Source organism: Coenobita brevimanus, chromosome 30 (assembly GCF_032717465.1).
Source record: "Coenobita brevimanus isolate Jiangsu-jjx chromosome 30, ASM3271746v2, whole genome shotgun sequence".
In the NCBI taxonomy this organism is placed as follows: Eukaryota; Metazoa; Arthropoda; class Malacostraca; order Decapoda; family Coenobitidae; genus Coenobita; species Coenobita brevimanus.
The window spans coordinates 35,801,731-35,873,819 of record NC_136983.1 but is presented as its reverse complement, the minus strand read 5'-3'; the positions used below and the strand labels follow the sequence as shown (position 1 = coordinate 35,873,819).

General features: G+C 41.9%; 1 protein-coding gene across 1 annotated transcript; it reads left to right on the top strand.

Moving 5' to 3' along the window:
- Nucleotides 1-49,246: 49,246 nt before the first annotated feature.
- Nucleotides 49,247-49,846, top strand: LOC145395294 (Y-box-binding protein 3-like). The gene has a single exon (XM_080268972.1). It carries the CDS (start codon nucleotides 49,247-49,249, stop codon nucleotides 49,844-49,846), a length of 600 nt encoding a protein of 199 aa, XP_080125098.1.
- The last annotated feature ends 22,243 nt before the right edge of the window (nucleotides 49,847-72,089 follow it).

Below are 72,089 nucleotides of genomic sequence, written 5' to 3'. Positions count from 1 at the left end.
TACTGACGATCGGAAAGAAGGTTGTGATAGGAAAGATGCCTTAAAATTTTTCTATTAAGAATTGACTCGAAAACTTTTGAAATACAGGACGTTAAAGCAATTGGACGATAGTTGGAGGGTTGGGAGTGGTCACCCTTCTTTGGGACTGGCTGAATGAGAGCAAACTTCCAGCAAGAAGGAAAGGTACAAGTTGACAGACAAAGGCGAAAGAGTTTGCCTAGGCAGGGTGTAAGCACAGAAGCACAGTTCTTGAGAACAACATGAGGGACTCCATCAGGCCCATATGCCTTGTTAGTACTGAGGCCAGTGATGGCAGAAAATACATCCAATGAAGAAATTTTAATGTCAGCCATGAGGAAGTCAGAGGGGGGAAGTGATGGAGGAACAGCACCGGAATCGTCTAAGGTGGAATTGGAGGAGAAAGTCTGTGCGAAGAGATCTGCTTTATCAGTAGAAGACATAGCTACAGAACCATCAGAGTAGAAAAGAGGAGGGAAGGATGATGAGGTAAAGTTGTTAGAAAGATTTTTGGCAAGGTGCCAGAAGGAGCGGGAAGAATTCGAGTTGGAGAGTTGAGAGCATTTAGTATGGATGAAATTATTTTTAGTAGAGCGAAGAACAGACTTAGCACGATTCCGGGCAGAAATGTAAAGATGATGTGATTCAGGGGTGGGTTGGCTCCGGTACCTTTTGTAGGCCTTCTCCTTGTTGCGGACAGCATTAGAACAAGCGTGATTAAACCAAGGCTTTCTTGCGTTAGTCAAAGGATATGAGAAAGGAATGTATGCTTCCATACCCGAGAGAATAACCTCCGTAATGCGCAAGGCACATTCAGATGGCTCACGGCCATGGAAGCAATAATCATTCCATGGAAAATCAAAGAAGTACTGCCTGAGGGCCTCCCAGTCCACGGCTCCAAAATGCCACAGACGACGTTTCCCTGGAGGGTCCACAGGCTGTACCGGAGTGATAGGACAGGTTAAGGTAATAAGGTTGTGATCGGAGGAGCCCAACGGAGAGCAAAGATTAACAGAGTAAGCAGAAGGATTAGTTGTGAGGAAGAGGTCAAGTATGTTGGAGCTCTCTCCAAGGCGGTCAGGGATACGGGTAGGGTGCTGTACAAGCTGCTCTAGGTCATTCAGGATAGAAAAGATGTAGACTTGTTCACCAGGTGGATCCGTGAAAGGAGAGGAGAGCCAAAGGTGGTGGTGAACATTGAAATCTCCAAGAATGGAGATTTCAGAGAAAGGAGAAATGGACAGAATGTGTTCCATCGTAGAAGTAAGATAGTCGAAGAATTTTTGATAGTCAGTAGAATTAGGGGATAAGTAAACAGCACAGATATATTTAGTCAGAGAATGACAGGAATGCCGAAGCCAGAGTGTGGAGAATTCAGAAGAATCAAGTTCAGGAACACGAGAGCAAGATAAGTCGTTGCGTATGTATACACAACAGCCACCTTTGGCTTTGAAATGAGTATAGAGAAAGTAGGAGGATACAGAAAAGGGTTTGCTGTCAGTTGCCTCAGATAGCTGAGTCTCCGTTAGAAAAAGAAGGTGAGGTTTAGAGGAGGAGAGGTGGTGCTCAACAGAGCGAAAGTTAGAGGAAAGGCCGCGAATGTTGCAGAAATGAAGAAGAGAGTCAGACAGTGGTTCCAGGCACCTGGAGTCGTCACCGGGAGAGGGGCAGACGGTGGGGGCATTTATGGTCCCCCCCTCCTGGGGACTCCGAGGCTAGATTAAAAGACGCCATTTTTGTTGAATTTAGAATAGGAAGTGTAGTGTGTACTGTGCATGTAGTTTGGTGTAGATAGTTAGAGAAATTTGTACTGGAGAGCATGCTGGCCTACTCTCTGTGTAACTGAGACACTGAAAAAGTTCAGCAAAGGGGGATGGTCAGGAACTAGTCCTGAGGGCTGATGAAACGGGAACTCCAGCACTCCCTGTCATCAGCTTTCCATCCACCTCGGGAGTACTGCCCCAGCTGATCTTGTGTACTGTACACCGAAAGGCTGACCATAGGAAGAATGACTCACTGGGCAACATCCTTCCTATACTGAACTACCGCTGTTGGAGCCTGTGGCAGTGTGGGACGGGGACGTAATTTTTACACTAATAACTGAAAGTATAAGTTCTTACCCCACGAAATCAACAACATAAAAGTAACTTCATGACTCTTAGTTAGTTTGGCAGAAAAAATAAAGAAACTGTCAGCTTCTGTTTCCATAACAGAATTGAACTCCATACTCACTTTATCGGAACATATCATAATAGTTGTTACTTAAGCGTAGATGTCAGTGCAAAAATCATTAATTTCTGTTCATTACAATCTGTCAATATTTACTCCGCTTAATATGAAAATATATCCAAATAAATTACAACTGTGTATGGCGACAAACGCAGTAGCATTTTACTTGACGGTCTATATGGGGAACCATCTACTAACAAGAGAAGATTAAGTTGCTTGGATCAGTACAATCATAATTTTGTGGTTATTTCTTATGCCTCTAACAACGACAATTATAATACGTTCGGAACGCGTATTTACCGCTCGCACAAAGGACACCTCATAATGGGGGAGAACGTTTACACACACACACACACACACACACACACACACTTTTCACCATTCGTTCATACCCGTGTTAGCTGTGGAAGATATTGATATTCTCCAAAAAAAAAAAAGTACTTTTTTTTTTCAATTATTTGACAACAGTCGTTTAGTATAGTACAACGCAGATTAATCTGTGAACACAAAACCCCTTCATGTATATTGCACTTATCCAACAATGACGCGAACGGAGACTGATGACGTACTTTTTACAGACAGGCTGGAAAATAAAACAACGATGAGACTCCTGTGTGCTGACGTTTTGCCTCACGACTTCAGAATACAACAGTGCTGAATTCTGAAGCAGTCGTGAGGAAAGCTTTAATATATAAGAGCCTCATATTAATGCTTCATTATCGCAATTAAAGCTCTTGACTAGACAAGTTTTGTTAGTGTCACATATTCTCCTATGGTCACTTTAACCTGGCTTAGGTTTTTCTCCTTTTGTTGCCTATTTCACGTGGGTCAGTGGCAAAAAAAAAAAAAGACAATATTACAGCTCTACATTCTTTTAATAGCACTCCCTTATAACTGTCATCATATACTAGTGTTAATCAATTGTATCCAAGATGGTGAGACTGCAGTTTTAGGCCAGGTTAAAGTGAAATGAATATAATGTCATTGTTGTTTTCGACGGTACTGCGATAAATATTTGAAGTAGACTAGAAAACTGAACATGGAGAGTGTATGATTTATAGCCTATAGGATGTAACAGTGAAGTTTACTGAATTCAAGAACTGTTCATTGCAATATTAAAGTAGGACGAAATAATAATGTACTAAATTACTCTACAAGCGTCTTCTCTTTGTCTGATACCTACAGTAACTCCCTACTGAGACCATATCAGAAAAATTACTTATCAATATACTTGCCTCATGCCTAAAATAGCATGGATAATTTAACACAGTGTTGACGCAGCTTTCGACAAATGATGAAGCATCATTCAGTATCATTATACATCTGACACTTCCTGTATCCTAGCACTACCATTTGCTTAACCACTTCACTGCGATGGCGCATTTTGTACTTAATCCCACGATGGTGGTATGTGGTGACAATCATCAGCCACTCATTTGATATAGCGCTGCATGCTTCTTCCTCTCTCTTTCTCTTTCTGTTCATTAGTCTGCCCATCTCTCATTCCTATTTCTCCCTTTCCTTCCTGTCACTTTTCGTTACTTTTCTTTTCACTTCAGGTGGGTCAACACTAAGGGACAATGTACTAGTTGTATCCATATTTTTGCTTTTATATGTAATTATTAACTATATTTTTCATTATCTTATTATTTTATCTACATGCAGTGTATATGTATATATATGATAATTTACGTCAGACTTACCATCAGCATATGTAAAGATTCACCTAGCAACATAGCATCACATAGCTTGCCTCACAGGCATCAGCATCGAACATTCGGTGCATTGTCAGCTTCATTCCCACCCCCCACTGTGAGCTTAGAGCCGACAGTAATAGCCAAGGAGTGGGGATAGTAAGACGTACTAATATAGCACTCCAATTCATACTGTGTAACCCTTGTACGTAACTGTAAAATACTGTGTGAATAGTGAAATATCTATTTTGCTATACCAGACTTTACTTAACCTCCAAACCTACTACATAGTGGAAGATTATATATTAGAGCGCTATGAGTAAAATAAGGAAGGAGAGGGAATCAAGGAAAATACCAGCCAGGGACTGAGTGATCATCGGCAAGCCAGCTACCCCAAACATCGAGAGGATGTCCTATACACATTGCAGTTATTCATCTTCTACAAATGCGCCAGGCCTGATCTGTGGTGTCTGGTACATAAATTGGTGGCAGCTGTGCTCCTACATGCCTCAAGAGTTTAGTCTCCATCAGTGTGTCGTCTTGTGAGTCTCGGGGTTTACACACAACGTTGTTGCCCTCCTTCCTACCATCCCTATCCAATTATCTCCCTGGCTTGGTGGTATCCATATTTTTAAGGAGTCTTTTATTATTCATTTACCACCACATTCTCACCTCACTTTCACCATGCATTTTCACCCCAACCCTCCGGGCTCAGTGCTTGGTCAGTGAGTAGTGGTGTCTCTCACAAACCTTCTCAGCTGTGGCCAGTGGTCCCGGGGTGCAACGCCTTCTAAGAAGATTCTCAACTAGCTGCTGGATGCGTCACCCAGTGACCGCCTGGGGGGAGCGTATTCAGGATTCTTCTTACGGCTAGGCGCATGGCGAGGGGATTCACAATTCTTCTCAGTGCCTGGCGAGTGCATTCCTGCCGTTGTGGTGTATTGCTTCTTCTACAACATCCTGCATTGACTCTTCTTAAAGGGGAGTGCGAGAGCATGTGGATCTTCAGTCTTCAATCAACCTAAAACATGCGTGAGCTACAGCATAATGCCCCTGGAAACTCACTGACACCTCCACCCGGACCCCACAGAGTAGCCGCAGCCGAACCGCAGAATGCAGTGCGACAACGGCACAAGTCATCCCAGGCCGTGCGCCCCTATGACACAGCCTGCTCACCTTCGCCCTAGCAGGAATTCAACACTACCTTCGGGGAGAGGTACCGCCGGATCAGATCGGGGTGGAGCTGCCTATCCAGCTCCAAACAGCGCCCCTCAGGAGACGGCCGATAGCCACTCCCGCCTTCAACAGGAGTGTGCCTATAGCCTCTCCGAAGGTGTCTTCTCCTTTGGGACGCCTATAGCCGCTCGCCCGTCATACGGGAATTGGTGTCTCACCGACCTGAGGGTAATAAGGAGACGGCCAATAGCCACTCCTGCCTTCGTCAGAAGGTGTTCTTCCAGGGACAGCCAATAGCCGCCCTACACCCCCTCCTGCAGGAGACGGCCCCTCCCTGATGGCACCCCTTGACTCTGGGGGCCGCAGTCCTAGGGTACTCCAGGCCCCCCCCAGGACACCTGGGTGAGATCTCCCCACACCCCGACGGTGGAAGACCTCCACCTCCAGCCGAGACCTGAGCCAGAGATTTCTGGACCTGTTTGGCCCCAGCCCTGAGGGTCACACCCTTGTACCCAGCCTGGAGAATACGGGTCCCTTTGCCACCTGCAGCCCCGGACGAGAGAAGACACCCCTATGAGTCGTCCCATGCCCTCTCGGCATGCCCTCCCCTGGCGGTGCCCCTGCTCCGGCAGAATTGTCCCCCGCGTGTCTCCCAGCCACCCCCACCGTATAAGTGACTTACGTTAAGTGTGATGTTGCCCCAAACTTAGTGTAACAGTGATACAGTGACTTAGTATATGTCGAATAACAGGGCAAGTGTTCAGGAGAAGATAGCAGGAGAATACGTGATATCATAATTTCGCTGCTACCAAATGTCATAAAAGACTTTGTAGTTACTTGTAGAGATGTTTTATATATTAGACTTGTGGACGAGCAGTTGTTATACTTGAGTTGTTTGTAAGTAGATAATCTTGGTTCCCATTTGTCATGCAATGACAGGAGAGGTAAGGAATAGTATGGGACTATTTTTATTTGTCTTGGAAATATTAACAAAGTCTCTCACACACGAATGAGTATAAGTAGAGTCCCGCTAGCTACCTCCCTGTCTCGCTCTCTCTCTCTTCCAATTTGCTAAGCCTTTCTCCCCACTACCTGCCGATTTTATGGCCTCTCTCCTTCTGAGCTCTCTTTCCTAAACTCTGGTGAAACAGGGGTCGTGTCACGTGTGTTACACTGTGGTTGGAGAGTTCCAGAAACCTGTGTGTGAGTATGTGTGTATGTCACTAGGCTTTGTTCTCCTGCTATTTCGCAGACAAATTACCTGCATCATCTCCTGACATTGCTACTTCCTAATCTGTCATCAGCTTATCCTCAGTTTAACCCGCCCCGTCCCGTCGACGTATGGGTACGTTGCAATGATTTGCATTTGCCAGTCCCGGCGACGTATCGGTACGTCGTGCAATTGCAAGGTAAATAAATTGCACAATTTTCAATTTTTGTGCGTGATTTTTCGTATGTATACACGGGACACCTTCCTCTATTCCTCTACAAGATGCCAAGCAGGGACAATGCCTTACACCACATAACCTCCCCTCTCCCCCCCTCACGCCATTGTCTCGGTAATTCACCTGTTACCAGTGACCTGGCTAGTAAAGATATTCAGGGCCAGAGTGATTCCCCAATCGATGATAATGTGGAGGACAATGTTTACATAGCATTAGAAGAAGAAACAGCCGGAAATAATGATCAGGTAATGTGGCAAAAAAAGGTCAGGTATGGTGATTAGTTTGTGAGTGAAACAATGCTTACAATGCCTTTATTACTGCTTGAAAACCAATATACTCTCATACTACATATACATTCGTACCAAGTAAATAAATAAATACCGTTTATGAGTGGATAAAATAGTTACCCTCCCCTAGAACTCGTTTTCTCTGGTGCCAGCATGTTAGAAAAGCCAGTCAGGTAAGAAGGAACTCCTACCTGGATTAGGTATTTTAAACCTCAGGTGAGCAATTTCTCTATGAATTTTCGATGTTTCTCACAAAAAGCGAAGGTTTTAACCAAAAAATTTTTTTTCAAAAATACCTCGGGACTGGGGGATGTCGGAGGTGCGGAAAACCTCGGGACGTGACAGGTTAACTTGCAAGATCATTTCCCATTCCCAGGCTCGCATAGAGCTGTCTATCTGTCTATTTATCTATCTATCTATTATGATTTGTAAATATAATATGGACTCATAACATTGCTCGGCCCACGCTGCTGAAGGTCCTCGGACAGCAATTATCATTGACATATGCTAATCTATTAGTACATAATATTGATTATAATATTGTATACATATAACATTAATAGTAAATAGCAATTATCCAGTAATATTACATTTTAAACTAGTTGTATATATATAAATGCATTAAAAGTAAACTATCTAACAGTAATACAGTATGTACTTGGGTTATTGTAGTGAAATGTATATATGCAAGAAAAAAAAAAATTTACAGTTAAGATTATGGTAAGAGTTATTGATATTTCATTTAAAGATAATGGTACTGGGATGCCATACATGCTTCATTCTTCTTTGTATTGTTTATATATATATATATATATATATATATATATATATATATATATATATATATATATTATATATATATATATATATATATATATATATATATATATATATATATATAATTGATACTATATACAAAATATGTACAATTCATTCAGGGGGGTTAACTTGGATGTTAACTCTCCCCCCACTAAATACTGACTTCAAATTAGCAATTCTTGCATGCATTCTGTGCATTGCGAACAGCAGTACAACTGCAAATACAATGCAGAAGATTATAAAGACAGTAGGTGCTGGGCTATACACATAATATGGGTTGAACATACTCAAACTCAAATCTTCCCAGGGCTTCATTGTTTCATTGATCAGCTGCATAGTTTCAAACTTAAGTGAAGTCAACTTAATACTTGTGCTCATGTTTAAGTCCATATCAGGCAGTGGGTGGAGATGTTTGGGTGTATGATTGAGAATGGCGTAGTGATTGATGGTGGATAAAGTAGACATGCCTGGTTTAAATACCGCACAGTAGTCTGGTGCTATGTATAATCCTGAGGCTGAAGTATGAGATGGTGGTATATCTGGACAGACTATGTAAACTGATGTGTTATGAGTGAAATAAAAAAACTGTGAGTGTCCGATGCGTTGATGGTGCACAAGTTTATCTGGAGCAAAAGTGAAGTTGCAATGATTATGAATATTGTCATTTCTGATGATAGCCATTTCACAAGGGACTGTATCAGTAGGCTGAAACGTGAAAATGTACGCAGGACAAAGATGAGCAGCATGTAAGGATGTGTGGCACTTTCGTTCAATCGTTGATTCACTTGCGAAAGTGACAGTGTCCCGTCTCTTGGAGGCCATGATGAGTTTGGTGTCTGTGTTGATGTTGATGATGACCAAAGTGTTGTTATTTTTATAGGGGAGGGGATGTATTTGGTATACTGTGAACAGGTCTTCAGTTATGAATGGTACATGAACTACTACTGATGTTGGTGTTAGTGTTGCTTCTAAATATGGATAATATTGCATGAATTCCCTACTGCGGAACAACGGCTTCAATTTATGTTTATGTATGCCTTGACTAATTATCTGACGTAGCTCATGAACTGGGAGTAAGTCAATTGTGATCTTGCCATCATCAGCATTCGAAATTCCTTGCATAAGTGCCCTGAAACGATCTCTAGTGTTGTCTAATTGTAGTAGAATCGTGTCAATATGTTCTGTGATGATGGAGAAGTGTTGGAAAAGTGTAATGTTTCTTTCCATTTCATTTATTTTATCTACACTCTCGAGAGCTATGTTTTCTGCCTTTTTCAGATTTTTCACAATTGTCTTCATTGCTGAGTTCTGTCCTGTGATGAATTTATCTTGGTATGTTAGTATCTGAGCTATCTTATTAAATTTGTTGTTTATTTCTTTAACCCCTACACCGCGGGCTTGTTTACCAATGACTTGCGTGTGCAGCGGGGTTATTTGGGCTCCGACAGACTCTCAAAAAATATTTGCCAAAAATCAGTTATTAGTCCTAGAATAATAAAATTACATATGCTTATGGCACATACCTTCAGCTTTCTCCTGGAATGATTGTTGAGCCTTCGTCGGTTACCGTAGGACTTGTGGAGACCTCTGAAGTAGGGTAACGAAGTCTCCACTTTACACTTCCCGACAACCCGTAATATGATTACCACAGCCAGATACAAACACTATAAACACTATTCTACAATTTTCAAGTAGTTTGGGATCCATACTAAAAAAAAAAACACTGTGAAAGCAATGGAAATTACGAGCGCGTCTGATCGTCGCACTGGCACTAGTTCGCTCATGGTAGTCTGTCATTTATTATTCATAAAACCCCTCACACTTTATATTTCTATTACTATATAACACTTATATATAGCTACAGTCTTTATCCATAAGTTTCCTTCAGTAGTATTAGTTTATTGTCACTGTAGGGATTCAATTTCTTTCAGTAAAATACGTAGCATTCACTTTCTCGTCCTGTATACTGGCATTGAGAGTGAATGTCACTTTCATCTTCACTCTCATAACTCATAGCATTCAGACATGCTAGAGTGAAACTCACTTTCATTACTCCTAGGGTATATACTCGTATTCTTATAATACTACTCATTTACATTTCTATTTACGTTCTCTATTTTATTTACGTTATTTACATTTCTATTTTATTTACACTGTGTTGTGCACTGTCACTTGAAATAACTTATAAAACTATTTTCCATTGTTCACGTATATTTACATTCATTACTTTCACTTGCTGTTTACACATTATTTACACATTATTTACAATTCCACTTGCACTGGTTTACTCAATAGAAAGATCGTAGTCACTCTTTTATCAATTGTCAGCCCTTTACCTCTTTCCACACGAGGTTTAGTAGGGGGTAAAGGTCACAGAGCCATTTGCATGGGGGTGAAAAAAGGCCTTGAAGTCAGCAAGATGAAGCATACGTCCTCTCACTTCGGAAGATGACAGTACACTGATAACGCAGGGGCAGCCTAGAGGCCTGCTTTAGGGGTTATTCAGAGTTACCAATATTACTTCTTGAAACAGCTAAGTCTAGCACTGATATGATTGGCAGGAAATCTAGACAATACATTATAAATTTGGTAGTTCCAGGTGAATGTAAATATTCTCCCTTCCCTCCTTACATGTATATTTATTACGAAAATAGATTAGAGGCCTACTTAGGAGATATATAATCAGAGCTACCAATGTTAAATCTTGAAACAGCTTTGTGTAGCACTGATATGATTGGCAGGAAATCTAGACAATACATTATAAATTAGGTAGTTCCAGGTGAATGTAAATATCACTTAGGCTTCTCCCTTCTCTCCTTACATGTATATTTATTAAGAAAATAGATTATACGGCATATTTCAAGGGGAAAAAAACAGCGAAAATTAGCGAACGAGTGCACGTGAGGTGTTGTCAGGTGATAATTAGCCAATTCCAGGTGTATGGCACTCTCACTTACCTGATTTCTTTCTTGTATATATTATTTGGTATAAGAATACGACATAGGGCTTATTTCAATGGATGAAATCAGTGAAAAATTCCAGGGAAGATTTACTTAGCGTAGCATGGCCGGGCAGGCGAGAGCATAGGGTAATGGAGGGGGGGTAGGGAGGGGAGTCAAGAACGGGGAGAAATGGCTAAATTGTCAACAATGGATGGGAGTACAGATGAGATTAGGAGTGCTGACTAGTGTTGGACATTGTCAGTACTGATAGATGATACAAGCCCCCACTTGAAAGCCCGGGTGAATTCAAAATAACACAGAATCACAAAAGCGACGCCCCGCGGTATGATCCCTTGCTCACAAGCGTCACGAAAGTGACGCCCCGCGGTTAAGGGGTTAAGGTCATCCTCTGTAGCCAATCCAAAGATGTTCCCAATAACTGCGCCACCCAGGTCGAACAAACCGCGCTTTTGGCGAGTACGTGTGATGTTGTTCCTGTCGCTCAATACCTCCGTTCCATAAGATGGAAGATCTTGGATCATGATGAGCATAGTTGACTTTGCCTGTTCTAGTTTTCATTTCGCTAACTTTACCATTTCATTCACTAACTTTGTGTTATGTGCTTGTGAAACATAATTTCGTTGCTACCAAATGTCATAAAACACTTTGTAGTTACTTGTAGAGATGTTTTATATATTAGACTTGTGGATGAGCGGTTGTTATACTTGAGTTGTTTGTAAGTAGATAATCTTGGTTCCCATTTGTCATGCAATGACAGGAGAGGTAAAGAATAGTATGGGACTATTTTTATTTGTCTTGGAAATATTAACAAAGTCTCACACACAAGTGAGTATAAGTAGAGTCCCGCTAGCTACCTCCCTGTCTCTCTCTCTCTCTCTCTCTCTCTCTCTCTTCCAAGTTGCTAAGCCTTTCTCCCCACTACCTGCCGATTCTATGGCCTCTCTCCTTCTGAGCTCTCTTTCCTAAATTCTGGTGAAACAAGGGTCGTGTCACGTGTGTTACACTGTGGTTGGAAAGTTCCAGAAACCTGTGTGTGAGTATGTGTGTATGTCACTAGGCTTTGTTCTCCTGCTATTTCACTGACAAATTACCTGCATCATCTCCTGACATTGCTACTTCCTAATCTGTTGTCAGCTTTTCCTCAGTTTAACCCGCCCCGTCCCGTCGACGTATGGGTACGTTGCAATGATTTGCATTTGCCAGTCCCGGCGATGTACTAGTACATCGTGCAATTGCAAGGTCCCTAATTTACACAATTTTCAATTTTTGCGCGTGATTTTTCGTATGTATACACGGGACGCGTTCCTTTATTCCTCTACAAGATGCCAAGCAGGGACAATGTCTTACACCGCATAAGCTCCCCTCTCCCCCCCTCACGCCATTGTCTCAGCAATTCACCTGTTACCAGTGACCTGGCTAGTAAAGATATTCAGGGCCAGAGTGATTCCCCAGTCGATGACAATGTGGAGGACAATGTTTACATAGCATTAGAAGAAGAAACAGCCAGAAATAATGATCAGGTAATGTGGCAAAAGAAAGTCAGGTATGGTGATTAGTTTGTGAGTGAAACAGTGCTTATAATGCCTTTATTACTGCTTGAAAACCAATATACTCTCATACTACATATACATTCATATCAAATAAATAAATAAATACCGTTTATGAATGGATAAAATAGTTACCCTCCCATAGAACTCGTTTTCTCTGGTGCCAGCATGTTAGAAAAGCCAGTCAGGTAAGAAGGAACTCCTACCTGGATTAGGTATTTTAAACCTCAGGTGAGCAATTTCTCTATGAATTTTCGATGTTTCTCACCAAAAGCAAGGGTTTTAACCAAAAAAATTTTTTTCAAAAATACCTCGGGACTGGGGGATGTCGGAGGTGCGGAAAACCTCGGGACGTGACGGGTTAACTTGCAAGATCATTTCTCATTCCCAGGCTCGCATAGAGCTGTCTATCTGTCTATTTATCTATGTATCTATTATGATTTGTAAATATAATATGAACTCATAACATTGCTCAGCCCACGCCGCTGAAGGTCCTCCGACACCAATTATCATTGACATATGCTAATCTATTAGTACATATATAATATTGATTATAATATTGTATACATATAACATTCATAGTAAATAGCAATTATCCAGTAATATTACATTTTAAACAAGTTGTATTTATATTTGAATAAATGCATTAAAAGTAAACTATCTAACTGTAATACATTATGTACTTGGGTTATTGTAGTGAAATGCATACATGCAAGAAAAAAAAAAGTTTAAAATTAAGATTATCTATCTATCTATCTATTGCCAGACGCCTCAATCCCGTTTGGGGTGTCCACAAACAAATCGCCTCCAAGTCGCCCTTTCCCCCGCCATTTCACTGCCCTGCTCCCAACTCACACACCCCTCTCTCATATACCTCTCCACCCCATCCCTCCATCTCATCCTCGGCCTCCCCCTCCCTCTTCCCCCCTCCACCTCACTCACATACACTCTTTGTCAGTCTTTCACCCTCCATCCTCTCCACATGGCCAAACCACCTCAGTGTGTTCCTCATAACGCTTCCTATCACATCCACATCAACACCACAACGCTCCTTTATATCCTCATTCATCAGCCTGTCTCTCCATGTGACTTCACAGGCTCCTCTTAAAAAACTCATTTCCACTGCTCTCACTCTTGACTTGTGTCCTTCCAACAACGTCCAAGCTTCACTTCCGTACGTTAGAGTTGGTATCACAATACTGTCACGTAGTAACTTTTTCACTTCCATGCTCACTTCCCTGTTTCTTATCACTGCTTTCAAAGAACTAGCAACCTTTCTTCCCTGCTGTACCCTTTCAAGCACTTCACCCTCCAAACCTCCATCCTTACTCATCATACTACCCAAGTACTTAAACGTACTCACATTTTCTAATTCCTCACCATCCAACCTCGCTGTACATTCACTGACTTCACCTTTCTCAAAGACTATCACTTTACTCTTCCCTACATTCACCTTTAGATTCCGTTTCTTACACACTCTCCCAAACTCATCCACCAAGCCTTGCAGCTCCCCTTCGTCTTCACTCAACAACACAGTATCATCTGCAAACAACAGTACAGGGAGTTTCCAAACACTATCCTCTCTCACCAGGGCCACTCCAACATCCACTACCCTACCTTGTACCTCTTTTATTACCCCATCCATGTACAGATTGAACAACCATGGAGACATATGACACATCCCTGTTTCAAACCAACTTTCAAAGAGAAAAATTCACTTAGTTCACCATCCACATGCACTGCAGCCTTTGCACCATCGTACATGCTCTTCACAGCATTCAACAACTTCCCATCTACTCCATATATTCTTAACACTTTCCACAATCCTTGTCTATCCACCCTGTCATATGCTTTCTCCAAATCCATGAAAGCCACATACAACTTCTTTCCCTTCTTTAGAAACTTTTCCACTAAAGATCTGAGAATCAATATCTGATCTACACAACCTCTTCCCTTCCTAAAGCCTCCCTGTTCTTCTCCAACTAATTTCTCTGTTCTTTCTCTAACTCTGTCAATAAGTATCCTACCATACACTTTTCCTATTATACTAAGAAGACATATGCCCCTATGATTACCACACACTTCTTTTTCCCCTTTTCCTTTGTACAAGGGAATAATTATATCTGACTTCGAATCCTCTGGGACTTTACCTTCCTCCCAGGCCAATCTGCACATCTTCCAAATCCATTCTACTACTATCTCTTCCCCATGCTTCAGCATTTCACCACACACTCCATCAATTCCTGGGGCTTTCCCTGATTTAACTTTCTTCATTGCTTCCACAACTTCTATCCTACTGATTTCTTCCTGTCTTCTCACCTCCCTCCTTCTCCCAGCCATTCCCCAGCCACTTATACTCGCATTACTTCCATCCTCTACGTTCAACAATTCCTTAAAGTGTTCTCTCCATCTGCTCACATTTTCTCCCTTCTCCACTAGTAATCTACCATTTTTATCTTTCACTCCCCTGCTAACTTCACTTCTACCCTGTCTTACTCTTTTCACCTCTCTTCAGAACATTTTCTTACAGTCCCTGCACTTTACACTCAAATTCCTTCCAAATTCCTCATCCACTCTCTTCTTACTCTCTCTTACTAATCTTTTCACTTCTCTCTTCCTTTCTACATATAACTCCCTCTTCCGCCTCTCAACTTCTTCCACGCCCCAATTTCTCATCCATTCATTGTATGCTTTCTTCTTTTGTGTCACAGCCTGTTTCACCTCTTCAGTCCACCATGCTGTTCCTGGCACTCCCCTCCGTCTTCTCTTCCTTCCACACACCACATCACATGCTGCACATATTTCTTCTGTAAATATGCTACACACACCTTCCACGTCTCCCATCTGCTCCAATTCATATTTTCCCAATCGTTCCTCCACTTCTCTCTTATACTCTGCCTTTTTCTCATCCTCTTGTAACCTTTCCACTCTCCTTCCAACTACTCCTTCCTCTTGTCTTTCCCTTCTTCTATTCCTCCATCTTACTTGAACTCTAATTCTGGCCACCACCAAGTAGTGGTCAGAAAGTCCATTCCCCCAACCTCTATACACTCTTGCATCCATTACACATCTTCGCATCCTTTCATCCACACACACATAATCAATCATTGCCTTCCTTTCATTCAGTTCACCACCCACCCTTCTCATCACTCGCCATGTATACCTGTGGATCATTTTATGCCTGAAGAGAGTATTGGCTATCACCAACCCCCTCCCAGCACAAATGTCCACTAACGCACTCCCATTCTCATCTATATCAGCAGGCACACCCCACTCACCAACTATTTCATCCACATTCACATTCCCAACTTTACCATTCATATCACCAATCAAAAACACTCTCTCATTCCTTCCAAACTTTTGCATGCACATTTCTACATTTGTCCAGAACTCTTCTCTCACTCTTCTAGCACGATCTTCATTGGTCCATACACACACACAATCGCCCACAATTGTATTCCAACTTTCAACTTTACCCACACAATCCCTGACCCAACTGATCCATACTGTCTTATGCTCCTCTTCCATCTTTTACTCACAACTATACATACTCCTTCCTTCGCCCTTTCATTCTCACCTACTCCTGCACATATACCCCATCCATACTCCCATTCTCTCACACTTTCTCCTCGCCATTTTGTTTCAGTTATTCCACATACATCCACTTTCGCACCCTCAAGCACCTGGACAATCTCTCTCTCTTTCACCTCATCATTCTCTCCCCTTACATTCCAAGTTCCAATTACCATGTCCTTTGTCCGGTCCTTGGTCGTCATCGTTTGGTCAGTCCTTGTCCGAGGCTTATTGTTTGTTTTTTTAGTTTGTTGTTTTCCGGGGAGGGCCACTAACCCTCCGCCAACCCTTTTAGTCGCCTTTTACGACAAGGAGGGATACTGGGGGAGTATTCTTGAAAAACCCCCCTACCCCCAGGGGGTAATTAAGATTATGGTAAGAGTTATTGATATTTCATTTAAAGATAATGGTTCTGGTATGCCATACATGGGTCATTCTTCTTTATATATATATATATATATATATATATATATATATATATATATATATATATATATATAAAATAGATACTATATACAAAATATGTACACTTCATTCAGGGGGGTCAACTTGGATGTTAACTCTCCCCCCACTAAATAATGACTCCAAATTAGCAATTCTTGCATGCATTTTGTGCATTGCGAACAGCAGTACTGCAAATACAGTGCAGAAGATTATAAAAACAGTAGATGCTGGGCTATACACATAATATGGGTTGAACATACTCAAACTCAAATCTTCCCAGGGCTTCATTGTTTCATTGATCAGCTGCATAGTTTCAAACTTAAGTGAAGTCAACTTAATACTTGTGCTCATGTTTAAGTCCATATCAGGCAGTGGGTGGAAATGTTTGTGTGTATGATTGAGAATGGCGTAGTGATTGTTGGTGGATAAAGTAGACATGGCTGGTGTAAATACTGCACAGTAGTCTGGTGCTATGTATAATCCTGAGGCTGAAGTATGAGATGGTGGTATATCTGGACAGACTATTTAAACTGATGTGTTATGAATGAAATAAAAAACTGTGAGTGTCCGATGCGATGATGGTGTACAAGCTTATCTGGAGCAAAAGTGAAGTTGCAATGATTATGAATATTGTAATTTCTGATGATAGCCATTTCACAAGGGACTGTATCAGTAGGCTGAAACGTAAAAATGTACGCAGGACAAAGATGAACAGCAGGTAAGGATGTGCGGCACTTTCGTTCAATCGTTGATTTACTTGCGAAAGTGACAGTGTCCCGTCTCTTGTTGACCATGATGGGTTCGGTGTCTGTGTTGATGTTGATGATGACCAAAGTGTTGTTATTTTTATAGGGGAAGGGATGTATTTGGTATACTGTGAACAGGTCTTCAGTTATGAATGGTACATGAACTACTACTGATGATGGTGTTAGTGTTGCTTCTAAATATGGACAATATTGCATGAATTTCCTACTGCAGAACAACGGCTTCAATTTATGTTTATGTATGCCTTGACTAATTATCTGACGTAGCTCATGAACTGGGAGTAAGTCAATTGTGATCTTGCCATCACCAGCATTCGAAATTCCTTGCATAAGTGCCCTGAAACGATCTCTAGTGTGGTCTAATTGTAGTAGAATCGTGTCAATATGTTCTGTGATGATGGAGAAGTGTTGGAAAAGTGTAATGTTGCCTTCCATTTCATTTATTTTATCTACACTCTTGAGAGCTATGTTTTCTGCCTTTTTCAGATTTTTCACAATTGTCTTCATTGCTGAGTTCTGTCCTGTGATGAATTTGTCTTGGTATGTTAGTATCTGAGCTATCTTATTAAATTTGTTGTTTATTTCTTTAAGGTCATCCTCTGTAGCCAATCCAAAGATGTTCCCAATAACTGCGCCACCCAGGTCGAACAAACCGCGCTTTTGGCGAGTACGTGTGATGTTGTTCCTGTCGCTCAATACCTCCGTTCCATAAGATGGGAGATCTTGGATCGTGATGAGCATAGTTGACTTTGCCTGTTCTAGTTTCCATTTCGCTAACTTTACCATTTAATTCACTTCCTTTGTGTTATGTGCATAAACATAATTTCGCTGCTACCAAATGTCATAAAAGACTTTGTAGTTACTTGTAAAGATGTTTTATATATTAGACTTGTGGATGAGCGGTTGTTATACTTGAGTTGTTTGTAAGTAGATAATCTTGGTTCCCATTTGTCATGCAATGACAGGAGAGGTAAAGAATAGTATGGGACTATTTTTATTTGTCTTGGAAATATTAACAAAGTCTCACACACAAGTGAGTATAAGTAGAGTCCCGCTAGCTACCTCCCTGTCTCTCTCTCTCTCTGTCTCTCTCTTCCAAGTTGCTAAGCCTTTCTCCCCACTACCTGCCGATTCTATGGCCTCTCTCCTTCTGAGCTCTCTTTCCTAAATTCTGGTGAAACAGGGGTCGTGTCACGTGTGTTACACTGTGGTTGGAATGTTCTAGAAACCTGTGTGTGAGTATGTGTGTATGTCACTAGGCCTTGTTCTCCTGCTATTTCGCTGACAAATTACCTGCATCATCTCCTGACATTGCTACTTCCTAATCTGTCATCAGCTTTTCCTCAGTTTAACTTGCAAGATCATTTCCCATTCCCAGGCTCGCATAGAGCTGTCTATCTGTCTATTTATCTATCTATCTATTATGATTTGTAAATATAATATGGAGTCATAACAGCAATATCTCCAGATAAAATCTTGTCTTTATTGACTTTTGGTTGCTACACTCAGGTCTTCATACCAAGACAACAGCGCATTGCAAAACAGCTGGAATTCACCCCTGCACAAACCCTACATGACTTACATGAAGCAGCAGTTGCAACCTAAAGCATTCCCTGTGGCCTCTGCCGTGTCTACTCAGGGATAACGACGTGCAGAAAAACCCAAGAAGAACAGAAGGTCAGAGAAGCCCACGTCTGCAACAGATACTAGCACTTCTGATCCCTCAAGTAAGTGTTCTTATTGACACAAGTAAGTGTTCTTTGTCAAACTTCAAAGGGATATGAAGGACTCTCAGATCCTCAACAAGACGCAAATGCAGGCCCTCCTGCTCAGAGCACATCATTATCATCAACCCCAAACCGGTGCAAGAAGTGGTGTTGTCACCACAAGTCCCATGGGAACTGGACGAGTGAGTGTTGTTCTCCCCCAGGGACCACATATCAGCTTGCTAGTACCCAAAGCACAGCTCCTTCATCGGGGGAAGCCCAGCAGCCTCCAACAGCTGACCAGGGGTACACTCTGACAGTAGAGTCAAAGCAGCTACTGTGGGTACTGCTGTAGCGAATATAGGTCCAGGACCAACTGCTATGTCATTTATGGTCTATCTTGAGTCTTGTACAATGTCCCTACTCCTTGACACTGGCTCTTGTGTTGATATTCCTACTCCTTGACACTGGCTCTTGTCTCGATATAATTACAGAGGTTTCCTTATAAAAGATTGAGCAGCAACTGGGAAAAACCTTTTCACGTCACCTTCCCCCACTTGATTTGCTGGGACTTAATGGTGGATTATATGCCTGTTGCACTCACTAGCCAAACAATATTGAGCTCTTGTAAGTCTAGTTATTTGCACGTTCACGTTTGTCCTGCTTACTTGTTTGCTCTGTTACCATCAAAGTCAGCACATTGTGAACTAGCCGTAGTGCGAAATCACTCGGACCTGATCCATCAGTTCCGTCAGTTTGAACCTGTGAGTCCTGAATGGCCGGTCTACCATGCGCACGTTGATGGTAATCAGTTCTTCTACTTCAGAGAACCTGCGAATGTTACACTGTTGTGTTCTCGCCGTAGTAACAATGTCATTGCAGAAGGCTACTATGTCGCTCCTGATTCATGCAAAGTTCGTTCATCAGCGATCTCTAACTTTTCTAACAGGCAACATCTTGGTTTCCATGCAGTTGTACCTAGTTCTTTGGTTCCACTGTCCCCGTCCTTTGATGTTCATCCTGAAAATCTAACTGTGGTGTCTGAACGTTTGAAGGTGTTGGCCTACTTGAGTGATGGTGATGTCCTTATGTCCTCTGTCCCATCAATCGTTCACCCTCATGTGTTGTAATCTACGATTTCTGATCCTGTCTTGGCGTTGTTAATCGTTGTATGTGTCTTTGGTTGGTGTCTTAAGCGTCTAGAAGATCGCCTCCACGACATACGTGAGGTGTCAGGACTAGAAATTGTTCCACCAACTCCTACCCCACGACAGGTTAGCTAGATTATAGGAATATATTGTCACAGTCCTACTTCAGTTTTGCTGGCCTGAGGACAGTCCTATTTTACGTGGCCGAGCAATGTACTAGTTGTATCCATATTTTTGCCTTTATAATTATTAACTATATTTTTCATTATCTTATTATTTTATCTACATGCAGTGTATATGTATATATATCATAATTTACGTCAGACTTACCATTAGCATATCTAAAAATTCACATAGCAACATAGCATCACATTGCTTGCCTGACAGGCATCAGCATCGAACATTCGATGCATTGTCAGCTTCATTCCCACGCCCCACTATGAACTTAGAGCCGGCAGTAATAGCCAGGGAGTGGGGATAGTAAGGCGTACTCATATAGCACTCCAACTCATACTGTGTAACTCTTGTGCATAACTGTAAATTACTGTTTGAATAGTGAAATATCTGTTTTACTACATCAGACTATATTTAACTCCAAACCTACTACATAGTGGAAGATTATATATCAGAGTGTTATGAGTAAAATAAGGAAGGAGAGGGAATCAACGAAAATACCAGCCGGCGACACAGAGTGATCATCGGCAAGCCAGCTACCCCAAACATCGAGAGGACGTCCTGTACACATTGCAGTTACTCATCTCCTACAAATATGCCAGGCCTGATCTGTGGTGTATGCTACAACAAGCCGGATGGCTTCTTGTAACCTAGAAAGCCATTTACAGTGTTGGGTGGTAACCATGTTGCCAAAATGAAGGGTGAACTGTTGCTTTTTATTTTTTATTTTTTTTTTTTATGCGAGGAAGAAGGAACCAAAGGCCATGAGCCCGCAGTAACAGTTCCCTCCAAGAGAAAAACAAAATACAATAGAGAGCCAAATTCAAGATCCGATCATTTTGAGATGCCTGGACACACTGCGTTTGAAAGACTGGAGATCATAGGCAGGAGGAAATACAGACAGAGGGAGACAGTTCCAGAGCTGACCTGTTGCATGAATGAAAGACTGGGAGTAACGGTTACCTCTTGCATTAGAGAGTTGGACAGAAAAGGGATGAGAGTCTGCTGCTAGACGGTGCTACGCGCCCGTCTTAGAGGTGGAGGAATGCATGCAGACAGTTCAGAGGAGCAGTGACCATTAAAGTAGCGATAAAAAGGAGATAAAGATGCAACAGTGCGGCGAAGAGACAGAGGTTGAAGAGAGTCAGTAAGAGGAGGAGAGTTTATGAGACGAAAAGCTTTTGTCTCCACCTTGTTGAGCAGAGCTGTATGTGGGGAGCCTCCCAACACATGAGAGTTGTACTCCACACAGGGGCGGATAAAACCCCTGTATAGAGTCAACAATTGTGCAGAGGGTAAAGAAAAAGAGCGGAGTCGGCTTAGCACACCCAATCTCTTGGAAGCAGATTTTACAAGAGATGCAATATGATCTTTCCAAGATAAGTCCCGAGTAAATGAAACCCCAAGCATGTTCAAGGATGATGCAGGATTAATCTGAATATTATTAAACATTAGTGGGTATACCTGTGGAAGATTTTGTCGGGTTGATAGGTGTAAGAACTGAGTCTTAGAAGCATTAAAGACAACCATATTATTTTTACCCCAGTCAGAGATATGAGCCAAGTCAGACATTAGGTGTGCCATAGCCTCATCCCTTGTTTCTTGAAGTAACTGTTGAGATGGGCGTTGCGGGAACCGAATGGAAAGGTGAAGGGTGGAGTCATCAGCGTATGAGTGGATAGAGTTAGATGTACAGCTTAGAAGATCATTGATGAATAAAAGGAAGAGAGTTGGTGATAGGACAGAGCCCTGAGGAACACCACTGTTGATAGATCTAGAAGAACGATGGCCGTCTACGACAGCAGCTATAGAACGACCAGAAAGGAAGCTAGCGATGAAGGTACAGATAGAAGGATAGAAACCGTAGGAGGGCAGTTTGGAAATTAAAGATTTATGCCAGACTCGATCGAAAGCCTTTGAGATGTCAAGTGCAATGGCAAAGCTTTCGCCAAAGTCCCGAAAGGAGGATGACCAGGAGTCTGAAAGGTAGGTGAGAAGATCGCCAGTGGAGCGTCCCTGACGGAACCCATACTGACGATCGGAAAGAAGGTTGTGATAGGAATGATGCCTTAAAATTTTTTTATTAAGAATTGACTCGAAAACTTTTGAAATACAGGACGTTAAAGCAATTGGACGATAGTTGGAGGGTTGGGAGTGGTCACCCTTCTTTGGGACTGGCTGAATGAGAGCAAACTTCCAGCAAGAAGGAAAGGTACAAGTTGACAGACAAAGGCGAAATAGTTTGCCTAGGCAGGGTGTAAGCACAGAAGCACAGTTTTTGAGAACAACAGGAGGGACCCCATCAGGCCCATATGCCTTGTTAGTACTGAGGCCAGTAATGGCAGAAAATACATCAACTGAAGACATTTTAATGTCAGCCATGAGGAAGTCAGAGGGGGAAGTGATGGAGGAACAGCACCGGAATCGTCTAAGGTGGAATTGGAGGAGAAAGTCTGTGCGAAGAGATCTGCTTTATCAGTAGAAGAAATAGCTACAGAACCATCAGAGTAGAAAAGAGGAGGAAGGATGATGAGGTAAAGTTGTTAGAAAGATTTTTGGCAAGGTGCCAGAAGGAGCGGGAAGAATTCGAGTTGGAGAGTTGAGAGCATTTAGTATGGATGAAATTATTTTTAGTAGAGCGAAGAACAGACTTAGCACGATTCCGGCAGAAACGTAAAGATTATGTGATTCAGGGGTGGGTTGGCTCCGGTATCTTTTGTAGGCCTTCTCCTTGTTGCGGACAGCATTAGAACAAGCGTGATTAAACCAAGGCTTTCTTGCGTTAGTCAAAGGATATGAGAAAGGAATGTATGCTTCCATGCCCGAGAGAATAACCTCCGTAATGCGCAAGGCACACTCAGATGGCTCACGGCCATGGAAGCAATAATCATTCCAGGGAAAATCAAAGAAGTACTGCCTGAGGGCCTCCCAGTCCGCAGCTCCAAAATGCCAGAGACGACGTTTCCCTGGAGGGTCCGCAGGCCGTACTGGAGCGATAGGACAGGTTAAGGTAATAAGGTTGTGATCGGAGGAGCCCAACGGAGAGAAAAGATTAACAGAGTAAGCTGAAGGATTAGTTGTGAGGAAGAGGTCAAGTATGTTGGAGCTCTCTCCAAGGCTTGCTATGGTATCCCTGTTACCTGGGTGGAGAGACGCAATTGCGGCGCCCACTCAAGAACCAGATCTCCACATAATTCCCCGCGCCTCGCTGTGGTAAGATGCTGTCAACCGCAAGGAAACATCGGTTCATTGCACGGGACAATCCTGCAGGGGCGGTTGCTTCCCTGCGGTAGATGGATCTGCTTGGTCATGCAGTCCGAGTCAACAACAACTACCACCAGATAATTTTATTCAACAGAGAAGAACGCCTGATGGCAAGTGGTTAGTGAAGTCTTAGTGTAGCCACTCCACTTCAGCGACTATGCCCAAAGCTGAATAAACTCGGCTGGGTGATCGAAAGATAAATATGATCACTATTTCTTCCTGGTAAAGGAGAGTCCAAGTTATGTCCGTTTTAGTTTAGACTTGCTGCTGCCAGACGATTTTATCCAACGCAAGAAAAACGTCTCGTACTGAAGAGATCCATTCAGGTTACACCTAAGATCTCCAATTCGAAAAAAAAAAAAAAAATACAAATCTCCTCACCCGTATAAACTCATCATGAGATGACATGAATAAAGTTGAAAATTTGTCATCCTACGTCAGTGGGTTAAACAGCCTGATCTTGTGTGTGTGTGTGTGTGTGTGTGTGTGTGTGTGTGTGTGTATTTCCCTATTTGTAGTATACAGGACTTGAGCAATGCTCGTGTTGTCCTGTCTCCATATCCACATTTATCAAGTCTACCTTTACACACATGAATGTTTTTCTCATGCACCACCTCTTTGTCTAAGTCGTTCCAAATATTTAAGTATTTACCTAATATACCTAATTGTGATATACACGGAATGTACTATGCTCGTGGGTTTAAATCGCTGTTTCTCAATAAGTCAAATTTGGCTTTAAACTCGTTTAAGTTTTTAGACTGGACAATCTCTTTGTCCAGGCTATTCCATAAGTCTATACTTCTGTAAGGAAAGCTATATTTCTTGATATCCTTCAAGCAGCTTGACTTGTTCAATTTCAATCCGTGTCCTCTTGTTGCTCTCTTATCCCATACAAACAGAACTTCTTTGTCAATTTTATCTACTCCCACCATGGCCCTGAACACTGGAATCATGTCTCCCCTCTTTCTCCTTTCCTCTAAGGAAGGCAAATCCAGTTTTTCCAGCCTCTCTCTGTATGACAGGTCTGTCAGACTGGGGACCATCTTGGTTGCTGTTCTTTGTATTCTCTCAATCTTGTTTATATCTTTCTTTTTGTGTGGGGACCACACTACCGCTGCATATTCTAACCTGGGGCGGATCATTGCCACTATCAATTTTTTCATCATCTCCTCATCCATATAATGAAATGCTACTCTTATGTTAGTCAAGAGTTTATAAGTCTCTCCAACTATCTTGTTAATGTGCTTTTCTGGTGACAAACTATCTTGGACCAGCACTCCCAAATCTTTCTCTTCTCTCCTTTTTGTGATTAATTCATTACCCAACAAATAATTCAGTGATGGCCTCCTGGTACTTTTACCCATTTCCAATATTTTACATTTCTTTACATTAAATTTCATTTCCCACGTCCGGCTCCAATTGTGTATCCTATCCAAATCCTCCTGCAGTATTTTACAATCCTCCTCAACCTCTACCTTCCTCAGGATCTTTACATCATCAGCAAACAGACTTGCATAACTGTTCACTCCATCTACCATATCATTTACGTAAATCAGGAACATTACTGGCGCCAACACCGAGCCTTGAGGGACTCCACTTGTTACTTCCCACCATCCAGTCATCCTATCCTTTATTACTGTCCTCATTTGTCTGTCTCTCAAAAAGTCTCTCATCCATTCCAGAAGTTTCCCCTTCAGTCCTCCTATATATTCTAGTTTCCACATTAGTCTTTTATGAGGTACCTTGTCAAAGGCCTTCTCTAAGTCTAAGTGCACACAATCCACCCAACCATCTCTCTCCTGTACCACGTCAATCGCTCTTGAGTAAAAGCTCAACAAGTTAGAAACACATGACCTTCCACTTCTGAATCCAAACTGACATTGAGCCAAAATATTCATCTCTTCCAGATATTTTCTCCATCTATCTTTCAGGATTCTCTCACCCAATTTTGCGGCCATGCTGGTTAGAGACACTGGTCTATAATTCAGGGGTTCTTCCCTGTTTCCTCCCTTGTAAATTGGTACCACATTTGCCCTCTTCCATTCTTGTGGCACTTTCCCCTCTTCCAGTGAGCATACGATTAAACTGTGAATTTTATCCGCTAGTTGTTCCCTGCATTCCTTCAGTACCCAATTAGAAATTCCATCAGGTCCTGGCGCTTTCCTTACATCTTGAGTTTCCAGTAATTTATACACTTCCTGTACCTCCACTTTTATATCTTTTATCACAGGAACATTTCTAATCACTCCCTCCCCTTCCACAAGCTCCTTTTCTTTAGTGAAAACTGACTGGGAACATTTGTTCATTATTTCTGCTTGCATTGCCGCATCCTTAAAGACCTCTCCTTCTACTTTCAGTTTGGTGATTCCTTCCTTTTGTTTCAGTTTGCCATTAACAAATCTATAAAACAGTTTGGGTTCATCCTTGCATTTGTCTATTATACCTTTTTCAAAATTCCTTTCTTCTTCTCTACGTATTCTTGTGTATTCATTTCTTGTTCTTTTATATTCTTCCTTTGTTCTGTTGTTACCTCTCTTTCTCCAATTGTTCCACGCCTTATCTCTCTCTTTTTTTGCTATCATACACCTTCTATTAAACCACTCCTTTTTCCTGTTTTCTTTCCCTCTTACTCTTGGTACAAATTTTTCCACTCCCAAATTATAGAGGTCTAGAAAGATATCCCACTTCTTCTGTATCTCTTTTGTTTCTCTGAATTTTCTCCAATCTGCATTTTCGAAAAAGTTTCTCAATTTTGTAAAATTTGCTTTCCCAAAGTTGTATTTTCCCTGTCTATGAAGCTTGTCTCTTGGCTCGACATTCCCTATTAACATCTGGAACTCAATGACCACATGATCACTTTTTCCTAAAGGACAGAGATATTTCAATGATTCTATTACACCGGGTTCTTTGGTGAACAGTAAATTTAACCTTGCTGGTGTGTCCTCACCTCGAAACCGTATCTCTTCTTTGACCCATTGCGTCATCACATTATTCATTATTATATTTAATAACATAGTGCCCCATGAATCCTCGCCGCCTCCCGAGTACCATTCCTCCCAGTTCACCTCTTTACAGTTAAAGTCACCCACTAAAATTATATAATTGCTTTTCTCAACTATTTTTTGCAAATAGATAGCCATATCTGACAACATCTCATGGTATTCGTCATCCTTCCATGCTCTCGTCTTTGGGGGAACATACACTACCGCCATATCTCTCTTAACATTCTCTCCAGTTTCTAATTTCATATATATCACTTCAGCCCTGCCTTCTCCCATTTCCACAGTATCTACATTTATGTTGTTCTTCACTGCTATCATCACTCCTCCTCCCTTTTTTTCTTTCCTGTCTTTTCTCCACAGTTTGTATTTACCATCTCCCAAATGAACATCAATATCTTCTCTTAATTTGGTCTCTACAAGGCACATGATATCAGGTTCATGTTCTCTCAAGAAATCGTTAATTTCGATCCTTGTCGATATGAAACCATCAACATTAGTATATATCACCTTCAAATTATTTTTGACGTTTTTAATACCCTCCTCTTTCCTACTCTCTATCCGTAAAACTTCCTCAACTTCTGATCTTTCACAGCCATCCCCCTTAGTTTCCTTCACTTCTGTTTCCTTAAATACCACTTCCTTACTTTCATATCCAATACTCTCCAAAAAAAAGTATTACATTCTTCCTCTGTCCTCTTATCATTTTTTTTCCTTTGCTTCTTCCTTTAATGATTTTAAAACTTCTCTTTCTTCTTCATTCAGATCTTTTCTTATTATAATATTTTCCATCCCCCCCTCTTTGCTTAATTTCCAAGTCACTTTAAGTATCTCATTTATTACACTTTCTGATGTAAACTTTACTCTCACTGGTCTTGTTTCCCCTTTCTTATAAGGCCCTATCCTCCTTACTTCCTCAATTTCTTTTACCCACTTGTCTCCTTCGGGGTCAATCTTGCCTAATATTCCTCTCACCAAGGTCATGTCTCTCTCGAGTCTTACGAACCTAACCTTTTCTTCCTCTTCCCTGATTCCAAATACTACCACACATCTGTTCCTTTCTACAGTTTCTCTCACTATTTTCTCTTTTACCTTCAGTATTTTCACTACATTTTCTTCCATTTTTTTCTTGTTCATTTCCCTTTCTTCTTGGATGATCTCTCTTAACCCACGGCGTCCCAGGGACGTACTTCCACGTCCTCACGTTTTGTCACAGCTAATCCCGGGGACGTACTTCAACGTCCTGCAATTGCAAGGTTCATAATTTCCACAATTTTCAAAATTCGCGCGAGATTTTCGTTTCGCCCGGGTACCCAAGCCTCTCCTACCTGCCGCCAGGCGGGCAGTGTCCTAGACCCCGCGTGACCCGCACTCGCCCTTGTCTCGGTCACTCACCTGCTAGCAGTGACCCAGGTCAGACATGGCGCGGAAAGGTCTCTCAGACGAGGAAATCGCATCCGTCCTGGAAGCCTTCACTGGAGACAGTGATTCTCCACTCGATGATGATGTGGTGGATTGCGATTACGTCCAGCCAGAGGAAGAAATAAGTAGCAGTGATGAGGAGGTCCCTTCGCCCCGAAAAACGCGGTATGTGACATACCGCAAGGCAAGGGAAGGCCAGCCTGCTCCCCAACCACGTGCACAGCTATCTCTCCATCCCGAATCTGATGAGGACGAGGATGAGGATGACGGAGGCCTAGGACGTGATATCGCCGCGTGGTTGGGAAAAGAGAAAGTATCACCACGAGGATCAGAAGGTGGGGCGAGATGACACATAAGGTATGGTGAAAGTACTTTGTCTGGGGAAGTGGCAAGTGGTGTGGTGGGATTGCTGGGAGAAAGGGAAAGTGTTGTGGCGGCAGCGCGGGGTGAAAGTGAGAGTGGTGTGGGGGTAGTGCGGGGTGAAGGGGCAAGTGGTGTGAGGGAGGCAGCACGAGCACGTGGTGCTCGTAGGCCTAGGGGAGAGGAGGTTGAGTCACTCCCCAGCACTTCTTTCGCCCCTGAATATTCCCAAACTTCCTCCCCACAGCCCCAGGATGTGGGGAAAGGAAAGAAAGGGAAGGGAAAGGGTAAAGGAAAAGGGAGAGGGAAGAGAAGTGCGAGTGATGAGAGGCGCCGCTCTCCACCTCCCCAACCAACCCCACCACCCACACCACCCCACCCAGACGAAGGGGACGATGGTGACGTGGCTGGAGACGGTGGTGTCACGTGGAACTGGGAAGATGGGAGTAATTTTACTCCCATCATTCACCCTTTCACTGAGGAGTGGCGGTCAGGTTGCACGGCTCCAGGTGTAAATGCAGGTTCGTCACGGTTGGATTTTTTCAACTTGTTCTTTGGTGAGGCGTTTGTTGGGCGCATAGTTGAACAAACTAATATTTTTTCACAATCACAGCGCCGTGAAAGTGAACGTTTGGGAACCACGAGCAGGCATTCCGAACAGTATGACTATCCCGTGACTATTTCAGAGATGTTCCTATTTTTGGCCCTGGTTATCTTGATGAGTGTGGTAAGGAAAAACCAAATTCCTGCCTACTGGACAACTGACCCAATCATCCTCACACCTTTCTTTGGAAAGGTGATGGGTCGTAACCGATTTCAGTATATTCTCGGCCGCCTCCACTTTTTTGATGCAGATGATCCAGCCAATGCAAATAACACCGATAAAATGAGGAAAATTAGGCTGGTATTTGATCATTTACGGGAAATGTTCCGCTCCTCATTTTATCCCTACAGAGACCTCGTCATAGACGAGAGTCTTGTGTTGTGGAGAGGCAATATTTCCTTTAGGCAGTACATACCCAGCAAGAGACACCGTTTTGGGTTCAAGATCTTTGTTATGTGTGACTGTAAGACTGGTTATGTGCAAGACATATTCTTGTACACGGGCGCACAGACAGATATAATAGAAGATCGGAGTATAGGACTCTCTGGGGCCGTGGTGAAGACAATGATAGAAGAGTACCTTCATCGTGGTCATGTGTTGTACCTGGACAACTGGTACACTAGCCCTCTTCTCGCTAGGTTCCTCCACCAACACAACACCGGAGTCTGTGGTACAGTCAAGAGAAACCGTCGCCATATGGTCAAGATAGGGAGGAAACTTGACAAGAACGAGGTGGTTTTCTTCCAGGCCAATAACATCCTTGCAACCCTGTGGAACCACAACAGGGAAGTTTGCCTCCTATCAACTGTTCACAGCCCCCTGATGCACCGCACAGACTCCGTGGATCACCGTAGCAAGAGGAGGCGCAACGAATGGAAACCTGAGTCTGTACTTGCCTATAATCTGAACATGAGGCAAGTTGATCAGTCAGACTCGATGATTTCAAGTGCTGACTGTGCCAGGACCACGATGAAGTGGTACAAGAAACTCTTTTTCCACTTGCTTGACATCACGGTCCTGAACGCCCACTACCTGCACGCAATGACCTCCGGAGTATCTGAGACCTTTGAGGGGTTTGTGAGGGAGCTGGCACGTGAAATAATCGCCAAGCATGCCCAGGACAGACCCACACACCGCACCCGCACCCCCCGGGCTGCTCAGACTCCCCTACGTCTTGCAGGACGCCACTATCCCAGCGCAATCCCTTCCGAACCAAACCGTCGTAAACCCCAATGTCGCTGCCATGTATGTAGGCACTGGACAGTCAGACCATCCACTCAGAGAAAAGACACAAGATACTAGTGTGTCGAGTGCAATGTTGCGTTGTGCCTTCAGCCTTGTTTCAAGGAGTATCATAATTTCCTACACTACTGAAACTGTGTGGGAAGGCGAAATGACGCTCATGATAATGGTAAGGCCAGTCAGTAGGTGCTAAGTCAAATATAAAGTTGAAACGGTGTTATTTTTTCAGAAAAGTAATGTATAAGATAAGAATTAGTGTAAGTGGAAAGAATTGTTATCAAACTACACCCACTGTGTAAATCTGGTCAGTAAATATGTGATAGCAAGGAAATAAAGTGGAAACGGGTGTAATGTTAGCATGAATAAAACGTATAAGTTGAACATTAGTGTAAGTTGTCATAATTGATGTCACGAGTACACCCACATTCTGGTCAGTAAGTATGTGATAGAAATTATATACAGTGGAAGATGTTGTAATGTTAGTAGTAAGGTATTTTATAAGTTGAATACTAGTGTAAGATGAAACAAATGATATCGCGATAACACTCCCTGTGTAAGTACACGCAAATATGACGCTCAGTTCCATCGTAAGTTCAGAAATGATGTGATATCGATTATATCAAGTGTTAACATGTGCAATGTTAGTGGAGAATTTTTATATAAGTACAAAAATAGGTTGTAAGTTGAAATAGTTGTCATAGCGACTTCACCGTGTGTGTTATTATGCGCTATTATTACGCTATATATTTACGTAAGGCCTGAAATAATCTCAAAACAGTTCTATAAAGTTGAAAAGTGTATAATAATATTAGAAAAGTATTATGTAAGTAGAAAAAGCACAATTCGAGTTGAAACAACAGTCACAGCGAGTTCACTCACTACGTAGATAAGCGCTAACATTATGCTAAATGTTATCAAAAGGCCTGTGAATACGTAAAAACAGTTCAATAAAATGTAAAATGGTATAATGTTATTGTAGAAGTATTATGTAAGTAAAAAAAATTATATGTATCATGATTTTAGAATGTTAGCGATTCATCGTGACCAAGTTGGCCGATTTTGCTCGTTTCGCACGATGGTACAATGCTTATTTCTGCTCTATTTTTGTATAAAATCCAATATACTCTTTTATCACATGTTTTTATGTTTGTAATAAATTCATTTCTACTTACTTTCATTGGTTTCCCAGACTTATAATACCATAGAAAACGTTTGAGGCTCAGACCGCCTAGGGAGAACACGGGGCCAGGTGGGACCAAGGCATACCTGGTTAAGCTAATTAGGGACCCCGGGGACCAATTTCTTTGCCACCGACCATTGTTTCTGACCAAAAGCGAAAGTTTAAGCAAAAAAAAAAAAAAAAGGTCAAAAAATGGTCGGGATTGGGGGTTATCAGTGGTCGAAAAGTGGTTGGGATGGGGCGGGTTAAGCTGACCACTTCTTTCTGTTCTTCTTCTACATGTGCCCACTTTGCCTTATGCTCTTCTAATACATTACTCACCTTCTCCGTTTTGTTAGTACTCTCTTCTAGTTTCCTCCTCAATTCAACATTTTCCCGCTTCAAATTCCTAATCGCTTCATTCGCTGTTTCATTGGATTGGATCAGACTGTATGGTACTATCCGTATTTTCAGACACATCTTTTATCACTAGATTCTCTACTTTCTTTTCAAGTTCACTAATCCTCGTAATTAATGTTTTAACCAGGTCCATGACATTGGTATTTGTATCAAATCTTTGAAATTCGAGTCCCTCATTGTTTACATTTTCGGCCATGTTTAATGTAAAGTACCAAAACAGCTGTTACCGAAAAAACTACAAACATTCATGTATACTATAGCCAATAAGTCTTTACATTTTTGGTAGTCTATTAACTTTCATTATTTTAAATTTAAGACAAGACCTTAGGAGACAGGACAGACAAAATTCCTGAAACTACTTAAGGTTAGGAGCGATGGCTGGGACGTCTGCTCTCTCCGGCTGTTCGTTCGTGTGTGTGTGTGTGTGTGTGTGTGTGTTGTCCGTCCGTGTGTCATTTCATCTCACCTGCACGCCTTTTTACAATAACACTACAGCACACGAAATGTACCACAGTTTTAAAATTCAAAAAAGGTTTACCAAGTTTCAAGTCTGGATTGATCCAGATGTAGCCTTCCCGCTTGCGAGTGACAACTGGAGGGGGAATATTATGAATCTTTCCTCGTCAGGTTATCAGTGCCAGTATTCTTCATTTTTGCTCTCTCTCTCTCTCTCTCTCTCTCTCTCTCTCTCTCTCTCTCTCTCTCATCACGGGAAAGACATCAATTTGGAGAGGCTTCATATACCTTTCACATAACTCCTTCACCATAAAGGGCATCTCCAAAAGTAAAAAAAATCAATTGGACGTTAACGAGAGAAATTAGCATATTTTTATGCAAGGAAGAAGGAACCAAAGGCCAGAAACCTGCAAATATTTCTTTCCAAGGAAAATAAAAACAAAAACAATACAAAAGAGCCAAATTCAAGATCCGTTCATTTCGAGATCCCTCGACAAACTGTGTTTGAAAGACTTGATATCATAATTATGAAGTAGGGAATACAGACAGAGGAAGACAGTTCCACAGTTGACATGTTGCATAAATGAAGGACGGGAAGTAACGGTTAACTCTTGCATTAGAGTTGGACAGAAAAGGGATGAGAGTTTGTAGCTAGACAGGTGCTACGTCCCCGTTGTAGAGGTGGAGGGATGCAAGCAGACAATTCAGAGGAGCAGTGACCATTGGAGTAGTAACTTTACAGCATCAGGCCAAATGGATTAATAGACAGCCTGTTGGACAGGATATTTTTGTTATTTAGCTGTGGGCATTGACTACCCTGTCCGTTCCCGAGGCTCAAGTCATTCTACCTTCTCAAAATAGAATAGATCACCCCCACATGTCATCACTGGTACTTTCACCCGCCAAGTATTGTGGTTTTATGCTTGGGCTCTGATTCGGGGTTGGTGTGACGGTGTTAGCCCTTCGTGGGTAAGGGGTTACCAAGTTACACGGAAGGCTGATGGGGTCCTGGCAGACCCCAAACCTTCATGGTGTATTTCTGCCATATTCATAAAGTTATATCTACTAAACTTTGTGTATATGTTGCCCAGGATACGGCACGTGGGACCAACCCACCAAGTGTCTCTTTTTGTTTTGTTTTGTTTATTATTATTATTATTTTAAAATTTTTGCATTTTATCACAATATAATTAAAGTTTGAGTGTGGAAGTACTGATTCTACACTTATTTAAATGTCTGATTGTCAGTATTCTTGGAACAGGTTCTCAAAATACTAACAAGTTCATGTGTAAAGTAAATTATCAAGATCATAAAATAAAACTATCCCTATAATGTTCAAATCTGGTACAACAATTTCTTGTTTTATCCTCTTGATGAGCATCTTTTGTATTACTACCACCACTTGCCTTTTCAGAATTATCATCAGCACTCACAGGAGACCCAAGACTACTCACACTAATTTCACTGTCCGATAGTTCAAGCACATCATAATCATCAGCGTCGGATACAGATAAATCACCATCTGAATAATTTTCTTCTTCTTGGTCACCTTCTGCCATTGCCATTGAGGCATAAATCTTTGCTATTGGTATTGAAATTGTCCTAATAATTATAATCTGAAATATCTGAAAAAAATATTTTAAAAATTAGTCACACGAAAGGCCAGGTGGGGTCCTGGTGGACCCCACTGACATTTATTGCAATGTCACTCCTTAATCGTGGAAGTTTTTTTGTTCAAATTTTATCTATCTATTGCCAGACGCCTTAATCCAGTTTGGGGTGGCCACAAACAAATCGCCTCCACGTCGTCCTGTCCCCCGCCATTTATCTGCCCTGCTTCCAACTCACACACCCCTCTCTCATATACCTCTCCACCCCATCCCTCCATCTCATCCTCGGCCTCCCCCTCCCTCTTCCTCCCTCCACATCACTCACATACACTCTCTTCATCAGTCTCTCTCCCTCCATCCTCTCCACATGGCCAAACCACGTCAGTGTGTTCCTCATAACGCTCCCTATCACATCCACACCACAACGCTCCTTTATATCCTCATTTGTCAGCCTGTCTCTCCATGTGACTCCACAGGCTCCTCTTAAATAACTCATTTTATGAGGATATAAAATAACCATCTGCAATAAAAGTCATGAGAGGCCAGGCTGTGAAAGTAAAAAATGGCTTAATGGCAACATTTTAAAAACATGCTGGTATCCACAGGGACCCCATTTGCCCACAAAGGGTTAGCGCTGGTGTTGTTTATATGTTGGTGGATCATGTAATAAATAAACTAAGAATGACTGGATGAAATTCAGGTTCCACAAACTGTTCCCAGCACCTGCCTGGGATTGCTATCGCATTCTCTTGGTCAGCAGTCCACCACTCCACCACATGACGCAAACTGCAGGTGGCGGCGTAGCATAAAATATAACATTCCCCCAAATCACACATTTTGGTAAGGGATACTTTCACTTGAAAGGATTTAAATATATGAATAACATTTTTAAAAAGTACTTCAATGTTTTTACTCTAACTTGGTCTAGATTTTCGCCCATCTGTAGCATATTTTATGCTCCTCAGTGGCAGAAAAAGACAATGCCTTAGGTTTACATCCTCTATATAGCACTTCTTCATAGTTAGCATCTTATTCTAGTATCCATTTCTCCTTTCTCTAAAATTTCCATTCCAGGAGATTTCAGTGTTCACCACCACCTTTGGCTCTCCTCTCCTTTCACTGATCCACGTGGTGAACAAGCCTACACCTTTTCTATCCTTCATGATCTAGAGCAGCTTGTACAGCACATGACCACCTTGGAGAGAGCTCCAACATACTTGACCTCTTCCTTAAAACTAATCCTTCTGCTTACACTGTTAATTTTTTCTCTCTGTTGGGCTCCTCCGATCACAACCTTATCACCTTAACCTGTCCTATCACTCCGGTATGGCCTGTGGACCCTCCAAAGAAATGTCGTCTGTGGCACTTTGGCGCTGCGGATTGGGAGGCCCTCAGGCAGTACTTCTTTGATTTTCCCTGGAATGATTATTGCTTCCATGGCTGAGAGCCATCTGAATGTGCCTTGTGCATTACGGAGGTTATTCTCTCGGGCATGGCAGCATACATTCCTTTCTCATATCCTTTGACTAAAGCAAGAAAGCCTTGGTTTAATCACGCTTGTTCTAATGCTGTCTGCAACAAGGACAGGGCCTATAAAAGGTACCGGAGCCAACCCACCCTGAATCACATTATTCATACATTTCTGCCCGGAATCTTGCTAAGTCTGTTCTTCGCTTTGCTAAAAATAATTTCATCCGTACTAAATGCTTTCAACCCTCCAACTCGAATTCTTCTCACTCCTTCTGGCACCTCGCCAAAAAACTTTCTAACAGCTTTCCCTCCTCATCCTTCCCTCCTCTTTTCTACTCTGATGGTTCTGTAGCTATTTCTTCAACTGATAAAGCAGATCTCTTCGCTCAGACTTTCTCCTTCAATTCCACCTTAGACAATTCTGGTGCTGATCATCCAGCGCTTCCCCCCTCTGACTTCCTCATGGGTGACATTAAAATTTCTTCAGCCGATGTATTTTCTGCCATCACATGCCTCAGTACCAACAAGGCATATAGGCCTGATGGAGTCCCTCCTGTTGTTCTCAAGAACTGTGCTTCTGTGCTTACACCCTGGCTAGGCAAACTCTTTCTTCTTTGTCCATCAACTTGTACTTTTCCTTCTTGCTGGAAGTTTGCTCTCATTCAGCCAGTCTCAAAGAAGGGTGACCTTTCCCAACCCTCTAACTATCGTCCAATTGCTTTAACATCATGTATCACGAAAGGTTTCGAGTCAGTTCTTAATAAAAAATTTTTAAAGCATCTTTCGTATCACAACCTTCTCTCTGATCGTCAGTATGGGTTCCGTCATGGGCGCTCCACTGGCGATCTCCTCACCTACCTTTCAAACTCCTGGTCATCCTCCTTTCGGGACTTTGACGAAAGCTTTGTCATTGCACTTGACATCTCAAAGGCTTTTGGTCCAATCTGGCATTAATCTTTAATTTCCAAATTGCCCTCTTACGGTTTCTATCCTTCTGTCTGTGCCTTCATCTCTAGTTTCCTTTCTGGTCGTTCTATAGCCGCTGTTTTAGGCGGCCATCGTTCTTCTCCTAGATCTATCAACAGTGGTGTTCCTCAGAGCTCTGTCTGATCACCAACTCTCTTCCTTTTATTCATCAATGACCTAAACTGTATATCTAACCCTATCCACTCATACACTGATGACTCCACCCTTCACCTTTCCATTCAGTTCCCGCAACGCCCATCTCAGCAGTTACTTCAACAAACAAGGGATGACGCTATGGCACACCTAATGTCCGAATTGGCTCGTATCTCCGACTGGGGTAAAAATAATCTTGTTTTTAATGCATCAAAGACTCAGTTCTTACACCTATCAATCCGACAAAATCATCCATAGGTGTACCCACTAATGTTTAATAATATTCAGCTTAATCCTGCATCATCCTTGAACATGCTTGGGGTTTCATTCACTCGGGAATTATCTTGGAAAGATCGTATTACATCTTTTGTAAAATATGCTTCCAAGAGATAAGGTGTGCTAAGTCGACTCCATTCCTTTTTTATCCCTGCACAATTGTTGACTCTATAGACGGGTTTTATCCGCCCCTGTGTGGAGTACAACTCGCATGTGTGGGGAGGTTCCTCACTTACAGCTCTTCTCAGTAGGGTGGAATCAAAGGCTTTTCGTCTCATTAACCCTCCTCCTCTTTCTGACTCCTTTCAACCTCTGTCCCTTCGCCGCACTGTTGCATTTTTATCTCTTTTCGATCGCTACTTCAATGGTCGCTGCTCCTCTGAACTGTCTGCATGCATTCCTCCACCTCTGCGACGGACGAGTAGCACCCGTCTGGCAGCAAACTCTCATCCCTTTTCTGTCCGACTTTCTAATGCAAGAGTTAACCGTTACTCCCAGTCCTTCATTTATGCAACAGGTCAACTCTGGAACTGTCTCCCTCTGTCTGTATTTCCTACTTGCTACGATCTCCAGTCTTTCAAACGCAGTGTGTCCAGGCACCTCGAAATGATCGGATCTTGAATTTGGCTCTTTTTTATTTTGCTTTTCTCTTGGAGGGAACAGTTATTGCAGGCTCGTGGCCTTTGGTTCCTTCTTCCTCACATTAAAAAAAAATAAAATAAACCTCTTCTTACAACTCACTATTCACAATGGAGAGATGGCAGTTTTAAGCCAGGTTAGAGTAAAAGGGGCAGTTTTACCCCTTTCAACATCACACCAGGCGAAGGGTGCAAAGTTCTTTTAAATTTGCTGACGTCTTTTGAGATCTCCTGACGAAATACTCAACTTAGAAGTCATATCGAACTGGAAAAAATCGATAGAAAACACAGGTGTCGATTGAACCGTAGATGGAACTCAGTTTATACATAGATAGATAGATAGATATATACAGTATATATATAGATAGATAGATAGATAGATAAAGAGAGAGAGAGAGAGAGAGAAAATTTTTTTTTTTTTTATATATATATACTGTTACATAGCCTATGATTTCATCATCCTTTGTGTAATTCTAACGTACAGTATGCTGCATGTTTGATCACGAGCGTGTTCTACCTCACTCCCCCCCTCCTCCCTTATAGTAGAGTAAGTCGTTCTTTCTGTTGTTCAGAGCAGGATTGTCAACTCTTTGTCCCCATGGCTTCATTTGTGCATCCTTCTTACAAGTTGTATCAAGCTCTGCCGGCCCCTATATAATGAGCTCAGTCTCTGCATTATTGCCACTTAGATCTACTCCTCATTTTGCTCACATCTCTGTCCTCCCCTGTACAGTTGTTATTATTGTGAGTGCTCAGGAAGTCTCCAACCATCTAGCAGCTGTGTAATTTGAGTATAAGTGTTATTACATTTTGTTCTTGTACTGTATAGCATAAGGTGTTGATTCGTAGGCCTAGTAAAGTTTCTGTGATTCATATTGCCAGCCAGTGGTAATAATATTTTGTATCTGTAATAATATATCTTGCATTCACTGAGTATTATCTGGTATTGTCATTTTATCAGGGCTGACTTAGATAAATTTACTCTTGCTAATTTCGTGTTAATAGAGGCTATTGCAGTTAACCATATATTTAACCTGTTTTTTGCCATTACATTATCCTTATGAGTCCTGAATGTTTTGTTGTTAGTTTGAGCATTAAACTTTAGCTTGTAATTTTACCTAACTCTTTTGTTTTGAACCTGGAACTTTACGAGACAGTAGTGATTTTTAGTATTCTCACTTAAAGTGTACGTTATCTTTCTCTGTTCCGTAACATAAATTTGGCGACCTCTTATCAGGATATTCAGGATATTATCATGAGGATATTGCTTGATATTTTGTGACTGTAATTTATTCATGATGTCTACTATTACTACACTTGGTGAAGCCAAAGATTTTTTGTCAGATGTGCAAGCAGTGTGTGATGTAGAAAACAGAACAGGGAATGAACTTGAGCTTGTTGCTCAACAATTGGGAATTGCAGTTCACTCTCATCATTCTAAGGATCAAATTGTTGGCATGATTGGTGAAAGCTTGTTTAGTGTGACTCCTCCAAGTGAGCAAACGCAGATTGAAATAGCTGAGTTGCAGCTAGCTCTGCAGGAGGCTCGTGCTAAGGAGGCTGAGTTTCAGGCAAATGCTAAGGAGGCGGAGTCTCAGGCTCGTATTCAGGAGGCTGAATTTCAGGCAAATGCTCGTATTCAGGAGGCACAGGTGCAGGCTCGGGCACAAATTGAACTTGCTAGGATTCAGGCAGACCATGAGTGTCGCATGAAACAAGGTGGAACTGGATCATCTAGCTCTGATGATTTTGATGTGGCTGAGAATGTTAAACTTGTCCCTCCTTTTGGTGAGTCTGATTTAACAAAGTATTTTCAGTTGTTTGAGAGGGTAGCTACGGGTTTTGATTGTCCCAAGGAGTATTGGCCAGTGCTCCTTCAAACTGTTCTCACCGGTAGAGCTCGAGTAACTTGTGCATCTTTGCCTCAGGATCAATGTGATAATTATGATGTAGTTAAGAGCTTGATTCTTGAGGCATGTGAACTTGTTCCTGAAGCCTATAGAGTAAAATTTAGGACAACTTGTAAGCGGGATGAGCAGTCCCATGTTGAGTATGCAAAAATCAAAGATCTGTTAGAGCAGTGGTTAAATTCTAAGAATGTGGATTCTGATTTTGACAAATTTAAGCAGATGATTTTGCTGGAGGACTTCAAAAGGTGTATTAATAATGATGTAAGCCTATATCTTGATGAGAAAAGAATAGATAATTTGTCTGATGTTGCAGTTTTAGCTGATGACTATGTTCTCACTCACAAGAGATATTCTAGAGAAAAAAGGAAAGCTGAGAGTAAGTACGTTGCCTCTACTCAGAGTACAGGTGACAGGAAGGAGAGTAAGGATGATGTTTCTCAGGATGTAAATAGCAGCTCCATCTCTAGATTTCAGAAAAGAAAATGTACTTATTGTAGTAAACTTGGTCACACTACGTAGAGATGTTTCAGGAGACAGCGTGATGTGAACAAAAAGGAGTCTTTAAATATTCAGTCAATTGGTCTAGTGTCCACCCTTGAGAGTTCCCAGAATTCTTTAACTGAGTTAACTGAACCTGCTTTGAGGGGTAAATTAAATTCTCATGATGAAGCTCCTCTTTTGAGCAGTAACGTGGGTGATGCTCTCAAGAGTTCATGTGCTAATTTCCTGTCTGATGGTTTTGTCAGTCCTCTGGACAGTAATGACAGGAAATCAGTTCAAATATATCGTGATACAGGTGCTTGCCAATCCCTCATGCTGACCAGTGTTCTAGGCTCTAATGTTAATTCCTCTGATGAAACTGTAATCTTACAAGGTGTAGGGAATAATTACTTCTCTGTCCCTCTGTGCAGAGTGAATTTAGAGTCTGGTTTTGTTAATGGTTCCGTTATGGTTGGGTTGGTTGAGACACTCCCAATGTCAGGTGTAACTTTCTTACTTGGAAATGATATTGGTGGAAGTCAAGTGTGTCCAGCTCCTCAGTTGTCTAGTGAGCCAGTGGCTGCGGCCCAGGATTGTGATGTCCCTGATGTGTTCCCTGCATGTGCTGTCACTAGGGCTAAGTCTAAAGTTACTGGTGACTTAGAGGATAATGATGATGATGTTATCCTAGCTGACACTTTTCTTGCTAATTTGGACCACTCACCAGATGAGGCAGTACCGTGTAGTGTTGATAATTTGTCTCATCAAGAGTTGTTTGAGTTGCAGGTTGCTGACCCTGAGTTGAAAGGTCTAGCTAACTCTGCTTGCAGTGAGGAAGAGTCAGCTAGTGCTTCTACTTGTTATTATATAAAGTCAGGAGTACTTATGAGGAAGTGGAGACCCCCAACAGCATCAGCCAACTGTGAATGGGAGGTTGTACATCAAGTTGTCATCCCTCGTGTTTGTAGGCAGGATATCATTAGAGTGGCTCATGATTCCAGTTTGGCAGGACACCTTGGAGTGAGGAAGACTGTGGCACGCATATTGAAACACTTCTACTGGCCAGGTATCTTCAGGGATGTTTCCTGGTATTGTAAGTCTTGTCACACCTGTCAAGTTGTGGGGAAGTGTAATCAGACCGAAAAGGTTGCACCTCTAGTTCCCATTCCTCCTTTTGAGGCGCCATTTACCCGTGTGTTGGTGGATATTGTGGGCCCTCTTCCTAAGACTTCTTCAGGATTTTCTTATGTGTTGACCCTGATTGATATGGCTACTCGTTATCCTGAAGCCATTCCACTTAGAAATATCTCAGCAAAGAACGTGTTTAAGGAAATGCTAGGGTTCTTCACAAAGTTTGGTCTGCCCAAAGAGGTACAGTCAGATCGGGGAAGTAATTTCATGTCAAATGTTTTCAAGCAGTCTCTGAAAGAGTTGGACATCACCCAGATCACGTCTTCAGCTTACCATCCCCAGACCCAAGGAGCGTTGGAGAGATATCATCAAACACTCAAATTGATGCTCAAGAAATATTGTTTGGGACATCAGAAAGACTGGGATAAAGGTCTTCCATTCGTTGTATTTGCCGCAAGAGAATCTCCAAATGAATCACTGGGCTTCTCACCCTTTGAACTACTGTTTGGCCATGAAGTAAGAGGACACCTTAAGCTACTCAAGGAATGCTGGCTGTCGGAGTAAGATGACGTCAACCTGCTGGAGTATGTGATGAAGTTCAAAGAACGGCTGTCCACTCTTTACAGCTAGCGAGAGAGAATTTAGGAGCTGCTCAGAAGACGAAGACTTGGTATGATAAGAAGTCCAGGTTGCGCCACTTTCGGCCGGGAGATCAGGTTTTGATTCTGCTACAGTGCATGGGCAACCTCTTCAAGCCAAGTTTAGTGGTCCTTATTTTGTGGAGAAGAAACTCAGTGATGTCAACTATGTCATCGCCACACCAAATCGTAGAAAGAACAAGCAACTTTGTCACATCAACATGCTAAAGTTATATCACAGGCGGGACAAAAATAACCCAGTCTGCACTGTAGCTGTTCCACCCGAGTCTGCAAGTGAAGTTCTCCCATGCAGCATGAGCCTGAGTGATAGTTTGGGGAAGAATCCTGATATCATGAATGATCTCCAGACTAAGCTTTCTCTTCTAGCTCCCGAGGAAAGGCAGGAGTTTTCGGCATTACTGCAGGAGTACCTGCAAGTGTTCCGTGCCACTCCAGGAAGAACCACTGTGTTGATGCATGATGTCGATGTTGGAGACGCAAAGCCAATTACATTGCCTCCTTACCGTATGAACCCAGTGAAAGTTCCTCTCATCCAGAAGGAGCTTGGCTACCTGTTGGACCACAAGATGATTGAGCCCTGTCAGAGCGAGTGGAGTTCTCCTGTCACTCTAGTCCCTAAGCCAGGTGGGTCACAGCGGCTTTGCATCGACTACAGACGTGTTAATCAGATAACCAAAACAGACACTTACCCTCTCCCTCGTGTGGAAGATTGCATAGACAAGATCGGAAAGGCTAGGTACATAAGTAAATTTGATTTGTTAAAGGGATACTGGCAAGTACCTATGACTGAACGTGCTAGGGAGATCTCATGTTTTGTAACACTAGGAAAGACTTTTGCATGTTCTGTAATGCCATATGGTATGAAGAATGCACCAGCCACATTTCAGAAGCTCATGAATGTTGTAACAGAGGGTTTGGCAGGGTGTGTTGTTTATATTGATGATGTATTAATCTTCAGTGACAACTGGAAAGATCACCTATGCCATGTCAGTAAATTTCTTGAGCGTTTGGTTCAGGCTAATCTTGTAGCTAATTTATCAAAGTGTGAGTTTGGTCAAGCTAAAGTTCAGTACCTTGGGTACGTAATTGGTGATGGACATGTTGCACCACCAGGAGCTAAGGTTCAGGTTATAAGTGATCTTCCCAGACCTAAAAGTAGGAAAGAGCTACAAAGATTTTTGGGAATGGTAGGTTATTACAGGAGATTTGTTCTTGACTTTTCAATTCTTGTATAACCACTTACAGACCTACTGAAAAAGGGAGTTAAATTTGTCTGGACTGATAACTGTGAATCCTCTTTCAGCAAACTTAAAGCTATCCTATTAAGTCAGCCAGTGCTCGCTACTCCAAATTTTGCTAAGCCTTTTAAGATGGCTGTTGATGCAAGTGATACAGGAGCTGGGGCTGTTTTGCTGCAAGAGGATGATCAGGGTATTGAACACCCTGTATCTTATTACAGTAAGAAGTTCACTCCACCTCAAAAAGCACTACTCAACTATTGAGAAAGAGCTTTTGGCCTTGATTTTGGGTTTACAGCATTTTTCATTTAATTTGTGTTCTGGTTTTGACCCCATAGTCATTTATACCGATCATAACCCACTGAAATTCCTTAGTAAGTTTAAAGATAAAAATCAGAGATTGACAAGATGGAGTCTACTTCTTCAGGAGTATTCATTAGACATACAACATGTCAAGGGGAAAGAAAATGTTATTGCAGATTGCTTATCTAGACTTTAGACAGATTGTTTTAGAGTAATAAGAAATTTCCTTTGTAAATTTCTTTTTCTTTGTGGGGAGGTGTTACATAGCATATGATTTCATCATCCTTCGTGTAATTCTAACGTACAGTATGCTGCATGTTTGATCACGAGCGTGTTCTACCTCACTCCCCCCCTCCTCCCTTATAGTAGAGTAAGTCGTTCTTTCTGTTGTTCAGAGCAGGAGTGTCAACTCTTTGTCCCCATGGCTTCATTTGCGCGTCCATCTTACAAGTTGTATCATGCTCTGCCGGCCCCTATATAATGAGCTCAGTCTCTGCATTATTGCCACTTAGATCTACTCCTCATTTTGTTCACATCTCTGTCCTCCCCTGTACAGTTGTTATTATTGTGAGTGCTCAGGAAGTCTCCAACCATCTAGCAGCTGTGTAATTTGAGGATAAATGTTATTACATTTTGTTCTTGTACTGTATACCATAAGGTGTTGATTCGTAGGCCTAGTAAAGATTTTGTGATTCATATTGCCAGCCAGTGGTAATAATATTTTGTATCTGTAATAATATATCTTGCATTCACTGAGTATTATCTGGTATTGTCATTTTATCAGGGCTGACTTAGATAAATTTACTCTTGCTAATTTCGTGTTAATAGAGGCTATTGCAGTTAACCATATATTTAACCTGTTTTTTGCCATTACATTATCCTTATGAGTCCTGAATGTTTTGTTGTTAGTTTGAGCATTAAACTTTAGCTTGTAATTTTACCTAACTCTTTTGTTTTGAACCTGGAACTTTACGGGACAGTAGTGATTTTTAGTATTCTCACTTAAAGTGTACATTATCTTTCTCTGTTCCGTAACAATATATATATATATATATATATATATATATATATATATATATATATATATATATATATATATATATATATTATGCTGGAGTGAAAATAGTCATTTTTCCCAAATTTTCAACATTATTCAACGGGTAGTGTGCAATAGCTGTCAAATGGCATCAAAATATTGTGTATAAAATTTTAACTCCCTCAGACAATATCTTCAGGTGCCTCTATTCACTTGAACTTGAATATTTTAGCTCAAAGTATTGTTTTTTAGCATTTTTTGGTTTTGCATTTTTTCCCAACGACCCTTAATGGGTAGTATGCAGTTGCTGCCATATGACATCAAGGTACTGTGTTTTAAATCTGAACTCCCTCAGGGAATAACTTCAGGTGCCTCCACTCATGTTTTTTAAATCTGTAAAATGCCTTTTTCATGAAAGATACTATGTAATAATATATGAGTCTTGTTCACCATGATTTTATAAGAACATTTTCACTTCATAAATTATATTATTCCAGTACACTAACATATACTGATACAGCTCTTCACTATACTGACCTCCAGATAAACCCCTTGAGGTCAATATTACCCAGAACTCACCACGAGGAGGTGGCTGTATGTCGAGTTTCACCCATCCACCCAACCATATTGAGCATTAGCTTTTATTCACTGTAAGCTAACACCATGTCTTCATAGTAAATACTGAGATTTGGTTTCAAACCTGGGGATTTTTGCTCTGGGTGCAAGTTTTGCTCGAATGCAACCATCTCAACTCTTTTCTCCACAAACAGATGATGATGCTTCTGTGACTAGTTTGATTATTCGTTCAACTGCCTGAGTATGACAAGGAAATCTTTCTATATTCAGCTTACCCTTTTCTTCCATCTGCTTGTCAATGAACTCCTCTGAATATCTGGCTGTCAAAGGAGGTTCGGTCAAGTCAGTTTCATCTCAATCAATCATATTTGTGTGGTCATCACTTGAGAAATTTAGTTTGGGTATTCTGAACTGACGAATTTGTTCTCTTTCATGGCACCTTGCTTTCTTGATCCAACGCTGTCGAAGCTCTCTAATGTTGTCACGATCATCTTGAAGCATTTTGATGATTATATTTTCTCGATGGGCGAAGAAAGCATTACGCTGAATGACGGGTTTAATGATCTGTGTTGCTTCAGGAAATTTGTTGAACATTACCAGTGTTATGAACATTCTTTGCCGCATCAAGAGCTAAGCAATTTGACCTGATGTTGAACCACATTGGCACATAGAGTTTCATCACAAAAGTGGCTAAAGCTACTAAGGTATCTGATGGCTTACTCGTTGAGACATACAACCTCAGAATCCAACTTACAGTTGTGAGCCATCTAGAATGTGACATTTTTCCAGGCTGACGGGCCGCTAAGCTTTCAGAAACTTGCCCTGATCCAACAGCAGTACTAATATCATAGAGGTATTTTTGATCAGTGCTTAAATCATTGACGATCTTCTGATCAAGTTGGCACATTTCCAGACTGATTTTAGCAAATTCTTTTATTGGAAGCTTCTCACAGTCATGTAATTTTTTCCAATGTCACCTGTGAGGCCTTGTGGTCCAGTTGTCCTACCATCAATTTCTTGTATCAAATGCCGCAGTGGTAATTCATTTGCTTGCAGCTGACAAATAAACCATTGTAATGGCCTTCCAAGCTTGCATTCCAGTATTCCAATTGCACCACCTTTGAGACCAATGTTAACAACTGTTCCATCACATCCAATAGCCATCAGAGAGTTACTTGGAATGTTATTTTCATCTAGTAATCCTGAGATACCATTTGCTATATTCTGTGCAGTTCCTCTGCCAACAGCAAAATGACCAAGATTGGCTGAATTTGGTTCGGTAATTGAGGCAGTATGTTCTTCGCTGATAGTTTTCGTGTGAAAACTTGAGCCTTTTTTCTTATTTATTAGTATTTGATCTTTTCGTCTATCAAAGTAAATGCTGATTACTTCACTTGTCTTTGTGGATGCTGCTTTCTTCAATGTTTTTCTACCTAGAGATCGGCTTCGTCGAACTTTACTGCAATCAATAATGTGTGTGCTGTCTCCTTCTGTTATAATGCCATAATCCTGCAAAACCGAGGTTGAAATCAGTGCTGCTGCTCTCTCTGATACTCCTGTTCTATGACATGCTTGGGCAAAGTTTGATAATTTTCTATTCTGAGTACTAGTATTTACATATATTCTGATGTTCTCCCTCCTTCCGCTGCTTTCTGAAAGGTGGAATGTACACTGTGTCTGAAGATGTTTCATCACTGGAAGCTGATGTGTCATCAGATATTTCAATAGTGTCTGGTGCATTGTCAGCTTTTGTTGTTTCGAGTACTTTTCTTTGTTTCATTATTAATGAACGTGTTGTTTGTGCATCAGTTCCACCAATGACCATTATTCGCTGTGTTCCCTGATCGACAATGAAATCCCTCTCCAATATTGGGATTATGTAAGCTTTCTCACATGAGCATTGTTGGAAGCCCTGACATTTGCATGATGCAATGTCAAATAATTTTCATGAATCTCTTTAATTTTTTTTTTTTTTTTTTTAATGATTCTGAGTCTTTCTTGTTTTTATAGTTCTTCATTAGATTGCGATGCTTTGTATGATAGGATTTTATCATGTCTATGATTCGTTTCCAGGACAGTGTGGGAATGGATGCTTTGGCATAAATGCTTACAAGCATCCTAGCTACATTAACTGCAACATTCCATACTGCTGGGTCTTTATTACAAGCCTCTTTCAATTTACACCTCTCTTGATTAAAGCATTTCATAACATCACTGTACAGTAGGTTGGCAATTTTTTTTTTTTTTTATCAAACTCACTTGGGTTTCAAAAAATGGGACATGACACTACTTGTCTGGTACGTAAAGTACTTGACTTAGATGAATTGGAGTTCTGCATTATGAATGAGAGTGAGGCACAACTGCTAGTCACAACAGTTGCACAAATACTGACAGTCGCTTATGGGAGTCACGGCCAGAGTTACCAATTATGGTAGCAAACACATTTTCTTAACTGAGATGGCGGCACCTGAAAAATAACATCTAACTGTAATATTTATTATGAGCTGCTTTGGTTTTATTGTTTCCCATATTGCTCCCTTATGGAAACCATATCATGATGTGGATAACTGAAAGTCAAATTTGTACAAATAATTGGCATTTCCAGCAAAATGTAGTCGTGTGGAGGCACCTGAAGATATTATCTGATGACTTTCAAACTTCAGGAGAATTGTTTTGGAGTCATTTCGCAACTACTGAACACTACCCATGATCAGTAAAAAAAAAAAAAAAATTGCTCCACCCTAATTTATATATATATATATATATATATATATATATATATATATATATATATATATCTATATCTATCTATCTATATATATATATATATATATATATATATATATATATATATATATATATATATATATATGTATATATATATATATATATATACACAAGAAGGAAAAAAAACAAAGGCCAGGTGCCTCCAAGATTATTCCCCCAAGGAAAAAAAAAAAAAAAAAAAGAGAGAGAGAGAAAAAGAGAGAGAGCCAAATTCAAGATCCCTTCACTCTGTTGTCACCTTAAACTGGTCCAGATTTTTTTCCTTTTGCGGCTTATATAGCATTTTGATTTTGTATTTTAATTTGCTTTTCCTTCCTCTGACGATCTTCTGTAAACAAAAAACAAAAAAAACAAAAAAAAATCAGCGACAGAAATGATAATGCTATGGCACTTCTTTGTGACTAGGACCATATTCCAGTGTTAATCTGTTTATTACAACTCAGCATTCAAGATGGAGAGATGACAATTTTAGGGCAAGTTCGAATAGAAAGAGTATTGTCATCTCTTGCAATGTTTATGACGACAGTGGAATAAGACAAGGATAGCTAAGAAGATACATTTACAGACTTGCTTTTCTGTTAAGCTGAATAAAATGGTGTGAAGGAAGTAATAATTGTAGTGAAATGGTCAGTGTTTTTGCTCACCACTGTAAAACATATAGCTTTTGCAAACCGTGCTCTCTAAACTTTGTATTGTAATAACTGGCTTTGCCGTTTCTAGGAGGGAAGTTACTCGCATTAGGAGAGTGGTAGTATCCCAGTTGATGAATCTCATATTGTGCTTGTTGATCCAGTTCACTGCGTCTTGTTCTATTTATTCTATGCTGTGCTCTCCTGCTGTGTAGTCTGCCTTCCTCCTGCCAACGCATCACCCACCTACGCACAGTTGTCGCGCTGGCTCCCATCCATTGACCTACGGTTTTGAATGACAGCCCATTCAACCACAACCACACGAACATCTCACGTTCTGCTAATACTGTCCTCATAAATGGTGGGCGGCGCTGTATGGTCACCATCTTAGCACACTTGTGTTAACCCTTTTGTTGCACGGAATTTCTTAAAGCTGGATAAGACTGTCCGTCATAAACTGAAATAAAATTCAAAGTTCTGAATTCTCTGTCAAAACAAAAATAATGATAGTTTTTGACATAATACTGTAGGAGACCTGACATGCTTTATAAATAATACATTGTCCGACATCCGCCAGAATACTGTAGAATCTTGTGTTCACAATAAGAATAAATAAAAGGTTAATGGAATTTCTTTTTCATGTTACCACTTAATCGACTTCTCTTAATTCCTGATAGGTATTGTGAGGTATCGCCAATCCCACACTACTTGCATGATGTAATTGCAGATTTCAAGGATATAACCGACAAATCGAAGCATCATAAGTCATGGAAATAACAATCCCCTTTGTAATCTTTGCTGTTATTGGAAAACTGATGAAACTTGTGTTGGGGTGTGCCACAGCAGCCTATACCGTTATTTTAACCTGAGTGAATTTAGTATATTTAAACTAATTCCTTAAATAACCTCTGCGTTACTTCCCTGGTCAGCCATTGCTTGTACAGGAGCTTTGGCTGACAGAACATATGTTATATCTTTTATTGTTTTTTTTCAAGTTCATGAAGAAATTGCCGACTAGAAGGACAAGAGATTGATTCCACAGTGGGGAATAGGATGTTATTTTAAGTCTTTATTTATCTTTCACATTATTCACGGACATCTCGTAAAATCCCATCGGCAAATATCATCACACCAGCCGTTTATTGCACATAAGACAGCTGGGCCTTGGAGAACGGACTGTACAGGCCCAAAATTAAGCACATATTGTTGATGTACAATATAATGAAGGTGCTGAGTGCTGGAGATCAGAAATTATAGGAACTGTTCCTTTTTTTTATACTATCTGTTTATTGTAAAGGATGATCAAACAGGATGAGTAGAAAATAACTACGTGATGTGTACAAGAAAACAAAAAAATTCCTTCAAAAAAAAAAATCGTCATTCCTGGTCCAGCAGCAGTGGCGGTGGTATCTCCTGTCTTGCCATGCCATCTTCAGTCCACTCGGCCTTTGGCCCGTCGAGGGGGGCCTCTATGGGCAATGAGGAGTCAACCCATGCACAGACCATCATGGGCATCGTGAAGTGGTACAGCATGAAGGCGGGATCAGGAATCAACAGGCGCCATGACACTGGTGCCAATGTTTTTGTACACAGTCTGGGGATTGCTGTTCCCGCTTCACAGCACCTTCGGTGCTTGCTAGGCGAAGGCGAGACAGCCGAATTCCATCTCCACCAGACGACGAAGGGTCCTGAGGCCAGGGACGTCACCGGGCTGGGGGATGCAGCTGTGCAAGGCTCTGCCTATGCATGGCAGCGCCCCACGCATAGGGGATGCCGGAATCTGGATCCCCGTCATCTTGGTGGAGTGGAAATGATTGTCACCATGTGCACTGCGACAGCGAGGGCTTTTTGTGGCGATAATAAGGAGGCACTGCTAGTTCTTCTCCCTCAGATCTTCGAGAAGAACAGGCTTCCGTGTCTTGTTATCCCACAGAGCTTTGTCCGTGACGCAGTTCTGCCCCTTGTCATGAGCGTCGCGCCCCTATGCTGCAGCCTCTCCATCCCTGCAGAACACTGCAGAAAAGGCTGCAGCTTAACGCTCCTCCACCACCGCACTGAACCCACCCACTGACGTGGCTAACGAACAGACCAGTGCTTCTCCTCACCACCCTCCGTCAGCAGCTGAGGAGGAGAGGGCCCTTTTCCCGTCTCTTCCATCCAGGATGTGAACATCCCTCCCCTTCACCCGCCTACACCTCCTGCTGACGAACTATCAACCGCCGCTGCCGACATTCCATCGAAGCCTAAGAAAAAGAAGAAGATGAAGAAGGGGAAGAAACAGAAACTACCACCACCTGTTGCAATGGAGACCGACCACCCTGACTCTCCACCCCCTGCCTCTTCCTCACCCTTGGATCCACAGAGCGTCCTCGCCCACCTTCCTCCCTTGACAGCCAGCACTCGTGCCTATCTCGAGTCCCTGTCTCACGACTAGGTACTCGCCCAACAGGAGCGCTATGTGGAGGAAAATTTTGCGGACGTAGTTGACGCTGAGTTCCACCTTCATGCTGGGATCTTCCGCCCTCAACACTGCAACTGTCTTCTTGCCACCTACCAGACCCGCCCTGACGACGTAGCTGCTATTGCCTTCATTGAGACTGCACTGATGCACAACACTGCCCCGTGCTAGTTTCACTGTTACCATCCTGTTTCAGCAGCCTGCCATATGATCGTCTTCTCCAGCCCTTGCTGCTACTGCCATTGTCTGCCGAGCTATGCTGTCCTGGGAGAGCTGCTTCTGCCTTTTTCTCCGACGGGCTCTCTTGTTTGCCCATGTCCCCACCACTGTTGTGGGGCAAATATATACAACAACAACTTCTAAAATGATTGATAAGAAGTAGGAGAGGCAAAAGTGCACAGATAAGAGATAAAAAAAGCACAGAATCAAGAGAGCATTCAGGATGGTGGTAGATTTGGAGACCTATACCCAGTCCTACATTGCAAACTTTCGTCACAAATTTGTATCTGGTGGAATGTAGGAATGAATATAGGTCTCCAATGCTCCTTCCATCATGAATGCACTCTTGTTTCTGTGCTTCTTTCATCTCTTACATGTGCACTTTTGCCATTCCTACTACTTACTGTAACAATCATTTTAGAAAATCTTTGTTCTCTAGTTTATGATCTTTTTGTGGAAGTGTAACTATGCATACGGCAAGTGTTATGTTTGGAATGTTACATGCATACCTTACTGAAAGACTAAAACGAGGATGCCTTCCCGTGAAAAGAAGTTTCTTGGTATGTTCTTTAACTGTAGGGGAGCTGTAGCTAACCAATATTGTACAAATGGCATACCTGCTGGTGACCACTATCAGGTTTTCTGGCCATAACTCGCTGACTGTAGACTGAATGCTTTTCTAAACATGAAAAGAAACATCTACATTTGACCAGTGGCGTTTTGGTGTGCTGTACGCTCGCGTACGCCTTTTTTTTGTGTGTGTGTGGGGGGGGGGATTTGACTGATGGAGAGGAAACAGAGAAAGAAAGAATGAAAATGTAGAACAAAATCGATAATTTCGCAGTTCGATTTTGCTACTCCAGCGAAAGTTATCAAGACTTTGCGAGTAGTTTTGCACTTGAATAACGAAGGTCTCTTTGTTCATAACATTAGAACTACGCTTTGCAACCGTTTTCGCGCGAATGCTCCTATTACCAATGTACAGTCACGCGTACTAATTTCTGCTCAGGGGTTACCCCTTCCTTCCCCCCTCTACCCTGGACAGAGGGAAGGGGGGAATCGCGAACAAGTCTACCCCGCCTTCTGCCCCCAACTCCCCCACCCTCCACCTCCAGCTGTCAGTTACTGATTAAACGCAAATTTTCTCATGTCCTGTAAACATGACTAAACTGTTGTCGCACACGCTTTCAACGGCCAAGATTTGGACTATATTTTTAGAATAAATTATTACCGTATTGAACTGCATTCTCAAATTGAAAATATTCACCATCATTGTAATCCAGTGTCGTCCGCTGCACAATTCTGGGTTCCAGTGCTTACCTTTTCACTTCCCCCAGCTGTCTCTCTCTCTCTCTCTCTCTCTCTCTCTCTCTCTCTCTCTCTGAATTTACTTTTCCCATTCCCTCTTTCTTTTTAAATTAATATAACTTTCTCTTTGCTTCTCTCCCCTTCTCCCCCTTCTCTCTCGTTCTTTGTCTTAAGTCTTCCCCGCTTCTCACTCCTCCCCTCCACCCACCTTAAGCCTGATCAGCAGTCAGTTATACCGTCACCGCTCCTTCGTATATCGTGTGCAGGCAAAATTTATCACACACACTTAGGTCAGATGTATGGAAAGCTAATTTTTTTTTTATATATATATAATTGTATTTCTCATTATGTGCCAAGTTCAAATAGAGAACACCAGACCAATATTCGTAATTTTTATTACAGTGACCGTTCCACTTCACATAGCTGGGTAGCTGGGCTTATAAACTGCACACATACACACACACACACACACACACACACACACACACACACACACACAACTTAAATTTTGCACTGACAGCGTGGCGACTACAAATATAGTCATTCTAACAACTGGATCTGCTGGCTCCAAACCTTCCCTGTCCCAGTCAAACTCCTCATTCAATAACCAGTGTGTGTGTGTGTGTGTGTGTGTGTGTGTGTGTGTGTGTGTGTGTGCGCGCAGTTTATAAGCCCAGCTACCCAGCTATGTGAAGTGGAACGGTCACTCTAATAAAAATTACGAATATTGGTCTGGTGTTCTCTATTTGAACTTGGCACATAATGAGAAATACAATTATATATATAAAAAAAAAAATAGCTTTCCATACATCTGATCTAAGTGTGTGTGATAAATGTTGCCTGCACACGATATACGAAGGAGCGATGACGGTATAACTGACTGCTGATCAGGCCTAAGGTGGGGGGAAGGGAGGGGTGAGAGGCGGGGAAGACTTAAGACAAAGAACGAGAGAGAAGGGGGAGAGGGGGAGAGAAGCAAAGAGAAAGTTATATAAATTTAAAAAGAAAGAGTGAGTGGGAAAAGTAAATTCAGAGAGAGAGAGAGAGAGAAATGGAGAAATGAATTCCCCGAGCTAGGCAACTAAGGCCATATAGCCCTGCTGGGGTTACAGGAGGGAGCTACCCCTCCCGGCAACGGTAGCCTGGGCGAGGCTCGAACTTGCGACCTCCCGATCACAAGCTCAGCGCGCTACCACTGTGCTACCACGCTCCCCCAGAGAGAGAGAGAGAGAGAGAGAGAGAGACAGCTGGGGGAAGTGAAAAGGTAAGCACTGGAACCCAGCATTGTGCAGCGGACGACACTGGATTTCAATGATGGTGAATATTTTCAATTTGAGAATGCAGTTCAATACGGTAATAATTTATTCTAAAAATATAGTCCAAATCTTGGCCGTTGAAAGCGTGTGCGACGACAGTTTAGTCATGTTTACAGGACATGAGAAAATTTGCGTCTAATCAGTAACTGGCAGCTGGAGGTGGAGGGTGGGGGAGTTGGGGGCAGAAGGCGGGGTAGACTTGTTCGCGATTCCCCCCTTCCCTCTGTCCAGGGTAGAGGGGGGAAGGAAGGGGTAACCCCTGAGCAGAAATTAGTACGCGTGACTGTACAGGACGCCATTATAAAGCTGTGCCATTCCTACATACGGAGTGGCGCACTCAGTGATATATATATATATATATATATATATATATATATATATGTAAGAGGAGCCTGTGGAGTCACATGGAGAGACAGGCTGACGAATGAGGATATAAAGGAGCGTTGTGGTGTGGATGTGGATGTGATAGGAAGCGTTAGGAGGAACACACTGAGGTGGTTTGGCCATGTGGAGAGGATGGAGGGTGAAAGACTGACGAAGAGAGTGTATGTGAGTGAGGTGGAGGGGGGAAGAGGGAGGGGGAGCCCGAGGATGAGATGGAGGGATGGAGTGGAGAGGTATATGAGAGAGGGGTGTGTGAGTTGGGAGCAGGGCAGTGATATGGCGGAGGACAGGGCGACGTGGGGGCGATTTGTTTGTGGCCACCCGAAACGGGATTGAGGCGTCTGGCAATAGAAAGATATATATATATAGATATATATATATATATATATATATATATATATATATATATATACACAGTGTATATATATATATATATATATATATATATATATATATATATATATATATATATATATATATATATATATATATATATATATATATATATATATATATGAGCCTCTGTGGTACAGTGGTAAAGTGTGTGTATATATATATATATATATATATATATATATATATATATATATATATATATATATATATATGAGCCACATTGTAAAGTGTGCATTTTCATACACTGAAGAACGAGGGTTCGCGCCCCGCCAGAGTAAAAAACTTTGGGAGCGTTCTTCTGGCCACGTACTGCATTGGCGGACACAAGGGGTGCTGTAGTTGAACCAGTATCACATACAATAAAGTATGCTTGCACCCAATCGGCTTGCGTGGGCCAATTACACTTGGTTCACAGACTACACACACACCCAAAGCCACTCCGACACAACAATTACACTTACAAGCACTTCTCACCTTACATACAGTCTCTACTAGACAGCCTAGGCTACTTCGTAGAGATACATTGGCTGTCTCGTCCCCATTTCGGTAGGGATAGGCCAGTCCTGCAGTGGACACTCAAACGGCCGATGAGATTATATATATATATATATATATATATATATATTAAAATAAATTTCTTTGCATTTGGTGATGGAGAAGTAGTTATCTTGGTGCCTGGTAAATTCAGAGAGAGAGAGAGAGAGAGAGAGAGAGAGAGAATCATATACCTGCCGTCCGTTGTGCAGTCTGTTGTGTATGTGTATTACGTCTAATGATGAAATGCCCTTGTCATTATAGCGACGGTACTCTTACAATTTGTTTAAATTTTTGCCAAATTTGCATTACAACACACTTTAAGCCACACCAGCACCACACTAACACCCTAAGCCACACCAGCACCACCCTAACACCCTACGCCACACCAGCACCACACTAACACCGTCAGCCACACTTACCAGCTGAGAGGCTATGGTCAGGCAGCGGCGGGTGAGGCAGTCGGCCACTCAGGGTCTGGCTGCCAGTGACGTGGGGACACCGACACGCCCCTATTTATTGAACTTCACACTCCCCCTCCACCCTCACACCCCAACACCCTCATCCACCCCAAAACCCTCACCCTCACTATACGCTGACAACCTGATGCTCCCCTCACAGATCACACCGACATTCTAACCTAGGACACTGTATTCTTGGATTATTATTATTATCAATGTAGTAGTAGTAGTAGTAGTATTTGGGAGGGTTTCTACCATCCACACACACACACACACACACACACACACACACACACACACACACACACACACACACACACACACACACACACGTTTTTAGTATATATGAATGACATAGCCAGTAACACTGGAAATGGAAGCTATCTGAATATGTTTGCTGATGATGCAACTATACAGGTGAATTACTAACACGATATCTTGCAGAGGGCTACAAGAATAATTAAATAAACTTCATGATTGGAGCAATAAATGGCAAATGGAATTCAGTGTGGATAAGTGTCATGTAATTAAGTTTGGTAAAACTCAAAGAAGACTAAACTAAGATTATAAGTTAGGAAGTTCAACCCTACACATACTAAAAAAGAGAAGGACCTAGGAATGATTATCAATAACAGACGATCTCCGGCTGACCACATCAGCTAGAGGGACGGAACATGTATACATTCCCTGCTAGTACGAGACTAGCAATCACTTACATAAATGAAGACATGCTGAGAAAGATAATAACATAATTCATTAGACCAACCCTGGAGTATGCATCAGTAGTCTGGAATCCTCATCTCAAAAAACATATAGATAAGATTGATAAAGAACAAAGGGCAGCTACAAGATGGGTACCAAGCTTAAGGGATCTAAGCTACGAAAAGACTAGAAAAACAATCTAGCAATGCTACAAGATAAAAAGAAAAGAGGAGACATGATTATGCTACATTAATGCATCTCACAGAAAGAGGAAATAGACATAAATGAGTATATAACCTATGGAAAAGCATCAGCAAGAGGACACTGCAATAAACTACACAAAAGAGAGGTGATAAAGACGTAAGGAAATCTTGTTTCCCAAACAGGGCAATTGATCAATGGAATGCACTACCGATTGAAATAGTGTGTGCCAAAACAATCAATAAAATTAAGGATATGTATGATAAAAATGGTTTAATACACGGGACAATACGAGCTTGACCCATTCCTATTAAGATACACTTAAGAACAAAGGTGGCTGTTGTGTATATGCACACAACGATTTACCTTGCTCTCGTGTTCCTGCACTTGATTCTTCTGAATTCTCTACTTTCTGGCTTCGGCTTTCTTGTCATTCTCTGACTAAATATATCTGTGCTGTTTACTTATATCCTAATTCTACTGACTATGAAAAATTCTTCGACTATCTTACCTCTATGATGGAACACATTCTATCCATTTCTCCTTTCTCCGAAATCTCCATTCTAGGAGATTTCAATGTTCGCCACCACCTTTGGCTCTTCTCTCCTTTCACTGTTCCACCTGGTGAACAAGCCTACATCTTTTCTATCCTTAATGACCTAGAGCAGCTTGTACAGACCCGACCCATATCCCTGATCACCTTGGAGAGAGCTCCAACATACTTGACCTCTTTCTTACAACTAATCCTTCTGCTTACACTGTTAATCTTTCCTCTCCGTTGGGCTCCTCTGATCACAACCTAATTACCTTGACCTGACATATTGCTCCGGTATGGCCTGTGGACCCTCAAAAAGAAACATTGACTGTGGCACTTTGGAGCTGCAGATTGGGAGGCCCTCAGGCAGTACTTCTTTGATTTTCCCTGGAATGATTATTGCTTCCATGCCCGGAAGCCATCTGAGTGTGGATTGCGGATTATGGAGGTTATTTTTCCGGGCATGGAAGCATACATTCCATACGCGTATCCTTTGACTAATGCAAGAGACCCTTGGTTTAATCACGCTTGTTCTAATGCTGTCCACAACAAGGAGAGGCCTATAAAAGGTACCAGAACCAACTCATCCCGAATCACATCTTGCTTATGTTTCTGCCCGGAATCGTGCTAAGTCTGTTCTTTGCTCCACAAAAATAATTTCATCCGTACTAAATGCTCTCAACTCTCCAACTCGAATTCTTCCCGCTCCTTCTGGCACCTTGCAAAAAACTTTCCTAACAATTTTACCTCATCATCCTTCCCTTCCCTTTTGTATTCTGATGTGCTAATAAAGCAAATCTCTTCTCTCAGATTTTCTCATCCAATTCCACCTTTGATGATTCCGGTGCTGTTCATCCATCACTTCCCCCCTCTGACTTTCTCATGGCTGACATTAAAATTTCTTCAGCTGATGTATTTTGTCATATCACTGGCCATAATACTAACAAGGCATATGGGCCTGATGGAGTACCTCCTGTTGTCCTCAAAAACTGTGCTTCAGTGCTTACACCTACCTAGGTAAACTCTTTTGCCTTTGTCATTCAACTTGTACCTTTCCTTCTTGCTGGAAGTTTGCTCTCATTCAGCCAGTCCCAAAGAAGAGTGACCATTCCCAATCCTCTAACTATCATCCAATTGCTTTAACATCCTGTGTCTCAAGAGTTTTCGAGTCAAGTCTTAACAGAAAAATTTCAAAGCATCTTTCCTATTACAACCTTCTCTCTGATCGTCAGTATGGGTTCCGTCAGGGGAGCTCCACTGGCGAACTTCTCACCTACCTATCAGACTCTTAATCATCCTCGTTTTGGGACTTTGGTGAAAGCTTTGCCATTGCACTTGACATCTCAAAGGCTTTTGATCCAGTCTGGCATAAATCTTTAATTTCCAAACTGCCCTCTTATGATTTCTATCTTTGTAACTGTGCCTTCATACATAGCTTCCTTTCTGGTCGTTCTATAGCCGCTGTTGTAGACAGCCATCGTTCATCCCCTAGATCTGTCAACAGTGGTGTCCCTCATGGCTCTGTCTTATCACCGACTCTCTTCCTTTTATTCATCACTGACCTTCTAAGCTGTATATCTAACTCTATCCACTCGTACGCTGACGATTCCACCCTTCACCTTTCCATTTTTTTTTTTTTTTTTTTTTTATGCGAGGAAGAAGGAACCAAAGGCCATGAGCCCGCAGTAACAGTTCCCTCCAAGAGAAAAAAAAAATACAATAGAGAGCCAAATTCAAGATCTGATCATTTTGAGATGCCTGGACACACTGCGTTTGAAAGACTGGAGATCATAGGCAGGAGGAAATACAGACAGAGGGAGACAGTTCCAGAGCTGACCTGTTGCATGAATGAAAGACTGGGAGTAACTGTTAACTCTTGCATTAGAGAGTTGGACAGAAAAGGGATGAGAGTTTGCTGCCAGACGGGTGCTACGCGCCCGTCGTAGAGGTGGAGGAATGCAAGCAGACAGTTCAGAGGAGCAGTGACCATTAAAGTAGCGATAGAAAAGAGATAAAGATGCAACAGTGCGGCGAAGAGACAGAGAGTCAGTAAGAGGAGGAGAGTTAATGAGATGAAAAGCCTTTGACTCCACCCTATTGAGAAGAGCTGTATGTGGGGAGCCTCCCCACACATGAGAGTTGTACTCCACACAGGGGCGGATAAAACCCCTGTATAGAGTCAACAATTGTGCAGGGGTAAAGAAAGAGCGGAGTCGGCTTAGCACACCCAATCTCTTGGAAGCAGATTTTACAAGAGATGCAATATGATCTTTCCAAGATAAGTCCCGAGTAAATGAAACCCCAAGCATGTTCAAGGATGATGCAGGATTAATCTGAATATTATTAAACATTAGTGGGTATACCTGTGGAAGATTTTGTCGGGTTGATAGGTGTAAGAACTGAGTCTTAGAAGCATTAAAGACAACCATATTATTTTTACCCCAGTCAGAGATATGAGCCAAGTCAGACATTAGGTGTGCCATAGCCTCATCCCTTGTTTCTTGAAGTAACTGTTGAGATGGGCGTTGCGGGAACCGAATGGAAAGGTGAAGGGTGGAGTCATCAGCGTATGAGTGGATAGAGTTAGATGTACAGCTTAGAAGATCATTGATGAATAAAAGGAAGAGAGTTGGTGATAGGACAGAGCCCTGAGGAACACCACTGTTGATAGATCTAGGAGAAGAACGATGGCCGTCTACGACAGCAGCTATAGAACGACCAGAAAGGAAGCTAGCGATGAAGGTACAGATAGAAGGATAGAAACCGTAGGAGGGCAGTTTGGAAATTAAAGATTTATGCCAGACTCGATCGAAAGCCTTTGAGATGTCAAGTGCAATGGCAAAGCTTTCGCCAAAGTCCCGAAAGGAGGATGACCAGGAGTCTGAAAGGTAGGTGAGAAGATCGCCAGTGGAGCGTCCCTGACGGAACCCATACTGACGATCGGAAAGAAGGTTGTGATAGGAAAGATGCCTTAAAATTTTTTATTAAGAATTGACTCGAAAACTTTTGAAATACAGGACGTTAAAGCAATTGGACGATAGTTGGAGGGTTGGGAGTGGTCACCCTTCTTTGGGACTGGCTGAATGAGAGCAAACTTCCAGCAAGAAGGAAAGGTACAAGTTGACAGACAAAGGCGAAATAGTTTGCCTAGGCAGGGTGTAAGCACAGAAGCACAGTTTTTGAGAACAACAGGAGGGACCCCATCAGGCCCATATGCCTTGTTAGTACTGAGGCCAGTAATGGCAGAAAATACATCAACTGAAGAAATTTTAATGTCAGCCATGAGGAAGTCAGAGGGGGGAAGTGATGGAGGAACAGCACCGGAATCGTCTAAGGTGGAATTGGAGGAGAAAGTCTGTGCAAAGAGATCTGCTTTATCAGTAGAAGAAATAGCTACAGAACCATCAGAGTAGAAAAGAGGAGGGAAGGATGATGAGGTAAAGTTGTTAGAAAGATTTAAAAAACAAGGGATGAAGCTATGGCAAACTGAACATCTGACTTGGCTCGTATCTCTGACTGGGGTAAAAATAATCTTGTTGTTTTTAATGCATCAAAATTTCAGTTTTTACACCTATCAACCCGACACAATCTTCCACAGGAGTACCCACTAATGTTTAATAATATCGAGCGAATCCTGCATCATCCTTGAACATGCTTGGAGTTTCATTCACTCAGGACTTATCTTGGAAAGATCACATTACATCTCTTGTAAAATCTGCTTCCAAGAGATTAGGTGTGCTAAGCCGACTCTGCACCTTCTTTACCCCTGCACAGTTGTTGACTTTATACACGGGTTTTATTCGCCCCTGTGTAGAGTACAACTCTCATGTGTGGGGAGGTTCCCCACATACAGCTCTTCTCAATAGGGTGGAGTTAAAGGCTTTTCGTCTCATCAACTCTGCTTCTCTGACTGGCTCCCTTCAACCTCTGTCTCCTCGCCGCACTGTTTCATCTTTATCTCTTTTCTATTGCTACTTCAATGGTCGCTGCTCCTCTAAACTGTCTGCTTGCATCCCTGCACCTGTTCGACGGGCGCGTAGCATCCGTCTAGCAAAAATTCCCGTTCCTTTTCTGTCCAACTCTAATGCAAGAGTTAACCGTTACTCCCAGGCCTTCATTTATGCAAATGATCAACTCTGGAACTGTCTCCCTCTGTCAGTATTTCCTACTTCCTATGATCTCCAGTCTTTCAAACTCAGTGTGTCTAGGCATCTCGAAAAGAACGGATCTTGAATTTGACTCTGTTTTGTATTGTTTTTGTTATTTTCTTGGAAGGAACGGTTTGCTGGGCCCTGGCCATTGGTTCCTTCTTTCTTGCATTAAAAAAAATCAGGTATTCACACACACACACACACACACACACACACACACACACACACACACACACACACACACACACACACACACACACACACACACACACACACACACACACACACACACACACACACACACACACAGATCACACTGTCCAGAATCATTTTTTCGTTCCCACAGATTTTAGTATTGTTCCTGAGCGATTTAACCATCACATAATTCCTTCATTATTTCTTGTATGCGACTTATGTCTTTTTACTATTATCACTACTTTTCCGAGAAGGTTTGGTTCTGTTGTTGACCTGCTATGGACTAATCCAGGTACAGTATATGAGCCCCTATCCTTGTCGGTTAAGGAAGCTCCCTAGCACCTTTTCCTAATCGATATATTTGTTTAAACTACACTTTACTCTCTTTTTCCAGATTACATAAATCCATCTAATATCACCATACTCTGCAGAAATAGTGTACAAGTGGATACCAACCACCCATATTCAGAAATAAATCGCTAAGGAACTTCCTTTACCTTGGAGAGTTCGAGTACGAGTCACCCTTTCATCATATTTACATCAGTAATACACAAGACGATACCGGAATAACACTGGTTTGCAGTACCTCGTTACTTCAGACCAGAGCGCCGTCTTGCCATATGTTCAGGAAACGTGTTTCAGTTTTATCATGAGTTCTGCGTGTTAAAATTTATTACTCGTGTGTACGTAACGTTTATACCGACCTAGACTGATTATATCACATACCTTACACGAATATATTAATTCTTATGATTAGTAAAATTGAGGGCGTGGCACAGAGATGCTAACGCTGTCACTGTTAACGTCTAATAAGCAGAACCACTTTGTTAAACCCACCTGCGCGTTTGCGGGAGTGAGCTATTCTTTTTGGTGTGTGTGTGTGTGTGTGTGTGTGTGTGTGTGTGTGTGTGTGTGTGTCCCATTCTATCTGTTGGTATGTGACTACAATGACTGACTTTTTATCCAATTTGATAGATGGGTTGAGAATCTTCCCAGGAGTTGACCAAATATTTTCGTAAAAAGTAGGTCCCAGGTCAGGGTAACATGACAAGTTTAACTTACACACTCTTTTGATTCTATTTAAGCCAGATTAAGTGGAGTGGCTACGAGAGCGAGGATGAAGGGAATCGATTTTGAGATCGAGATCATAGAACAAGGCCAAAGGTTGCACCTCATATCTAAGTTTGATTGGATTTGGACCAAACTTAGTGGAAGAGTTGAAGTGCAGGCAAGGAAGAGGAAATTCGGTTATTATTATTATTATTATTATTCAGCTGATTATAATAGGCTGAATCGGATGAATGCAAGCGCTATAAGCTACTGTGACTTTACGCCATACCAAGCAAACGAACGTCTGGCGTGAACAGCAAGTTTATATATGGTACGAAACACGGAAACGTCAGGCGTTCGCATTCGACAATACTGGCGTTTAGTTTTTATAGTAAGGCCCCCAGTCACATTACTGGCATTGCCACGTGACCCCCGAAGCACCTAAAGCACCGAATGAAAATGGAGAAAAAAATATTGATAATAAGAAGATAGGCTAACAAAATATTCAGAGAAAAGAAGGAATCAAGAAGATTAAGGTGGAACGATAAACACTGAATCAGAAAACTCTTCAAGTATGGGCACTGGTTCTTAGACTCAGAGCCAAGGCTCCCTCCCCAGGGGACCACGGCAGGATTTTACGGGGGTCATGGCGGGCTTGTGTAAGTAGTACATCAAAGTGTGTCTGTGAAATCGTATTTAGAATCCTCTTGCCATATTCCATAACATGTTTATGTGAATTTGGTATCTCCACCCTTCCACACATACTGTAAAAGCCGAAACCGATTGGATGTGGACCTAGATATGAGAAATGCGTTCTCATCCATCCTACTGATATGTAACAAAATATGGATTCTGATTGATAGTTGTAAACATTAAAATAAATGGAGAGGACCAAAACAGTTTTTTATCATTATTTGTGACGGGCTTCAGAGAAAACTGAAAGGGGGGAGGGGGCACGAGGATGTTAAGATCCGCACAAGTGGGGAATGAAGTGAAAAGTTTTGAGAAACACTGGCCTGGGATAGGAATGGCCGGGAGGGAAAAACGCGAAAGATCTTATGTTCTTTATTGCTCCAGCGTTTCGGAATACACAGAGTCCATCCTCGGAGCGACTACAGTAGTGAGGAAATCGGAGATATTTATACACAAGACGTCCCCGGAACCTTTGTCGTTCTCTGTTGCTGATTGGCTGCTCTTTTGAATTGTGTTTACCTGACTTGGTGGTCTTACCTTGACCTGACCCCGCTTGTCCCTATACCTAATTGCTCCTTCTTCGCCTCCAATTTGGTGAGGTCAAAGCTACACCTGCAGGAGTGATTGACCAACGCACACACACACACATACACACACACACACACACACACACACACACACACACACACACACACACACACACACACACACACACCACACACACACACACACACACATCTCTTTGATAAGTGACTTGATTTGTACACCTATTGTATGTGCTGCCTCTAAAGCTTTTCGCTCCCACTCATTCTTATCCATTTGTCAAAATGAACCAGGCACATGATCAACCCAGCTTTGAAGATGCTTACGTTAGGGACAATGTGTACGTCACCAGACAGAAATTTTCACATATCAGCATTCGAAGAAGAAAACACCACTGAAACTGGTAACACGGCATCTCATCGGCTGTAATTTTCAGAACAACAGGTTTAAGGACAAGGTTGTAGAGCAAGGCAAATTGACACAGCTTTGATTACATTTGAGCCTGACAGTGCAAAGAATAAATGTCATGTAAGAATGAAATATTTCAATTTTGAGGACAATCAGTGGAACGTCAGGGTCACAGGGCAAAGTCAAATATTCGGTTAGCTTAATTTTACTGAGCTAAGAGTTAGTAACTAAAGCTTGACATGGTTAACCTACAGATGTTGATACAAGTATATACTGCTATAAAAGAGGTGATAGGAAGGCACTTCAAAAGGAACTAGAAGGCTCAGAGAAAGCGCATACCTCCGACAACGCCAGCATTATTTATTGTGTCTAAACCGACCTACGTCTCTCCTTGTTGGCGTAGGTAATTAGGGACTTCTTATGACTGCCCCTGACCCTTTCAGTTCTCAAAGTTTATCCTAAGGTGAATTAACTCATCAGTACGTGGCAAAGATATAGTTAAAAGACATCCCAGGACTCACTCTTGATACACCTACAGCAGTGCACACGTAACGTCTGATTTATCAACAGTATTACCGATATGTAAGACTTGACCAATGAAAAACTTTTCTTTTTATTATGATGCAACACACACACACACACACACACACACACACACACACACACACACACACACACACACACACACACACACACACACATCTTCCTTTTCCTCGCCATATTCCCACAACTATCCTCCTGTCTTCAGCAGATATATAACTAGGCTCGTCATCATTTCTTATTGTACTGGCGTCTCCGTTTTTCGTGCTCTCTTCAACCAAATCAGCGGCTGCGATTTTGGATACATTGTGTTGGATCCGCGCTCTCTTTAACCCCTTCACCTGACTTTTTTTTTCTTTTTATTCTTGCCAACGTCAAGGTACTCTTATTGAGCTTAAATGGCCTTGCTGGTGTACACGTGGTAGAAACTGGCTAACATGGCGGCAGTTATTGCTGGCCAAATGATCAATAGTCAGAGGGATTCAGCTTGCTAGGAAGTTTGTTGCTGTGTTGAGTACTCAGATGGCCATAATGTTAAATGTTTTATTTTTTATAACTTTCAATTAAATAATCTATTAGAGCACTTTTTGTCGATAAATCCAGGATCCCACTGACTGGGGGAGAAAAGCAGTAGGTTCATCATCATCATCATCATCATATATGAACGCTACTCAAACAAATGATGACAAAATCCCAGTCAGTCAAGAAACAGTGTAAGAAAGAACTAAAGTCAAAGCTGGCCATCCTGTAATACTGTACAGTCGTGGTGTTGCTCTGACGGACCATAATGACGTGATGCTGACGCTACCAAGATTCAGACACGCCAACCTGGATTTCTTTTGTTTTTTACCGAAGGAAATTTTTCCCTGGGATTTAGAAACAACAAAGTGATATTATGCTGATTTTTCTTGAAGACTCTGGATGGATTACTGAAACTGATGCCAGTTTAGTCCCGCCTACTCCTGAGATGTTACCACAGCCAATGAAGCTGGCAACACACCATTTTCTGCCTCCTGACGCTGCAAGCACCTGTTACGCCACGTAATTATTGGCTGATCTGTAAAAGGCCTGTTAAACTGAAACGTACTCAGTGAAGCTGTGCAGAGGACATGAAAAAAATACCAGTAAGGAGAAAGTTTTAGCAAGAACTGAAAAGGTTAAAACTGCCCACCCTGTAGTACTGTGCATTACAGGTGGTGGTGTTTGGATGCGGTCACACTTGCTCCAGACATGTGATCAATCAGAAGAAGCGAGGCTCAGGGTTCGTCCAACGTTCAGACATGGTATAAAGAAGAGGTGGTGTACTCAATCGCGGGCGAAATGGGTACAGCCACGCGCATGACGTCAGCAAGACCATACTCCCGGGACAGAGACCTTAGATCAGTGTTGGTTTTCAGTCAAGGTCAACCCAATTTTCTATCATTAATTTTCTGTTTTGCTTGAAATACGCCTGACAAGTGGGCTCATTGGGTGCTCACTACACCTGCAATAAGACGAAATTTCCCTTTATCGCATCAGAGAAATGAGAACTCCACCAGAAATGGATTCGTCTTTGTGAAAGTAAAGACAAGATCATTGCTGACAGTGCACGGTATTTTTATCAGCTTTACTTCGCTCCCAGGTATCAAGTAGGGAAAGTTGATGAACCCAAGTGAGAAATTGTATGAAAAGCTTCAGAACATGGAAAGACTCTTCCAGTGTTTTCACAGACAGCGAGGATTATAGCTGGAAAAATAATGTTGTCAAAGTACTTTTCAGTAGGTACAACCTGGCATATAGATATGCCACTTGTAATAACTTTCTCTGTTCACGGCCTTATGTATTTTAGAATGTGTATCTTAAACAGTAAGGTGAAATCATCAAGAAAATACAGTTGGAAGATGCCAAAGATTTGGAAGAGCTAGACGGAAGAGATTGAATGAGGGAGAGAGATTGTGAAGACGGTTATGGAGTGAGGGGGAAACACAGGGTGGAAGTGACAAGGGGAATGAAAGACGGAGAAAGAAGGATGAGAAAGAGACAGAGGAGACAGGAGGGTGATATGGAGATAGCAGAGTAAGGGTGAGACTGGTACGAAAGTGGGGTAAAGGAGATATGGGGAAAGGAGATAGTCAGGGGGAGGCAGAGGAGGGAGATAGAGGGAGTTCGCAAGACAACTGAGATTAAATATAGCAAAGCAGGAAGGGGAACCAGAGAGAAGGGACAGAGAGAGGAATAAAACAGACGAAGGAAGAGACAGAGTGAGAAAGAGTGAGCTAAGGGAAGACAGAGGAAAGGGTATGCACGAGGAAAGGATATTCATGCTACCAATGATGATTACTGTATAAATCCTTCTTTTATTTCAGCAGTAGAATACGCATATCCTACACGATTTATCCACTTCTCTTAATGTTCTTATATACAGTATATACTATATTATGCAGACGCAGAGTCTATGTAACAGAATAGACTGTCTCCACAGCTTCGGTAAGTTAATCTAAGGTGTATATAAGATTAAAAGCAATTTTCTACCCACCATCATTGCTTAGAAGCTACTGCACATAACCATTCTAGACACAGAAGAATGGACAATAAGGCAACAATGCACCATTCTCTAGTAGACAGTTCAAAGCAGGCACGCGAGCTATGGCCTCCAGCTTATGTCAATATAGCTCTGCCCACCTGCGCGTGAGCACACCACTTATGTACACCATGTAGTCAAACTCGGATACTGTGTCGGCTCTGACCCGGTGTTGCGTTTTCTCTTGATGGTCACATGCTTGGAGCAAGTGTGGCCGCACACTCAGTGACGTGAGGGTCGTCCAGCGCGTATACAACTACTGGATATGGCAACACCAACATAAGATTCCCAGGTTAGCTCCTCACCACCATGGCCGTAAACATCCACCCAGTCAGTCCTATTCGTTTCCACCAGCGCCATCCTCTTACCCAGCTATCAGATGACACTCATATTATCGCCAACATTATCATCACAATAAAAATAATTACCAAAATTTTCATTACAGTAATTATCACCATCAGTCCCATTGTCACCGTTATTATCCCCACCAGTATTCCATATGGTGGGGATATAGGAATCACCCTGTCCGTCTGTTTGTCTAGCTGTTCATCTGTCCGTCCGAGCCTGTATCCCGGAAACTACCTGATGAATTGCCTTCTATCACATAAAAAGACAGAGTATGTGTCGTACTTGACGCCCGTATATGTATAATTGCTATATTGTTTGTACTTAATGAGTTATGACCATATAAAGTCCGTCTTTTTTTTTTTTGGGGGGGAAACTTCCTGCTGGATTCTCCTCATATCTTAAAGAAAAATAAAGCATGAGTCCTAGTTTATGTTCTTATATATGAAACAACCACATTGTATATATACAAGCTATTTCCATATAAAGAAACTAGTCTGTAAATAGCTGTATCTTGAAAACTACTTGCTGGATCATCTTCATTTCTAAAACATAGTGTATGGGTCCTAGTTTATCCCCCTACATATGAAACAGACATACTTATTAATGCATATATGTATATTCTTTACCACATGGTGGGGCTACGTCTTTTCCAAAGCCTTGTTAACTTTATGCTTAACCTCATAATTCAAATAAATTATCACAAATCACTCCAACAATCAAGGAATGTGGCTTTGGTGCTTTATAGCTTTGTTGATGGCAAAAAGTTCAGAGTTAACACAAATGTATGAGTCGGCAACTGAAACCAGAGGGCACGTTCAGTCGGCCACACACTAGCATCCACAAAGTCACTTGACATGGACCCATCGGTCTACTATTGGTGGGACCCCAAATAACTAACGATCATGTTAAGGAACAATTGGTGGACCCCCACCTCCAGCACCTTGGTCTTCGGTGCTGGGAGCCATGAGACACCAGCAGTGAAGTTTGGAGGCTCCCAAGGCATTGAGGTCCACACCAGCTCCTGGGTCAGTAAGTTGAGGTGAACAGGAAGTGGTCTGTGAACTCCCCCCGCATATGATGTGGTGTTGATGCAGGGGGGATACAGTACAGGCCACATTGTCCATATCACTTTTCCTGAACGTCTTATACCATACGACAGCAGCAATTGGTAACACCGAATATGAAGAGGAGGTACATTCCCCTAGACTTCCAAACGAGCTATATGTGTACGCCTGAAGGCTCCAAGACACATTCATAAACATTTGTTCTTTAAACCATCCAACCTCCCCAATGTGGCATCCGATGCTGACCCATGCACCAGTGAGCCATAGTCTAGCTTAAATCTAATATGGGACACCGATATTAGAGATTTTCTGTTGGCTTCCAAAGTCGTACCTGCTACGTACTTAAGGGTATTTAACGGTTTATCACAACGAGGAAGCAAAAGATTAACATGAATTTTAAAGTTCAACCAATGATCAAAATGGAGGCCCCCAAACTTCAAAGGATTTTGGAAAGGTACTGCCTGATTATCCATAGTCAAGTGCAAATCAAGGACGTTACGAGTTGTAAAACCTATAGCAACACAATTAGGGTTGGAAAACTTAAATCCCCACTGCAAGGACCACTGGTGAACGGAATCAAGGGATGCCTGAATCTGTCCAGCTGATAAATGTGCATTACGGGAAGAGTGCCATATTGCAAAATCGTCAGCATGGAGTGAATATTTAAGATTCCTCGGGATGGGAGCTGATGACAGAATGTCACTGGTCATAATACTAAATAAAGTGGGATTAAGCACACCTCCCTGAGGTACCCCGTTTTCTAAGATAAAAATATCCGATGATATGTTACAGGGCAGTTTTACAAAGAAAGTGCTGTCTCTTTAAAAAATGGAAATAAAGATAGGTAAATTATCTCTTAAACCTTAAGCAGAGAGCTTCATTAGCATACTGTGTTGCCACATCATGTCATAGGCTTTATGGATGTCTGAGAATAGCCCTATCGTGAATGTTTTATTGGCAAATGCCATTGTAATCCTATACTCCAAATTCATTGAATGATCTTGTGAACTTCTGTATGACCATTTAACAATTTCCTTGACTCTAAAACAAAAAGGAGCCTATTGTTAACTTTTTGTTCCACGGCCTCACACAAATGAGAAGTCAACACACTAGGACGAAATGAAGTAGGTTTCATAAGAAGACCAGCATGTTTGGGTATCGGTATTACGTGTGCCAAGTGCCATGAGTCTGGAAACGTTTGAGATGCCCAAAGCTCAATGTATAATGCAAATAATGCAAACAGCTTAATCAGGTTCTTCCGATGCCAGATCATACTGTACGTGATAGTGTCTGGTCCAGGTCTGGTGTCTTTACATGATATTAGGGCAAGAAGAAGTTCATCTACTGTAAACTCTTGGTTGTAGGAGGAGTCAAGTTTTCTTTCTTAAAGTCTAATATTTGTAGTTCAGCCATAGGTATATGATGTTGAAAACGCCGTGGACACCAAAGACTACCAAAATTCACGTTTAGCCCTTCTGATAATTCTTCTTGCCTCAACCCTTGCTTATTTGTATGCAATACAATTTTCCTCAGTATTACTGTAAAAAACCCTGTATGTCCTACTGCGTTTCTGTCTGTCTATCTGTATACTGACAGACGCCTTAATCCCTTATACAGGGTGGCCACAAACAAATCGCCTCCACGTCACCCTGTCCCCCGCCATTTCACTGCCCTGCTCCCAATTCACCCCCCCCCCCTCATGGTGACATGTAGAGGTGTATGACATGTAGGAGGACTCCTGGGCCTTGGGAGCAGGCTGTGAAGCCTATGCCCAGAGTCGAGCACAATAAAAATATATGTATACTGTATATATATATATATATATATATATATATATATATATATATATATACACACACACACACACACACACACACCTCTCCACTCCATCCCTGCGCCTCATCCTTGGCCATTCTCTACCTCTCTCCCCCTCCACCTCTCTCACATGCACTCCCCTCGTCAGTCTCTCACTATCAGTCCTCTCCATATGGCCAAACCACCTCAGTGTGTTTCTCCTAATGCTTCCTATCACATCCACATCCACTCCACAGCGCTCCTTCACGTCCTCATTTGCCAGTCTGTCTCTCCATGTGACTCCACATGATCCTCTCAGATAACTCATTTCCATTGCTCTCACTCTTGACTTGTGTCCCTCCAACAACGTCCAAGCTTGACTTCCATACGTCAGAGTTGGTATCACAGTACTGTCACGTAATAACTTTTTCACTTCCATGCCCACTTCCCTGTTTCTTATCATTGCCTTCAAGGAACCAGCAACCTTTCTTCCTTGTTGTACCCTTTCAAGCACTTCACCCTCCAAACTTCCATCCTTACACATCACACTACCCAAGTACTTAAACGGACTTACATTTTCCATTTCCTCATCATCCAACCTCACGGTACATTCACTGACTTCACCTCTCTCGAAGACCATAACTTTACTGTTCCCTACATTAACCTTTAAATTCCGTTTCTTAAACACTCTCCCAAACTCATCCACCAAGCCTTGCAGCTCCCCTTCGTCTTCACTTAATAACACAGTATCATCAGCAAACAACAGTACAGGGAGTTTCCAAATACTGTCCTCTCTCATTAGGGCCTACTGCGTTTCCTTAATGCTTATTGGCATTCTGTTGTCCATCAATGAGCTCTGTGCTTCGCATGAACTGTAGTAGTCTTTGGAATAGCAACCTCAGCTGTGTGAAATATGGAATTGGTATAATATGGGGCATTTACATCTGTGGACTCTCAAGATATACAGTATCAAACTTGGCGATCGTTGAGAAGGATACCCAATCTGCTTTCTTAAAGTTGAATTTTGTAGGTGGAGGGTCCGAAATAACCTCGAGTGAATAAGAATGATAGATGGGTAAATGATCACTTCCCAAGGAATCGTCACAAAGATCCCATGAGAAATCTTGATGTGTACCAGGGGAGGCATGAGATAAGTCAATGATCAGAAAGTTACCAGTACGATCATTTACTCGAGTCGTTCTACCATCGTTCAGAAGACAGAGGTTGGATTGTAGTATCATGTCGGTTACTTGCCCCCCATGACCATCGATCCTCAAGCTACCTCATTGCTGGCGATGGACGTTAGAATTGCATAACATTAACTTATTTCCAGGAAGGTGGTCAAAAAGTGAATTCAAAGCATCAATCACTGGGGCCCTGTGGTGCACTGTAGAGAGAGTAAATAGACAGATACGTGTTATTAAAATTTTCTTGGCACGTGACAGCTTCCAGTAGAATTAAGAACCATTTCCGTTTGTGGGTGTCATTTGTGTATGTATATGGCAACTTCGTGACCATCATATCTTCAATACGAATGTAGTGTTTGAACTGTTGAGATCACGTTGATCCACCAAACGTGTCTCCTATAAACAAATAATGTCTGGCCTGTGTATTGAAAGCAGGATTGCTGATATGTGTAATTTATTCCCAAGAGTCCTACAGTTCCACTGTAACACAATGAGAGCGACGGTTTAAGGTTTATGAAGGGAGGCCAGTGTGCTTAATCTTTTTATTCCGCCCGCCAATAGGCGAACGACTGCTGGGGGACCTGTCCCAGTGCTTGCTGTTGGAAACCTCCATTTTATGATCAATAACAAGGCTCCCAGTTTCCTCCAAGGAAGAACTGACTCAATCTCCCTTACAGGATCAGAGGCAGGAATAACATGAGGACGAGACTTTCGTGAGGGTGGTCACATAAATCTTTGTACTAATCTTTTCGGACTTCGTTTTATGTCTTACTGACGGAGAGGCAACAGCAGCCTCAGAGTATGAAGTTGTTGTAGGGATATCAGTTAGAGAGCTGGAGCATACGGATGAGATGGAGAGGTAGAGTGAGTGGCATGAAGAGCAGGGAGAGAGTCATTCTGTGCACAGAGCACATCACAGGACGGGACATCACATGACCAAACACGATCTATGGAAGACAGGAAAATTAGCTAACCCGTGAGCATGCAGTAATGTATTATTGGCAATATATGAACCTGGTAGTGTATAAGAGCGAAGCTTGGGTCCAGCAGGTGGTATGCATGCAGACCGTGACGTATTCACTCGTCTGCTGTGTCTGGGAGGATGAATGGGTTGCCGGTCGCTGGTCAAAACTGACATGTACCGTAGAAACAAATCGTATAATTAGTGGAATGCAGTATGAGTAACAATATGTATGAGTGTTTTCTGTTAATGCCGTAGCACATTTAGTTGATAAATAAACTGCAACTGCAGCAATAATCAAATGAT

Coding starts and splice junctions, on each gene's coding strand:
- LOC145395294 (XM_080268972.1), top strand. CDS start 49,247: ATGGGCAATGAGGAGTCAACCCATGCACAGACCATCATGGGCATCGTG.